The 72,089-nt window shown below is 42.9% G+C and overlaps 1 protein-coding gene across 1 annotated transcript; it reads right to left on the minus strand.

Moving 5' to 3' along the window:
• Positions 1-4,179: 4,179 nt before the first annotated feature.
• Positions 4,180-38,671, minus strand: mboat1 (membrane bound O-acyltransferase domain containing 1). Its single transcript, XM_079836423.1, has 13 exons — positions 38,593-38,671; positions 32,914-33,059; positions 28,946-29,023; positions 26,254-26,349; positions 23,779-23,834; positions 23,620-23,674; positions 20,960-21,152; positions 20,258-20,450; positions 18,854-18,957; positions 18,669-18,733; positions 10,755-10,887; positions 7,579-7,730; positions 4,180-4,970 (listed from the first exon to the last, which is right to left on the minus strand). Exons 1-13 carry the CDS (start codon positions 38,659-38,661, stop codon positions 4,847-4,849), a joined length of 1,464 nt encoding a protein of 487 aa, XP_079692549.1. The 5' UTR covers positions 38,662-38,671; the 3' UTR covers positions 4,180-4,846.
• Between the last annotated feature and the right edge of the window lie 33,418 nt (positions 38,672-72,089).

The raw sequence follows: 72,089 nt of genomic DNA on the forward strand, positions 1-72,089 counted from the left end.
AACAAGTGAAAAATGCACTTTTCATCAGAGAAAATATGGAGCCATGTGACCTGTGCACATGTGCTGAAACAGGACACAAAATGGACCCCTGTGGGTCATGTGACCAATTATTTGCACTTTCATTGATTTGTATTTGAGTTCTTCTTCCCTGAGATTGGTTTGACCAATAAATTGGTGTTTCATTTTATTAAAAATAAACTAAAATAGACTGGAGGCAACACCGTACCATAGAGGGTTAACAACAAAAACAAAATGTTCATAAAGAGAACAGCTATTTAAACAGCAGATGGCGATCGACACCAAAGCCTTTTCTGAGATGGGTTTCATCAGCAGATTCTCTGACAGGAATGTAAATATGAGAAGAGTGTAGTCTTCCTCCCGCTGGAATGAGGGAAAACCGGCCCTGGATCAGGTCGGAGCGGCTCTGTCTGCTGATGGACACGCTGTGACGTGATCAAATCAAATGTAGACATAGTTTCTGAGTAAAGGCTGTCTTGGATACGGTACACAAGCGGAGTATTAATGTTCATGTTCATGGCCAGACCTGTGGGTGGTTTCAAGCACATGCTGTTATTAATTCACACGAAGCCTTGCTGAACTGGCAGAGCGAGTTTCAGGTTCTCACAACAGCCTTTCATTGAGGTTTGGGGTGGAAGGACATTCATTGAAGACTTGTGTTAGCAACCAAAGGGTTGGAGTCGAGGAGAAACTGTTTGTGTAGCGCTTTTCAACACTTTACAGAAAGACACTGTTATGCCTCAATGCCTTACGCTTTTTGAAGTGAATAACACTGATGATCTCTGTGAGTGGGTGGGAAATATTAGGCAGCAAGTGAACATTTTGTTGCGTATGGGGCGGCATAGAGTCAAAAGTAATGATTTTAGTTAGCAGTCATTTAAGAGACAATGTTGAGAAATATTTCCCGTTTCACAGACGAGGCTTCAGTCTCAGACTAAAATACATGAGCTGTTTTAACTAAAGTATATCTTATAATATATCAGAGGCATTATTGTGATGCACACCAGTCATGTTGTTTATAAGGATCATCTATAAAAACTCTGACTGAACTAAGGCCTAACCCCGGCTTAATCTAAGCCCTGTGTGTGAAACCGGGAAATGCTGACGTCTCTGATTAGCTGTATTGTGATGTTATTCATTATATTCATTCATATGTGGTTGAATATTACTTATATCATGGAGAAGTTTTTGGTTGTATCGTCCACCTCTAAGAAGTGTTCAAACTAAAGTCAACACATAATGACATCAGTGGCAAGGAATGAGAGAAAACCGCTTTCCTCTGGATAAACCGTTCAAACAAGATCAACTTAAACATTAACAACACGTGCCTTTGAGGTGAACGGGCATTATTTTGTAACTTTGGGTACTTTCAACAGGCCCGAACATGACCTTAGTGACTGTGATGGATTATCCGAATTGAAGGGTAGACGATAATATTGGGTTGATATGATCATATATGTCTTAGTTCTAATAGACAGTCCAGTTGGAGATCATCTATAGAGCCACACCACAGGAAGACATGACGCTTGAGCTCCAGATATGATCACGACTGCTCCAAAGGCTAGGACCTTTCCACTCCACAAAAGGAAAGTAGATTATTAAAAAGTTCTTCACACTAAGACAAAATGGTTCTTTTATGAACTGATCACTGAAAGGTTCTTTGGGGAACCGAAATATGGTTCTTCTCTAGCATCGCTGTGAAAAAACCTTCTTTTATTTTTAAGAGTGTAAGTGTACAATTAATTCACTTAGGGCAAACGCATGAGCTGAAACACTAACTTCTAAGTGTGTTAAGTCATGTGGTTGATGAGGAGGGTGTGCTGTCAGTAAATCATCAGGCACTGGAGCGGAAGCACAGCTGGGCCATTCATGAAGACAAACACGAGCACATTTCCCTCAGAATGGCTGAAAAACAAGAAAATGACCGTTGTGGAGTGACCTATTATAAGTCCAGACTGTCCCGTCTCTCTGTTGGCCTGTTTGTATGGGTTGCCTTGGTTACTCATCACATGTTCTTTTCTGCGCTGGTGTTGGAGCTGAGGAAGGCTGTGCTTTCCCTGAAACCAGAATACTAGAAACATAATCCAATTATTTGTCCTAGATTTGTATGTAATCCCTCTAAACACACTCATGTGTTAGAACACGCAGTTTTCTGAGGGAATGTACAGACACTGATCCACCCAGAGTAAAGATCCCCTGAGCAGAGCTGTCCTGGAGCTCATGAGCAGATGGGTGTGTACGGGTGGGGAACCGCTCAGTGTTATGCCTGGTACTGTAGGATATGGGCTGTCCAGACGAAAGAGGACCAATCGAGGTGATTTCAGTGGATGTGGCTCCTAAACGGTGGTCCTACGTGGTACAGCGAGAGAGGGTCAAAGAAGCTTGTGACAGTGTCAGGAATTTAGCATGATCATCTCAGTGTGCTACGTCTACCGACCAGCCAATAAAACTACCTCATGGCGTATCGATCAATGTAAGATGGTGCTAAAACTTGACATGGCCTCTTCGCCCTAGCCATGACTGTCAATATTCTCCTCCTTCGCTTCCTCTTCTTTATCAGCGCACAAAAGTGCCAAAGAGCGATTCATCTTGCTCTGTTTACCACTAGCACATGCTGATGGCGTTTTATTCTTCTATACTAACTTGTGTTGTAGCCTACGGTTCCTCAGCGTACCGTCTACATGCCATACCCACGTTTATTAGATCCATGTGGTACAGTTATTACTGAAGTCAGTCATGGCCGAAGTTCATCTTTCTTCATTTCCTCTGGAAGAATTGGACAATTTTCAGCACCACACCGGTGAAAGAAACCAGAAACTTGCAAAACACACCATCAACATTATATATATATATTTTTTTTTTAAGAATATGGGTGACCAAGCAGTTGATGAGTCCCGTGTATTTCCATAGTATGGAAAAAAAACAACAAGGCTGAGAGTCAGCGGAAGCCAATGGGGCGTCACTCCTGGAGGGAATGTAGACGCATAACTGTGTGTTCACACCACCGCCAGCGAGAGCGTCAAAGTGGCCGGAAGTCATTCATTTTCAATGGGAGGCGCTGCGCGTCTTGGACGATTTGGGCGTCGAGGAGAGCTGAAATCAGCTCAACTTTATGGTAATGAGCTATGACGCGGTACGGCGGCAACCAATGGGAATGTAGAAGTGCTCCGCTTGAGAGGATCCCAGAGGACACAGTCCTGTAAACTTTGGTTCCGACCACAATAGTTCCCAAGCAAAATAGAGGAGAGGTTGATCATTGCTGTGACGCATTTGATAAGAAGGCACGCAACACTATTTTTAGACAACATTTTCGCTCTGGAACGCTTGTTTTTCAGCGGGAATGCAATTAATTTGCTCAAAACAACATCGACTTGACCAATAATGCTGCACTTCAACCAGGACAGTTCTTGTAATGTAAGATGCACACAAGTTAATGTTAATGTTAATTAAAGACCAAGGCTAGCAAACGTCTCCTATAAACTGCATGTTGAATTTAGACTAGCACTTAACCATGAACAAAAACGCCACACCACACAAATGGCTTTTAAATGGTTTATTTTGTTAGCAAACATGTAACTATAATTGTTGTTCTTTCCATCGATCTGCTTTTTTTAACTTTCACATCTAAATAATTTCATGAGGTTAACTTATACGGTTATACCCTACCTGTGGTCAGTCAGCACAAACACCGATCAACATGATTGTTTGCTTTGGCCGCTTTAAATAAAGTTTAAAAAAAGACCAAGCATTCGATCTACGTCAGAGCGGCAGCGCGTCCACGAATCTCTCTACAGCGTCATTGACAGAGCGGCCAGAGCGAAGTTTGACGCTCAGTAAGAGCGGGTGGAGGTCGGAGGCCGACTACTCTTCTGTGGGCAAGCATCAATGTCTTGAGCTTGAAGCCAGAGCAGAGATAAACCGCGGTGTGATGTCTCACTGAAGGCCAGTCGAGCGGCGGCGTTCAGGTTCAGTTGTAGAGGATTGCACATGATGGAAGAGCAGAGCAACAGCCCAGCCTGGAAATGACGAGGGTCTGGACGAGAAGCTCGGTCGGGAAGGACCTGATCAAACCTGCACAACATGACCTGCTTACAGTCAGAAGATATTCTGGTCCCCTTCTAGTTAGTAAAGTGCACACAACACATTCAATGCTCATTAACTCATTCAAAAACATGTTTATTTAGGCATCACCTTCCACAACACATATATTCTTCACTTCATATTTGCAGCAGGATTGTCATTCATTAATCAGCCATTATGCATTTACTACACTGTGATTTCACTGAAAATGGACATTGACACAAAACTAAGACATTATTATCTACACACTAGTATGAAAAATGCAAAAAGAAAATAAGGAAATCGAGCGATTCTCTCTTGGCATCAGTTTAAAGTGATCATGCAGTTATATCCAAAATAAATTAGGAAATTTTGTTAAATTATTTTAAAAGACCATTAAAATGGGCAGCATTTTTGAACTTAGTAAAGATGTCACATATTTGCCCCATAGTGGGCTGTACACTATTCAAACTGTGTGTTCCCGTATTTGTTCTCCGGCTGGTTTTGTGTAAGTGTGTGTTCAGCTTGAATAGAGTGCATCTCTGGTGTGTGTTTGTGTACAGCTCAGCGCTGGCCTGAGAGCAAGGGAAGACCCAGACCAGCCTTTTTATTTTGTTCACACAAAGTTCCCTTTGTCTGTCAGTGCCTCTGCTCTCTCTGTCCACACACACACACACACACACACACACACACACACACACACACACACACACACACACACACACACACACACACACACACACACACACACACACACACCAGAAAGGGTTCAGTCCTCCTTCACATTATTGTTGGAATGCCGGTCAAGTCTTTCAGGCTTGAAGGCCCTGGGTTTGCTGGGCAGGAGGAGCACAGCCAGAATGCTGATGAGATGCACATGAAAGTACATCGATCTGAAGGACAGAGAAACCAAGAGATGAACAATACCAGAAAAACCACATCCTGAAAGTGATAGCATCCAGAAACATCGTATAAGATCCGTCATTCGTCACTCATTCAATACTTGAAAAGTGAAAATAAAGATGCATGTTTAATAAAAACATTTTCACGAAACTAAATGAAAATGTTTAGTGAAATGTTTAAGAGATTGTTAATTTAGTTGTATAGATGTGTGCATACATTTTGATCTCATGTCACAAGTAATAATCTCAAGATTTTACACGATTCTTTTGTAGTGTGGTTTTTGGTGAAGTGAACTAAATTAAATATCGTCACCTGTGCATCGCTTCTTCTCGCCGCTGTTTCCTGATGGTTTATAGAACGATTACTCAGAGTCGTCTCAAAGAACAACACAACAGCGAGCGCATTGCGTCACATACTTCACATACGCTTTGGATAAAAAGCGTCTGCCAAATGCATAAATGTAAGCTCTGGTGAGAATAGGGTCGGTGTAGGGAAGGGCTTTAGGCAGAGGACAAGTAATGTTCCAACAAGGGAGCATCCATTTATGATTTTAATAAATATAATCATATACACTTAATATGTTATCATGGCTTGTTATGACCGACGGCTATGATTGTTGTCTCACATGTCCACGAGCAGGCTGAGACGCCGTCTGTGGACGGTTCATGTCCTCATTACGAGAATATGACCATGGCGACATTGTGATCGCGACTCTCCTCGTGAAGGATGGAGTCTCCGCCGCTGTTCCCAGCCCGGTTCATCTGCACCGCTATACCCGCCAAACGGCCATCGAAGCGGCCCTGCACTACTCCTTCCCCCGGAGGAGGGCCGGGCAGAGAGTCTTTTGTGTCAAATCTCTTCCACTACATTTTCAAAAAAACATCAGTGTCCTCAGTAGGGATGGGTACGCGAAACCCGGCATTAAATGACAAAACTATGAAAGGCCGCAATACCGATAAGAATCTCTGTATCATTCGTTCAGTCGATTTTTGATGTAATATTGAAAGTTGAAACATGAGAAACAGCTCGTTTTTTTTTTAGAAAAACAAAAAACAAAATTTCGACTTGATTTTTCATTCAGAGGTAGAAAAATGAATTAACAGTTTGAATATTCGATTTCTCCACGTGGGCAGGAATTATGTGCCCCTTTCTGCTGATTGGTCAGCCGAAGATCAAACTATTCCATCATCGGTTCTTCCTCAGTTCCGCACAGCAGAATAAAAGTCCTGCGCTGCTACAGCTGTACAGATTCTTAACGCGTTTATTGAAACTACATTTCATAATTTTCTCATCAAACAACCAGACTAACGAATGGCTCGACACAACCCGTCCTGGGGCAGAGTCTAGACAGGGCTTTCGTCTGTGCAATTCACCTCTTTGCATCAGCTGGCAGGATATATGACGGCTGTCATAGCCTACCTTGGTTAAGTAAATATTACATATATATATTAAACACTAATGCAAAAAGGAAAGAATAATGCGTTGCAACCAGAAAAAATGGAGAACAACAGATATTAAAATACATACTCTTCTTTTTTTATGATTTTTTCCCCCAAAAAAATTTCAACTTTCAATATTAAATCAAAAATCGACTGAACGAATGATACACGGATTGATAAGCTCCAACGATATCGGTTCTGCTGACGGTACTGGAGAAATGAAGAAAATACACTTACTATTTATTATTACTTTATAGACATTATCTTGCAGCACAGCTTCCTTCCCTTCACAGTGTAATAAATACATATAAATAAAGCATTTTAATTTATTTATCTTTTTTTAAATATGAATTATTCCTGTGGTAGAAAATAGAAAATGTGGCACCAAGAGCCCTTGGGTTTGCTTTAACCTGTATTGTAATTAATACTCATTTATATTTTCCTTTGAGCTAATAGCTTCAGAGGAGATATCTGATGTTTATAACCATGTGATGTGATGTTTAATGTTCTGCTGTTATGTGGCCGGCGGGACATGCCAAAAACAGAAACCAAGCAACCAGACTTATTACTTCTGCATCAGTGGACATATACAAAGTCTGCAAACAGTTCCTCGTGTCATCTGCAGAATCATCTATGGGGTCTACGGTACAATTATTCAAAATTCTTCATTGCATGCCATACTTTTACTCTGGTACGATTTCAGATTTACCCACTCCTAAAAGATCAAGCATAGGGTTAGTTCTGGCAGCTCGCATCAGCTGATCCACGTCTGCCTATAGGAACATCAAGCCTATCACATCATCCCAGTATAAAGTCCATTCAGGATTATCTGCAGCTTTAATGAGCGGCAACGAGTTCCTCCTCTCGTCCAGTCAGGATTGGCCTTCGGATATTCCTCTTCGAAACAAGACTATTTTAAACATGAAATATATCTGCAGTTCATTTATGTTCATTTATGTTAGTTCTGTTCTGTGTACCCTAAGGCCGCTACTGTCCCTGCTCTTATCCATGCTAGGCGGCCCAGAACAGAACCAAACTGTATGCTAATTGTCAATCATCTTTGACGATAGTGGTCCACATGGGCAGTTCTTGACCAGAACAAGTTGCAACGTGGACCAGACTGTATGCCAAATGTCTACACAAAAGGCTGATCCTTTACCTGTAATACTGCATGGTGGGCTGGACGGCCAGCAGCAGGAAAGGCATGACCGTATAGCAGATCGTCATCTGAGTGGCAGCCCAGGTCACAACATCATAGCAGATCTTCAGCTGGCGAGAACACAAGAAATACTGCCGGAAGTTTCTGCGCACCTGAGGACATCAAACCAAACAAAAGGCAACAGTGAGTGAGTGAGTGGCAGAGGAGGATAAGCAATAAAGTGATTCATAGAAATGTGTTTTGTGAGGAGAATGGAAAACGGATTTTTTTACTTTTGAACAAAAGTCTAAGTGGTAAGAAGACAACCAGGCAAATCCAATTGTTCTGTAAAATCGTATATATTTTGATGATTTATCTGGTCAGATATAAGAAAGGCAGCACCTTGTATAAACATGCGTCTCAAAAGCATCTCCTCTCCTCCATCACACCCTACACCAGGGGCGATTCTAGGACGGTCATTATAGGGCGGCTCAGCCTCAGTGAGGGTATGAAAAAAAATGGCTGTTTTATTATTACTTATAAAGCAAATATTAATGCCTTATTCTGCATGACCATATTGTACATCCCTTAATCATTCAATGTAGGCAGGTTTATAATCACTGAGATCCCAAATGTGAGGTAGTTAGGGGGTTAACATTTAGATTTCTATGATCTGCACATGTGCATTTTAAGATATTCTGAACGCCAAAAATTACATAACATTAACTTGAAAACCATGTCAGTGAGCATATATGACTGATAAAGTTCGTCAGTGAAGACTAAACATATGTTTAACGGCTATTTATGTTTTTTAATCATTTTCATAATACATGTTAATTTACTGAAGGCTACCAGGAAAGGTAACTAAATTTATTAAATTCATTCACAATATGCACACATTCATTACTAATATTATGCCCAATACAGGCTGAAAAAAGCTGAACTTTTTTATTTACTGAAAGCTACAAATGGAATTATATTAATTTACAATATGCACACATTCATTACTACCAATACTATGCCTAATCTGAAGAAAACGGCTTTGTTAATATTTCTTGTTTGTTAATTAACGGTCCTGCAGATTTGCATTATACAACATTAGGAAGATTAGAGCCTTCCTATCTGAGCAGACCACACAACTACTGGTCCAAGCTCTTGTTCTCTCCAGACTGGACTACTGTAATGCTCTTCTAGCAGGCCTTCCGGCATGCACTATCAAACCCTTGCAACTGATCCAGAATGCAGCGGCGAGGGTGATCTTTAACGAGCCGAAGAGAGCGCACATCACGCCTCTCTTCATCAGACTCCACTGGCTACCAATAGCCGCTCGCATTAAATTCAAGGCACTGGTGCTCGCCTTCAAAGCAACCACTGGCTCTGCACCAACTTACCTTAACTCGCTTGTTCAGACATACACACCCTCCAGGAGTTTGCGTTCTACCAGTGAACGACGCCTTGTGGTGCCATACCAGAGAGGCATCAAATCACTGTCACGGAGCTTTTCCTGGACTGCCCCCACCTGGTGGAATGACCTGCCTATCTCAATTCCAGCAGCCGAGTCTGTAGCCATTTTCAAAAAACATCTAAAGACGCATCTCTTCCAGCAGCACCTGACCAATCGAGAATAGCACTTAACATTCTATTCATTTTTCTGTCTGTCTAATTTATATAAAAAAAATAAAAAAAATCCTGTGTGTTCTGTGTTAGATTAACTGAGACTTGTTACAGCACTTGCATACTGTAGCCTCTGACTGTTGTAGTTGCTTCTATTGCTCTCATTTGTAAGTCGCTTTGGATAAAAGCGTCTGCTAAATGACTAAATGTAAATGTAAATGTAAATTATATTATAAATTACATTACACAGGCCTATTTCAATTAAAAATGGCGAAATTAGACTGAAGTCTAGCCTGAATATTTTTGTCATGTGTTTAACATTTTTGACCTAAAGAAGCAGCTCAAATATGAAGCGTTTAGTTTAGCTTTACTAACCCTAATCTCTCACTTGACGTCGAGTCGCGCTGTTAAGATTCGTGCTCAGCCTCAGCAGCTTCTGTGAACATAAAGCCCGCCTACTCTGATTTGATTGGTTTTCTCAAATATGTTGACATTGACGAGCGGTGACAGACCAATGAGAGCTCAGATCAACACACACACTTCTCTGCTTCTGACGTGCGCTCTGCTCGCCTCCCACCAGTTTCATATGTTATAAAGGTTAATCACACATTTTTTAGGGGGGCTGGGCAGAAGTTTAGTGAAGCTCCCCTAAAATGGGCCAAGTGACACCCATGCCCTACATCCCTTTCATGGGAGTGGCTTCTCATAATGAGTATGTGTTAGGGGAGTGGGCATTGAGTAACTGCCTTTACTTCCTGGCCCTTGAAAGTGTTCATCACACTGCTGTCTATGGAGGGGTCAGAGAGCTCTGGGGTCATCAGAAATATCTTCATCTGTGTCTGAAGATGAATGAAGGTCTGACGGGTTTGAGACGACATGAGGAATTAATGACAGGATTTACACTTTTGGGTGAACTAACCCTTTAACATGTAATGGTATAGCACATTGAAACACTATGAGCGTTTTCCCCATTGTATCACACACAGTTTCACAGCTTTAGGTCAACGTTCTCCTTGGTCTCTTTGCCTCTGCCATGATGTCCGGACGGATAGCTCCTCTTCACTAAAGCTATGTTGACTAAACCTCCATACTCCAAAACAGACGTTTGGAGAGAGTGTGGTACAGAAAGAGAAGCCATTTGCCTTATTAGAAGCCAGTGTACCATCACAATGGCAGAAGCTTTAGGTTTTAGACACAGCCAGAGAGAGAGAGAGAGAGAGAGAGAGAGAGAGAGAGAGAGAGAGAGAGAGAGAGAGAGAGAGATTTGTTTGCAGTGTTTTTGCAGCATGTGACAGAGAATGCAGTGCAAACACAATAACACAAGTTAGATGTGAACGGCATAACAGTGATGCAGGTAAACCAGTCACCTGCAGTGCCTTTAAAGGAGAAATGGAGAGAATCTGTGTGTGTGTGTGTGTGTGTGTGTGTGTGTGTGTGTGTGTGTGTGTGTGTGTGTGTGTGTGTGTGTGTGTGTGTGTGTGTGTGTGTGTGTGTGTGTGTGTGTGTGTGTGTGTGTGTGTGTGTGTGTGTGTGTGTGTGTGTGTGTGGGTGTGTGTGTGTGTGTGTGTGAGAGAGCGACTCACGGTGCGAGCTGCTAAGGTGATGGGTATAGCGGTGATGAAGGTAAAGTAGTATCCTGGGTAAACTCCATGCCACATGGCCGACAGCACAAATGTGAGTGGCATGCGGTGACACGGCGCTCGATCATAGCATACACTGGAGCAGAACAGAGGACAGCATGAGAGAAATGCCACTGAACAGATTCATGCTAATACACATACACGAAATACATTTATGGGCCAATGACGAATAAGGGTTTTAAGATAAAAAAATAAAACAAAACAGTTTTAAAATGCATTTTTATGTCCAAAAAATATATAATATTGGTTTTACAGATTTTAAGACAGCATTAATTCATTATTAATTATTATTGAACAAGATTTCAGATTTTACCACCCAGAAAATGTCAGGTAGGGCGACCATATATTCATTTAAAATAATATACATGATATACAATATACATATGAATGTCTAAAATGCGTATCACATGGTAAATTCCCTTTCCTTTTCTTTATGTATTGCCCTTTTAGTCCAATTCATATAAATGGACACTTTTCTATGTGTTCAAACACCCAATTTTCCATAAGGAGTTTTTATGTTTTGTTTTTAACTGTAAAAATTATTTGTATACATTATAAAACGGTTTACAGTTATATTTATTACTTCATTTTGCAATTGCAGTGGGAATTGACACGTTTAAATGTAAATTTGCTGGTCGCACCACCCAACATTTCAAAACTCAATTCACATCTAACAGGCATTTACTTGGACACCTATACAAATGTTTGACCATATGCTCAAGGTTATACATAGGCTACATGTTTTAAATCAAATACACATTTGTATAATAACAACCCATTTTCTAAGTTTTCCAGGGGTCATACCCCCTGACATGATAAGTTGAATCAACCTCATCATTACTCAAAAATGACATTTGGAGAAGTAAATTTGGCCCCACTTTATATTAGGTGGCCTTAACTACTATGTACTTACATCAAAAAATAAGTACAATGTACTTACTGTGTTCTAATTGTATTGCAAAAAACCTTTGCTGATATTGAGGTGGGATAAGGGTAGAGTTAGGGACAGGTGTGGTGGTGTGGGTAAGTTTAAGGGTAGAGTTAGGGACAGGTGTGGTGGTGTGGGTAAGTTTAAGGGTAGAGTTAGGGACAGGTGTGGTGTGATGGGTGAGTTTAAGGGTAGAGTTAGGGACAGGTGTGGTGGTGTGGGTGAGTTTAAGGGTAGAGTTAGGGACAGGTGTGGTGGTGTGGGTGAGTTTAAGGGTAGAGTTAGGGACAGGTGTGATGGTGTGGGTGAGTTTAAGGGTAGGGTTAGGGACAGGTGTGGTGTGATGGGTGAGTTTAAGGGTAGAGTTAGGGACAGGTGTGGTGGTGTGGGTGAGTTTAAGGGTAGGGTTAGGGACAGGTGTGGTGGTGTGGGTGAGTTTAAGGGTAGGGTTAGGGACAGGTGTGGTGTGATGGGTGAGTTTAAGGGTAGAGTTAGGGACAGGTGTGGTGGTGTGGGTGAGTTTAAGGGTAGGGTTAGGGACAGGTGTGGTGGTGTGGGTGAGTTTAAGGGTAGAGTTAGGGACAGGTGTGGTGGTGTGGGTGAGTTTAAGGGTAGAGTTAGGGACAGGTGTGGTGTGATGGGTGAGTTTAAGGGTAGAGTTAGGGACAGGTGTGGTGGTGTGGGTGAGTTTAAGGGTAGGGTTAGGGACAGGTGTGGTGGTGTGGGTGAGTTTAAGGGTAGAGTTAGGGACAGGTGTGGTGGTGTGGGTGAGTTTAAGGGTAGAGTTAGGGACAGGTGTGGTGGTGTGGGTGAGTTTAAGGGTAGGGTTAGGGACAGGTGTGGTGTGATGGGTGAGTTTAAGGGTAGAGTTAGGGACAGATGTGGTGGTGTGGGTGAGTTTAAGGGTAGAGTTAGGGACAGGCGTGGTGGTGTGGGTGAGTTTAAGGGTAGAGTTAGGGACAGGTGTGGTGTGATGGGTGAGTTTAAGGGTAGAGTTAGGGACAGGTGTGGTGGTGTGGGTGAGTTTAAGGGTAGAGTTAGGGACAGGCGTGGTGGTGTGGGTGAGTTTAAGGGTAGAGTTAGGGACAGGTGTGGTGGTGTGGGTGAGTTTAAGGGTAGAGTTAGGGACAGGTGTGGTGGTGTGGGTGAGTTTAAGGGTAGAGTTAGGGACAGGTGTGGTGGTGTGGGTGAGTTTAAGGGTAGAGTTAGGGACAGGTGTGGTGTGATGGGTGAGTTTAAGGGTAGAGTTAGGGACAGGTGTGGTGGTGTGGGTGAGTTTAAGGGTAGGGTTAGGGACAGGTGTGGTGGTGTGGGTGAGTTTAAGGGTAGAGTTAGGGACAGGTGTGGTGGTGTGGGTGAGTTTAAGGGTAGAGTTAGGGACAGGTGTGGTGGTGTGGGTGAGTTTAAGGGTAGAGTTAGGGACAGGTGTGGTGGTGTGGGTGAGTTTAAGGGTAGGGTTAGGGACAGGTGCGGTGTGATGGGTGAGTTTAAGGGTAGAGTTAGGGACAGATGTGGTGGTGTGGGTGAGTTTAAGGGTAGAGTTAGGGACAGGTGTGGTGTGATGGGTGAGTTTAAGGGTAGAGTTAGGGACAGGTGTGGTGGTGTGGGTGAGTTTAAGGGTAGAGTTAGGGACAGGCGTGGTGGTGTGGGTGAGTTTAAGGGTAGAGTTAGGGACAGGTGTGGTGGTGTGGGTGAGTTTAAGGGTAGAGTTAGGGACAGGTGTGGTGTGATGGGTGAGTTTAAGGGTAGAGTTAGGGACAGGTGTGGTGGTGTGGGTGAGTTTAAGGGTAGAGTTAGGGACAGGTGTGGTGGTGTGGGTGAGTTTAAGGGTAGAGTTAGGGACAGGTATGGTTGGATGGGTGAGTTTAAGGGTAGAGTTAGGGACAGGTGTGGTGGTGTGGGTGAGTTTAAGGGTAGAGTTAGGGACAGGTATGGTTGGATGGGTGAGTTTAAGGGTAGAGTTAGGGACAGGTGTGGTGGTGTGGGTGAGTTTAAGGGTAGAGTTAGGGACAGGTGTGGTGGTATGGGTGAGTTTAAGGGTAGAGTTAGGGACAGGTGTGGTGTGATGGGTGAGTTTAAGGGTAGAGTTAGGGACAGGTGTGGTGGGATGGGTGAGTTTAAGGGTAGAGTTAGGGACAGGTGTGGTGGTGTGGGTGAGTTTAAGGGTAGAGTTAGGGACAGGTATGGTGGGATGGGTGAGTTTAAGGGTAGAGTTAGGGACAGGTGTGGTGGGATGGGTGAGTTTAAGGGTAGAGTTAGGGACAGGTGTGGTGGTGTGGGTGAGTTTAAGGGTAGAGTTAGGGACAGGTGTGGTGGTGTGGGTGAGTTTAAGGGTAGAGTTAGGGACAGGTGTGGTGGTGTGGGTGAGTTTAAGGGTAGAGTTAGGGACAGGTGTGGTGGTGTGGGTGAGTTTAAGGGTAGAGTTAGGGACAGGTGTGGTGTGATGGGTGAGTTTAAGGGTAGAGTTAGGGACAGGTGTGGTGGTGTGGGTGAGTTTAAGGGTAGGGTTAGGGACAGGTGTGGTGGTGTGGGTGAGTTTAAGGGTAGAGTTAGGGACAGGTGTGGTGGTGTGGGTGAGTTTAAGGGTAGAGTTAGGGACAGGTGTGGTGTGATGGGTGAGTTTAAGGGTAGAGTTAGGGACAGGTGTGGTGGTGTGGGTGAGTTTAAGGGTAGGGTTAGGGACAGGTGTGGTGGTGTGGATGAGTTTAAGGGTAGAGTTAGGGACAGGTGTGGTGGTGTGGGTGAGTTTAAGGGTAGAGTTAGGGACAGGTGTGGTGGTGTGGGTGAGTTTAAGGGTAGAGTTAGGGACAGGTGTGGTGGTGTGGGTGAGTTTAAGGGTAGGGTTAGGGACAGGTGTGGTGGTGTGGGTGAGTTTAAGGGTAGAGTTAGGGACAGGTGTGGTGGTGTGGGTGAGTTTAAGGGTAGAGTTAGGGACAGGTGTGGTGTGATGGGTGAGTTTAAGGGTAGAGTTAGGGACAGGTGTGGTGGTGTGGGTGAGTTTAAGGGTAGAGTTAGGGACAGGTGTGGTGGTGTGGGTGAGTTTAAGGGTAGAGTTAGGGACAGGTGTGGTGGTGTGGGTGAGTTTAAGGGTAGAGTTAGGGACAGGTGTGGTGTGATGGGTGAGTTTAAGGGTAGAGTTAGGGACAGGTGTGGTGGTGTGGGTGAGTTTAAGGGTAGGGTTAGGGACAGGTGTGGTGGTGTGGGTGAGTTTAAGGGTAGAGTTAGGGACAGGTGTGGTGGTGTGGGTGAGTTTAAGGGTAGAGTTAGGGACAGGTGTGGTGGTGTGGGTGAGTTTAAGGGTAGAGTTAGGGACAGGTGTGGTGGTGTGAGTAAGTTTAAGGGTAGAGTTAGGGACAGGTGTGGTGGTGTGGGTGAGTTTAAGGGTAGGGTTAGGGACAGGTGTGGTGGTGTGGGTAAGTTTAAGGGTAGAGTTAGGGACAGGTGTGGTGGTGTGGGTGAGTTTAAGGGTAGGGTTAGGGACAGGTGTGGTGTGATGGGTGAGTTTAAGGGTAGAGTTAGGGACAGATGTGGTGGTGTGGGTGAGTTTAAGGGTAGAGTTAGGGACAGGCGTGGTGGTGTGGGTGAGTTTAAGGGTAGAGTTAGGGACAGGTGTGGTGTGATGGGTGAGTTTAAGGGTAGAGTTAGGGACAGGTGTGGTGGTGTGGGTGAGTTTAAGGGTAGAGTTAGGGACAGGCGTGGTGGTGTGGGTGAGTTTAAGGGTAGAGTTAGGGACAGGTGTGGTGGTGTGGGTGAGTTTAAGGGTAGAGTTAGGGACAGGTGTGGTGTGATGGGTGAGTTTAAGGGTAGAGTTAGGGACAGGTGTGGTGGTGTGGGTGAGTTTAAGGGTAGAGTTAGGGACAGGTGTGGTGGTGTGGGTGAGTTTAAGGGTAGAGTTAGGGACAGGTATGGTTGGATGGGTGAGTTTAAGGGTAGAGTTAGGGACAGGTGTGGTGGTGTGGGTGAGTTTAAGGGTAGAGTTAGGGACAGGTATGGTTGGATGGGTGAGTTTAAGGGTAGAGTTAGGGACAGGTGTGGTGGTGTGGGTGAGTTTAAGGGTAGAGTTAGGGACAGGTGTGGTGTGATGGGTGAGTTTAAGGGTAGAGTTAGGGACAGGTGTGGTGGGATGGGTGAGTTTAAGGGTAGAGTTAGGGACAGGTATGGTGGGATGGGTGAGTTTAAGGGTAGAGTTAGGGACAGGTGTGGTGGGATGGGTGAGTTTAAGGGTAGAGTTAGGGACAGGTGTGGTGGGATGGGTGAGTTTAAGGGTAGAGTTAGGGACAGGTGTGGTGGTGTGGGTGAGTTTAAGGGTAGAGTTAGGGACAGGCGTGGTGGTGTGGGTGAGTTTAAGGGTAGGGTTAGGGACAGGTGTGGTGGTGTGGGTGAGTTTTAGGGTAGAGTTAGGGACAGGTGTGGTGGGATGGGTGAGTTTAAGGGTAGAGTTAGGGACAGGTGTGGTGGTGTGGGTGAGTTTAAGGGTAGAGTTAGGGACAGGTGTGGTGGTGTGGGTGAGTTTAAGGGTAGAGTTAGGGACAGGTGTGGTGGTGTGGGTGAGTTTAAGGGTAGAGTTAGGGACAGGTGTGGTGTGGGTGAGTTTAAGGGTAGAGTTAGTGACAGGTGTGGTGGGATGGGTGAGTTTAAGGGTAGGGTTTGGTGTAAGGGAAGTGTCAACTGTGTAATTACTAATGTAACTACAGAAATTAATTACAGACGTAATTACATGCAGGTATTTTTTAAATGTAAGTACAATGTAAAAACATCTATGTACACAATAAGTGGAAAGTATCAAATGATTAATTAAAATGTTAGTACATAGTAGTTAAGGCCACCTAATATAAAGTGGGTCCGTAAATTTTTTGGACAAAAGTTTTAAGTAATAGAATAGTTTTGAAATGGGACTGATACACCATTTTCCCTCATTTATAAGGAATTTAACGTAAAATCATGCCAAACTATTTGATTAAGAATTTTACTGAGAAAATTAACCTTTTATTGCTTGTACGTTCGGACGGTCGTACCACCTGACATTTTTGGTCTTTGAAACACCATAACTCAAAAAGTCAATTGATTTTTCAAAAAATGAAATGGGTTTCTTATCAAGGAAATATTCTAGATCAATTTGATTTATGACATGTATTTATTAAAATTCTTTTTAGGAAAATAATTAATTCGGACACAAAAAATACATGTCATGTCATGGACCCATATACAGTATTGTAATATTATATCATAACTGTATTCTTTTTGGAGCAGGGTCACTATGAACTGGCAATGTATGGAAAGAAGCTGTGTAAAAATAACAAACTTCAACAACTCATTAGATAGGAGAGAGTAGACGAGACAGGAGAAAGAGGAACAGGAACTGTGCTGGATGTCGGAGCGCTTCCCACACGGATATGGCCACACAACTATTGTGTTTTAAAGCAGGAGTTATCAAACTGTTACTGGAGCTTTATGGAGTTCAAGTGTCAGTAGTTAATGCTATGGGTGATTCTGCCCTGGAGTATTACTCTCTGAAACCAGTACAAGATCACACCATTGATTCTTGGAGGGGGGATTATGGGTGGGTTGTTTTTCAGGGGTTAGTTCCAGTGAAAGGAACTCTTAATGCTTCACCAAGACATTTTGGACAATTTCATGCTCCCATCTTTGTGGGACCAGTTTGGGGACGGCCCCTTCCTGTCCCAGCATGACTGCTCCAGTGCTCAAAGCGTCTCCATAAAGACATGGATGAGGAGTTTGGTGGAGGAACTGGAGTCCTGACCTCAACCCGATAGAACAGCTTTGGGATGAATTAGAGCGGAGACTGAGAGCCAGGCCTTCTCGTCCAACATCACAAATTAAGAATCCCCATAAACACACTCCTAAACCTTGAGGAAAGAAGAGCTGGAGCTGTTAGAGCTGCAAAATCCATATTAAACCCCACGGATTGAGAATGGGATGGTGTTAAAGCTCATGTGCAGGTGAAGGGGCGGCACAACACTTTTGGCGATATAGTGTATTTCCACCTCCATGCCTGTATTTATTCAGTTCTCAGTGTTCCCAAGGGTGTGGGAAAGAGCAGAAGTTCTCCAGGAATAGGGATTGATGGTTTGATGGCTTCTCCAGAAACTGTTTCCTGGTCACCGATATCAATGGAGGGTTCCAGCCCATTTTGGATCGAAGAGGTTTGAACTGGACACTGAGAAAGTCTCACTCAGAGCATTTTGTTCTTATGTTCATCCATTGGGTTGGTTCATGTCAGTGACTGTCACAGAGGAGATTCTTGAGATTCTCTGTCAGGTGTGAAGGTGTGGCACACTGAGAAGAATCTGCACATTCCTGATCTGGGGCCAGTTGCATAAACTTAGCCATTATGTTTAGACTGTGTCTTAAGAACTAGTTTGACACACTAGCAATTAGTCAAGAGGTAATCAGTCTTACTTTTCTGCCCTTGAGCAAAGCCCCCAAAACCCCAAATTCTTTCCCAGCACCGCAGAGAACATGTGTCCACTGCTCCGGGTGTGTGTGCACTTGGATGGGTTAAATTCAGAGGACAAGTTCTGACTATGGGTTGCCATACTTGGCCTTCACGTCATGCCACTTTTTCGACTAGGAATCGGAGAGAACATGAGTTTGTTCTTAAATCGGTAAGTGTGACGGACAACAACAATTGCTTAGTGTGACACCTGCATCCAGACTGAGTGGGCTAGGTGGGCTTTATCTGTATAGACCATCACTCCTGAACACAGACCCACAGCATCAGCTACAGACAGACTGAGCTACAGATCGCCTTCTAATTCAGTGGTTATGTTTATAACGGAGAAACTCGTCCTTGTCTTGACTGGATTGGGGGAAATATTCTGCACTGGTTCAAAACTTTTCAATGATATTTTCTTGTCAACAGCAACAGATCAGTTGACTAATATAGAACTATAACATTTAAAACGTACCTTTTCAGCCAAAGAGCAGTCTGTATATTCCAGTTGTCGAGAAATGATTTAAAACTTGTCGCTGTCTGCAGACAGAGAAAATATATGTTTTATAATTCAAGGTATGCAAGCTCCACTGTGGCATCAGAGAATGCAGAAGTGAACACACGGTTTGCATGGCCTGTTTAGTAAAGTAGTGAACAAACCTCAATCTCCCAGATGTGAACGTTGGAGACGAGGTCCCAGGACACTTCTCCTCTCTCGTTCACACCGCTGACTCCAAACCCCGCCGCATTGTGGACGGCATCCGCTGCAAAGGGAGACGATGTGCATTTACTATACAGCGCTAGACCTTCTAGATCATGTGTAAGGACACCCACACTAATACATTTACAACACTTTCCAATCGTTCATTCTCTCGGCAAACACAAAGCCACATCGCTTGAGCCTAACCAAGCAACTGAGCTTCGCTCAAACGTATGAAATGACTAAAGCATGAAAGCGGAGGAGTGTTGGAGTGTTTTGATGCAAATCTGTCACACCTGATAATGTGTGAGAACACCTTTCCATGACTTTCCAATCGTTCAGTGGTGGATTTGTAAGCAAGAGACCAATTTATCAAAATAACAGATTTAAATGATTATCCTTATAACATACCAATACATGTCTCCAACATTTAACATCAGTTGTGCACTACACAAAGAATATCTATCTGAAATAGACCCTTGCAAAACTAGAAAAACTTCAAGTTGTTTTGTGTGGATGGTAGAAGCACTCTCTCCTATCCCAGCTTAATGTGGGTAAAGCACCCTAACCAGACAAACACAGCCAAAGGGGCTCAACCCATGCCGTGAATTTGGACTGGACAATGATTTGTTTGTCTGACCAATGACAGAAAACCAGGGAAAACCTCTTTTTAGTCATTAGTTTTGAACTTCCATTTTGTGATACTAGTGATGCAGAAATTACAGGCTTCATTTTTAATCAAAGCCTGAAAAGCACACATTTAAAATGGCCGGACATTGTTCTCTATGACTATAGGAACCCTGGTATCTGCCATTTGGCTGTATACACTGCAAAACATGCTCTTCTTACTTAGTATTTTTGCCTTGTTTCTAGTTTAAATATCTAAAAAGTAAAATGAAATAAGATATTTTTTCTTGTTTTCTGGGGAAAAAAATCTAAATGAAGTGAGTTTTTGCTTAAAACAAGCTAAATTATCTGCCAGTGGCGTGAGAAAAATAATCTCATTTATGTTTGGGAGAGTAACACGAAACAAGATTTCAATCAGAAATAAGATTATTTTTCTCACCCCATTGGCAGATAATTTTGCTTGTTTTAAGCAAACCCAGGAAACAAGAAAAAATATCTTGTGTCATTTTACTTATATAGTAAATACATCTTGATTTAAGAATTTTTTGATATTTAAACTAGAAACAAGAAAAAAATACTAAGAAAGAAGAGCATTTTTTGCAGTGCAGTTAGTTTTAATATTTTGGAACAGACCTATGTTTTTCTGCCTACAATACATTACAAGAAATAACGGATAACATGTTCTCCTTTCAGCCAATCACACTCAGGTCTCAGGTTTCTGTCCCCCGTCTGCTTACCGAGGGTCCATGCAAAGTAGAACTTGGGTCTGGCTGCCTGGATGGAAATTAACGCATAGGCCAATCTGGAAACGAAAGAGGCCTCGCTGACGAATCGCGGATCCACATTGTACGTTATGGGGAACGCTTTGGTGATGATGAAGAACCAGAGCAGACAGCAGACGCACACAAGAAGCTTATTAATCACAGTCCTCTGTAGAAGAACAGCAGGAATTCATCTCAGTAGACAAAATGAACACAAGAAGTTTCCAGGGAAATGTGCACGACAACCTAGCGATGTTGTAGTATAATCACCCTAACACTTTCTAAGCATTGATTATTTGATCCTTACAACATATAAACATGCCACAAATTAAACAAGTGAATGAGTATTTCACCAAGCAATTAATATCCTGTCATCTTGTACTCGCGCTCATATCTAAACCTATAAGACTTCATTGGAGTTTAGCAGAATGTAAAGTTTCCATACAATGAGGCTTTAAAAATTACAAAAAAGTCAAATAAAAAGGTTTTGTTTCACAAAAGAAGTTTTAATGGCATGATGGTGTTACTTTTAATGATGGCAGAGTTTCATTGTTGGTGAAGTATTCCTTTACATGTTCACATTCACTCTCACAATTACTCTTATACTGTGTGTGAGTTAATGTGTTGGGTGTCCAGTCCTGCGTGAACAGCTTTATTTGTAAAGTGTGTGTGTCTCACCACAGGCGACGGCTCGGGCACTTTATCCCAGCCGTTCTGCTGCGAGCGGCTGTCTCGGACTCTCTTCAGCCTGTGCTCCACATGCCGGCCCTTAATAAACTCAATGTAGTCTTTATAGATACAGCAGGGGCCCACCAGGATACTCAGGAAATTTATATTGTAGCTCAGGTACTCCAACAGCGATGGCCTAGAGCTGTACATGGAGGAAACAGACGGGAAATACATGACTTATCTAAACAATAGGAATGTTCCGGCCCCACTTTATATTAGGTGGCCTTAAGTAAAAATACATCAAAAAATAAATACAATGTACTTACTGTGTTCAAATTGTATTACAAAACACCTTTGCTGATATTGAGGTGGGATATGGGTAGAGTTAGGGACAGGTGTGATGGTGTGGGTAAGTTTAAGGGTAGAGTTAGGGACAGGTGTGATGGTGTGGGTGAGTTTAAGGGTAGAGTTAGGGACAGGTGTGGTGGTGTGGGTCAGTTTAAGGGTAGAGTTAGGGACAGGTGTGGTGGTGTGGGTCAGTTTAAGGGTAGGGTTAGGGACAGGTGTGGTGGTGTGGGTGAGTTTAAGGGTAGAGTTAGGGACAGGTGTGGTGGGATGGGTGAGTTTAAGGGTAGAGTTAGGGACAGGTGTGGTGGTGTGGGTAAGTTTAAGGGTAGAGTTAGGGACAGGTGTGGTGGTGTGGGTGAGTTTAAGGGTAGAGTTAGGGACAGGTGTGGTGGTGTGGGTAAGTTTAAGGGTAGAGTTAGGGACAGGTGTGGTGGTGTGGGTGAGTTTAAGGGTAGGGTTAGGGACAGGTGTGGTGGTGTGGGTGAGTTTAAGGGTAGAGTTAGGGACAGGTGTGGTGGTGTGGGTGAGTTTAAGGGTAGAGTTAGGGACAGGTGTGGTGGGATGGGTGAGTTTAAGGGTAGGGTAAGGGACAGGTGTGGTGGTGTGGGTGAGTTTAAGGGTAGGGTTAGGGACAGGTGTGGTGGTGTGGGTGAGTTTAAGGGTAGAGTTAGGGACAGGTGTGGTGTGTGGGTGAGTTTAAGGGTAGGGTTAGGGACAGGTGTGGTGGTGTGGGTGAGTTTAAGGGTAGAGTTAGGGACAGGTGTGGTGGTGTGGGTGAGTTTAAGGGTAGAGTTAGGGACAGGTGTGGTGGTGTGGGTGAGTTTAAGGGTAAAGTTAGGGACAGGTGTGGTGGTGTGGGTGAGTTTAAGGGTAGGGTTAGGGACAGGTGTGGTGGTGTGGGTGAGTTTAAGGGTAAAGTTAGGGACAGGTGTGGTGGTGTGGGTGAGTTTAAGGGTAGGGTTAGGGACAGGTGTGGTGGTGTGGGTAAGTTTAAGGGTAGAGTTAGGGACAGGTGTGGTGGTGTGAGTAAGTTTAAGGGTAGAGTTAGGGACAGGTGTGGTGGTGTGGGTGAGTTTAAGGGTAGAGTTAGGGACAGGTGTGGTGGTGTGGGTAAGTTTAAGGGTAGAGTTAGGGACAGGTGTGGTGGTGTGGGTAAGTTTAAGGGTAGGGTTAGGGACAGGTGTGGTGGTGTGGGTGAGTTTAAGGGTAGAGTAAGGGACAGGTGTGGTGGTGTGGGTGAGTTTAAGGGTAGAGTTAGGGACAGGTGTGGTGGTGTGGGTAAGTTTAAGGGTAGAGTTAGGGACAGGTGTGGTGGTGTGGGTAAGTTTAAGGGTAGGGTTAGGGACAGGTGTGGTGGTGTGGGTGAGTTTAAGGGTAGAGTAAGGGACAGGTGTGGTGGTGTGGGTGAGTTTAAGGGTAGAGTTAGGGACAGGTGTGATGGTGTGGGTGAGTTTAAGGGTAGAGTTAGGGACAGGTGTGGTGGTGTGGGTGAGTTTAAGGGTAGAGTTAGGGACAGGTGTGGTGGTGTGCGTGAGTTTAAGGGTAGGGTTAGGGACAGGTGTGGTGGTGTGGGTAAGTTTAAGGGTAGAGTTAGGGACAGGTGTGGTGGTGTGGGTAAGTTTAAGGGTAGAGTTAGGGACAGGTGTGGTGGTGTGGGTGAGTTTAAGGGTAGAGTTAGGGACAGGTGTGGTGGGATGGGTGAGTTTAAGGGTAGAGTTAGGGACAGGTGTGGTGGGATGGGTGAGTTTAAGGGTAGGGTTTGGTGTAAGGGAAGTGTCAACTGTGTAATTACTAATGTAACTAAAGAAATTCATTACAGATGTAATTACATGCAGGTATTTTTTAAAATGTAAGTACAATGTAAAAACATGTATGTACACAATAAGTGCATTGTATCAAATGATTAATTAAAATGTTAGTACATAGTAGTTAAGGCCACCTAATATAAAGTGGGTCCAATGTTCCCAGTAAAAGCTTCTGTGTTTACACGGATTAATATATGTTTCTGTCATAAACATGGTCTGAATCTGTGCTGTTATTCCCAAAACAAATGGTTGCACTAGATCTGCTGTCATGTCCAAATAAGCTGTAATCACTGCCCGTGTGCTTCAGCTAAGAGCTGCGCTTTCTTTCCTTTTAATACATTTGTAAACTTTTCACAAATTGTTTTTCACTGTCATTATGGGCTATGGAGTGTAGACTGATGACTTTCGTACGGGACGTTCCACTATCTGCCATGAGTAGACACCAGTACTTGACCATTAGAGCAGATTTTTCCCAGTGAGATGCTGTTGTTACTGCTGAGGATTGAAAAGTCATACTGTAATGCCAGACGCCTCTGGTCGTCTTTAAGGTCCTCTTGCTTTCGACTCATGCCTGAAACACGCAGAAAGACAAGTCATGTTTTCTGAAATCAGCAACTGAATTCTTTTCCAAGATGTCAGAACAAATTCATGAAAACAGCATCAATGCTTTCTCACCGTCATGTACCTGGAAGGCAAGAGTAGTGACCTTCTGTGTTATCATCATCAACGGGCTGAAGACAACACGAGACAAAGTCAGTGAAACGAGTGAAGAAAGACCCCGCATTCATCATGAAGAGAAACAGTGTTAGAATGACTACATCAGCGCAGTAGTTCCTTCAGTTAGTGGACAGACTCGTGTACAGAGGTCACAGCCACACTAATTAATTCCTCATGTCGTCTCAAACCCGTCGACCTTCGTTCATCTTCAGACACAGATGAAGATATTTCTGATGACCCCAGAGCTCTCTGACCCCTCATAGACAGCAGTGTGATGAATCTCTAATCACTTTGTTGGGCTCTTCACGGAGTACAGCACTTCCGAGTTCTACAGCAGAACGCCGGCTCACTATTGGCCGAGCAGGATCACATGATCACATGCATGAGTTGTGGTGCTTACGTGAATCGCGTAGGAGAGTGACACGAAAGAGAAGAGATTGTTGAATAAAGTGGTTATTTGTGTGTGTTTTTAGGCACTAAAGTATTCTCATCTCTTCATCACATTAAGGCTGAACCGCTGGAGTCACATGACTATTCTAACCATGTCTTTACTTCCTTTCTGGACCTTGAAAGTGTTAAAGGAACACGTCGACTTTTTGGGACTTTATCTTATTGACTGTATCCCCCAGAATTACCATTCTCATCTCCGTCTGACACACCCACCGCTAGCCTAGCTTAGGACAAAGACTGGAGGTAAACGGCTCCAGCTAGCCTAGCTTAGCACAAAGACTGGAGGTAAATGGCTCCAGCTAGCCTAGCTTAGCACAAAGACTGGAGGTAAATGGCTCCAGCTAGCCTACTGCTCAATAAGTGACAAAATAACGCCAACATTTTCCAATTTACATGTTGTGATGTGTGTAGTTCCATCGTGTACTAAGACCAACGGAAAATGAGAAGTTGTGGTTTTCTAGGCCGATATGGCAGGAACTATACTCTCATTCCTGCGTAATAATCAAGAGCTGTGAGCCGTTCCATGAGTGCAGCGGCGCAATAATATTACACAGCGCCTGAAAGGCTAACTTCCGTCAACATAACCAACGTGACTTATTGAGCAGTAGGCTAGCTGGAGCCATTAACCTCCAGTCTTTGTGCTAAGCTAGGCTAGCTGGAGCCGTTTACCTCCAGTCTTTGTGCTAAGTTAGGCTAGCTGGAGCCGTTAACCTCCAGTCTTTGTGCTAAGCTAGGCTAGCGGTGGGTGCATCAGACAGAGTTATGGCACGGAGATGAGAATGGTGTGTATGGACTTATCTAACTCTGGGGGAAACGGGGAATAAGATAAAGTCCCAAAAAGTTGGCGTGTTCCTTTAACTACATTGCTGTCTATGGAGGGGTCAGAGAGCTCTGGGGTCATCAGAAATATCTTCATCTGTGTCTGAAGATGAATGAAGGTCTGACGGGTTTGAGACGACATGAGGAATTAATAACAGGATTTACACTTTTGGGTGAACTAACCCTTTAAGGTGAAAGCAGTGAATCAGATGCTGACTCAGTAAGAGCTCTGACCGATTCAGTTCTTCAGTGAAGGAACCCTAACCTAACCCTAACCCTAACCCTAACGCTAACCCTAACCCTAACGTGAGTGAAAACAAACCATTAAAAGAACCGAGTGATTCGTTCATGGATCAACGCACAGGACGAGCACAGCCTGTTTTCTGTCCTCAACATCAAAATCAAACCTGCACCCTTGAATTAGGGCATTACAAACCCCTTCCCTGTGTGCTCTCAGTCTGCGGAGAAGGACATCTCTAGAGGAAACTAAGATAATCCAGCGTCTTAGACATTTAAAAAAATGATATTGCTAAGTATCTGCATTGATTTATGTTGTTAGATTCTTCAAGCTGTAAATGTGATGCAGGTCTTTGTGTTTGTCAGCCTCAGCAGAGGAACGGCTAATGCAGAGATACAAGTAGTCTGGGACTTTTTTACCGATACTTGTCAAGTACACAAAATAGCAATTCAAACATTTTAATAGAAGCCTCTGATGATTGATGTAAGCGTTCATCAGTCAGTGTGAAGCGGAGAGGAGAGAGAGAGACTTTATGCTGCTCATACAGGGCAGTTCTGTTTTCGGTTTACATTTCATTCTGTCATTAAAATGACGTTGAACGTTCCTGCCTCCTCCTTATCAACACGAGGGATTTGTTACAATTACATTTAAAGGGAAGAAAGAGACGTGAGCGGGACATTGACAGCCGTGTTATCTCTCCTCCTGTTTATCTAAGGGTGTGTACAGAAACCTCAGCGAAGGAAGACTGACTAAACTGGTAGATAAGAGAGTCAAGCCTCGGGGAGTGGCCACATCACACAAACCACAGCATTTGAGTGTATAACGCTGCTTCATATTCTCTGAGTTAACAGGTGAGAGCAGTCAGACTGCAGAAGAGTTAAAGGACTTCATGATCAAAATGACACAACAAATATAATAAAACTCACCCTGAGAAATCTGTGGACAGGACGCCATAGTCGAACATGAAGGCCCTGCTCACTTGGCAAAGCGTGAGGTATCCGAGCGAGGCGATCAGAGTATATCTGTAATGAGAACACACATAAACTCTTCTGAAGCCAATCACGTTGACAGGAAGAAAACAAACATATAATGTAGCGACGGCAGGTTTAGGGAAAATAGCGCAGTAAAAGTACCGATACAGCACTTACAATATACTCAAGTAAAAGTAGAAATACACTGCTTTTAAACCACTTAATAAAGTACAATTCCTGAGAAAAACTACTCAATTACAGTAACGAGAGTATTTATAATTCGTGACCTTACACCTCTGGAGAAAGCTGAGCGTATAGACTTACACCAATAGCACAGTTGTGACCATTTTAATATCTTAATTAGAGATGTGGAGCCAATCTCAGGGCCCATTAGGCATTTTTTCAGTAAATCCAGAGAAACTACCAATTTTGCAGCTATATACACCGATCAGGCATAACATTATGATCTAATATTGTGACCCGTCAAGGCATGGACTCCTCTAGACCCCTGAAGGTGTGCTGTGGTATCTGGCACCAAGATGTTAGCAGCAGATCTTTTAAGTCCTGTAAGTTGCGAGGTGGGACCTCCATGGATGGACTTGTTTGTTCAGCACATCCCACAGATGCTCGATTGGATTGAGATCTGGGGAATTTGTTCTCCACTGGTCCTTCATGACCCTGTGGCCGGTTCTCCACTGGTCCTTCATGACCCTGTGGCCGGTTCTCCACTGGTCCTCCATGACCCTGTGGCCGGTTCTCCACTGGTCCTCCATGACCCTGTGGCCGGTTCTCAACTGGTCCTCCATGACCCTGTGGCCAGTTCTCCACTGGTCCTTCATGACCCTGTGGCCGGTTCTCCACTGGTCCTTCATGACCCTGTGGCCGGTTCTCCACTGGTCCTTCATGACCCTGTGGCCGGTTCTCCACTGGTCCTTCATGACCCTGTGGCCGGTTCTCCACTGGTCCTCATGACCCTGTGGCCGGTTCTCCACTGGTCCTCCATGACCCTGTGGCCGGTTCTCCACTGGTCCTCCATGACCCTGTGGCCGGTTCTCCACTGGTCCTCCATGACCCTGTGGCCGGTTCTCCACTGGTCCTCCATGACCCTGTGGCCGGTTCTCCACTGGTCCTTCATGACCCTGTGGCTGGTTCTCAACTGGTCCTCCATGACCCTGTGGCCGGTTCTCCACTGGTCCTTCATGAGCCTGTGGCCGGTTCTCCACTGGTCCTCCATGACCCTGTGGCCAGTTCTCCACTGGTCCTTCATGACCCTGTGGCCGGTTCTCCACTGGTCCTTCATGACCCTGTGGCCGGTTCTCCACTGGTCCTTCATGACCCTGTGGCCGGTTCTCCACTGGTCCTTCATGACCCTGTGGCCGGTTCTCCACTGGTCCTCATGACCCTGTGGCCGGTTCTCCACTGGTCCTCCATGACCCTGTGGCCGGTTCTCCACTGGTCCTCCATGACCCTGTGGCCGGTTCTCCACTGGTCCTCCATGACCCTGTGGCCGGTTCTCCACTGGTCCTCCATGACCCTGTGGCCGGTTCTCCACTGGTCCTTCATGACCCTGTGGCTGGTTCTCAACTGGTCCTCCATGACCCTGTGGCCGGTTCTCCACTGGTCCTTCATGAGCCTGTGGCCGGTTCTCCACTGGTCCTCCATGACCCTGTGGCCGGTTCTCCACTGGTCCTCATGACCCTGTGGCCGGTTCTCCACTGGTCCTCATGACCCTGTGGCCGGTTCTCCACTGGTCCTTCATGACCCTGTGGCCGGTTCTCCACTGGTCCTTCCTCTGAGCACTTCTGATAGAGACTGGCCACTGCAGACCGGGAACAGCCCACAAGAGCTGCAGTTTTGGAGATGCTCTGACCCAGTCCTCTAGCCGTCACAATCTGGCCCTTGTCAAACGCGCTCAAATCCTTACACTTGCCCATTTTTCCTGCTTAACACATCAACTCTGAGAACAAAATTTTCACTTGCTGCCTAATATATCCCACCCACTAACAGGAGCTTATCAGTGTTACTCACTTCACCTGGTCATAATGTAACGTCTCTGAATACACTGGATTGATTTTATTAACTTTGATGTACTTGACATTGCAACAAGCACTAGAGGAAAAACAAGTATCTGATCGGGACTCGGTATCGGCAGATTCTCAATATTCAGTGACTCGGGTCAGACCAGGACACGAATAATGGGATTATGGTCGTAACCCTGAACGTGGCGGTCAGCACAGGTCACTCACGGATGAGATTTCCACTGCGTATTGTACAAACAAATATAAAAACATAAGATAAATACAAATACAATGTTTAAATCTAATCTTATTATTTAACAGTGGGTTGAAAGAAGACCAAGTGAAAGTTTAAGCAAGGCACTTGTACATGCATCTTTTTTTAAGCACATGAGTGAAAATGTCCAAGAGTTCTGCAATATTTGAAAAATACTAAATCATATTTGAGAGCTAAAATGCTATGGTAGTAATGCCATCTTGTGTAATCACTTATAAAATACAATATAAAAATATATTTAAAATTATTAATTTATTCTAAAGAAAATCTATTTAAATAATCATATGTGGTTTCAGTTTTTGTGGTTTTTCCCTTAATAATTGAGACCTGAGGCAGAAACAGAGACGCTGCTCACCTGTGGAGATTGTGGACACTGGCTGTGATCAAGATCCCATAACAAGCCAAGACCAGCACGAACACATGCAGAGCGAACCTGCCACAGAGACAACACACCTCTGATCAGAGACACACCATTCACTTCAGAAACACACAAGTGCAGACAGACAGATTTTTTTTTTAACTCATTCAGTAAATGCATAAGATAAGGTGCAATCAGTCGGACGTATAGTGGCACAGCTCATTCAGTAAATGCACAGCTAAACAGATGTGTTTTTAGTCTGGATTTGAAAGTGGCTACTGTTGGAGCACATCTGATCTCTTCAGGAAGCTGGTTCCAGCTACGGTTGGCATAATAACTAAAAGCAGACTCTCCTTGCTTTGAGTGAACCCTTGGTATTTCTAACTGACTTACATTTACATTTACATTTACATTCAGTCATTTAGCAGACGCTTTTATCCAAAGCGACTTACAAATGAGAGCAATAGAAGCAACTAGAACAGTCAAGGGCAACAGTATGCAATTTTCTTTTTCTTTTTTTTTAAATAAATAAATTAGACAGACAGAAAATGAATAGAATGATAAGTGCTATTCTTGACTGGTCAGGGGCTGCTGGAAGAGATGTGTCTTTAGATGTTTTTTGAAAAGGGCTACCGACTCGGCCGCATGAATTGAGATAGGCAGGTCATTCCACCAGGTGGGAACGGTCCAGGAAAAGGTCTGTGAGAGCGATTTGATGCCTCTCTGGTATGGCACCACAAGGCGTCGTTCACTGGCAGAACGTAAGTTCCTGGAGGGTGTGTAAGTCTGAACAAGCGAGTTTAGGTATATTGGTGCAGAGCCAGTGGATGTTTTGAAGGCGAGCACCAGTGCCTTGAATTTGATGCGAGCAGCTATTGGCAGCCAGTGCAGACTGATGAAGAGAGGGATGAAGAGACTGATGAAGAGACTGATGAAGAGACTGATGAAGAGACTGATGAAGAGACTGATGAAGAGAGGCGTGACGTGCGCTCTCTTCGGCTCACTAAAGACCACCCTCGCCGCTGCATTCTGGATCAGTTGCAAGGGTTTGATAGTGCATGCCGGAAGGCCTGCTAGAAGAGCATTACAGTAGTCCAGTCTGGAGAGAACAAGAGCTTGGACCAGTAGTTGTGTGGCATGCTCTGATAGGAAGGCTCTAATCTTCCTAATGTTGTATAACGCAAATCTGCAGGACCGGGTTGTTGCAGTGATGTGGTCAGTGAATTTTAGCTTATCATCAATCACAACCCCAAGGTTCCTGGCTGTCCTGGACGGAGTTATGGTTGATGATCCTAGCTGAATGGAGAGATTGTGATGAAGTGCTGGGTTGGCTGAGACCACAAGCAGTTCTGTCTTTGCAAGGTTGAGTTGCAGGTGATGTTCCTTCATCCAGGCAGAAATGTCTGTTAGGCAGGCAGCGATACGAACACCAACCGATGGACCATCAGGTTGAAATGAGAAATAGAGTTGAGTGTCGTCGGCATAGCAGTGATAGGAAAAGCCATGTTTCTGAATGACAGATCCCAAGGATGACATGTAGATGGAGAAGAGAAGAGAAGAGAAGAGAAGAGAAGAGAAGAGAAGAGAAGAGACTTGATCCTGATGATCTGAGTGATCTGTTGGGTTTGTATTTAATCAGCATATCTGCAATGTATTGAGGTCCTAGGCCAGTGAGTGATTTATATACAAGTAATAGTACTTTAAAATCGATCCTAAATGTAACTGGAAGCCAGTGTAAAGATCTGAGGACTGGTGTGATATGGTCATATTTTCTGGTTCTGCTCAGCGTTCTGTATGAGCTGTAGCTGTCTAATGGTCTTTTTGGGAAGGCCAGTGAGAAGACCATTACAATACCCTACTGGTGATAAAAGCATGAACAAGTTTCTCTAAGTCTTGCCTGGAAACAAAGCATCTAATTCTGGATATATGTTTGAGATGATAGTAAGCGGATTTAGTTATTGCTTTGACATGACGACTGAAACTCAGGTCTGACTCTAAAATAATAAAAGATTCCTGACTTGATTTTTTGATTTCAGGCCTTTAGCCTCAAGATATGCGTTCACCTTCAGAATTTCATCTTTGTTTCCAAAAATTGTGATTTCAGTTTTTTCTTTGTTTAACTAAAGAAAGTTTTGGCACATCCAACTGTTAACTTCATCAATGTATTTACATAGAGAGTCAATGGGGCTGTAGTCATTAGGTGATAGGGCTAAGTAGATCTGGGTGTCGTCAGCATAGCTGTGCTAAGCCATTTTGTTATTTTTCATTATTTGGCTCAGTGGCAGCATATACAGGTTGAATAGGAGTGGTGCAAGAATTGACCCTTGTGGGACTCCGCATGTCATGGATGTCCACTCAGACTTATGGTCACCTATACTCACATAATAGCCTCTCCCTTCTAAGTATGACCTGAACCATTTGAGGACCATTCCAGAAAGCCCAACCCAATTTTCTAGCCTGTCAAGAAGTATTTTGTGGTCAACAGTGTCGAATGCAGCACTGAGGTCGAGTAGCACCAGAATTGATGTTTTGCCTGTATCTGTATTGAGGCGAATATCATTTATTATCTTTATGAGCGCCGTCTCTGTGACGCGGGCGGAAACCAGATTGAAAATTGTCAAAGTATCCTTTTGAGTTCAAGAATTTGTTCAGCTGACTGAAAACAACTTTTTCAATGATCTTGCCTATGAAGGGGAGATTTGAGATTGGTCTGTAGTTGCTAAATATGCAGTTATCCAGATTTCTCTTTTTCAGGAGAGGCTTTACTACTGAGGTTTTAAGGGAGTTTGGAAAAGTCCCAGAAAGAAGTGAGGAGTTTACCACTTCTAGGAGATCTGCTTCTAAACAGTTAAACACACTTTTGAAGAAAGAAGTGGGGAGTGTGTCAAGAGCGCAGGTTGGTGTTTTTAACATTTTAACTAAAATTTTACCATCAATTGCTTCAAAATCAGTCATAGTAACTTTCTGAGGTTGTGGTCTGATCTGACTCACCCCAGAGAAACTCAAGGATGTGCTGATCGCATTTCTGATATTATTGATTTTCTCAGAGAAGAAGAAAGCAAACTCACTACATTTGCTGTCTGAGGGCATTTCACTGGGAATGTGACAGACAGACAGACAGATGGAGAGACAGACAGACAGACGGACAGACAGACAGACAGACAGACAGACATGGAGAGACAGACAGACAGACGGACAGACAGACAGACAGACAGATGGAGAGACAGACAGACAGACAGACGGACAGACAGACAGACAGACAGACAGACAGACATGGAGAGACACACAGACAGACGGACAGACAGACAGATGGAGAGACAGACAGACAGACAGATGGAGAGACAGACAGACAGATGGACAGACAGACAGACAGACAGACAGATAGAGAGACAGACAGACAGACAGACAGACAGATAGATAGATAGATAGATAGATAGATAGATAGATAGATAGATAGATAGATAGATAGATAGATAGATAGATAGATAGATAGATAGATAGATAGATAGATAGATAGATAAATAGATAGACAGACAGACAGACAGACAGACAGACAGACAGACAGACAGACAGACAGACAGACGGACAGACAGACAGACAGACAGACAGACAGAGAGACAGACAGACAGATAGGGCTGGTCTGAATATCTGAAACGAGTTTGGTGGCTGTAGCTTTATATATTTGGCTTTTTCTAGATGATTGATCTAGTGTAAATGGGAAAACCAATACAGAAGGCTGGCTATACAAACATGTAAAAGTTCATACAGCAACTGATCCTTCAGTACCATGATATGAAAGTACTATGGTATTACCATCTCATGCCATTACTATATCATACACACAATACGGTTAGTACTTTTTGTAAGGGTTTAACATTTAAAAATGAAATGAGCATGCAAACAAGGTAAACTGCAAAGCATGTCATAAAACGATAAAGTTTCCAACAGAAGAGGTGTCTCCTTACCAGCCAAAGCAAAAGATGACGATTGAAGATCCAAAGAGGGCAGCGACAGCATGTCGAACCTCAGCAGTGACGCGCTGCGGGCTGAGGAAGAGACGGAACCAGCAAGCAACAGCTAGCGCAAACACCTGGCAGGCAATGAAATTCACCTGAAGAAGTGAGAAACACAGCTCTAAATGTTTCATATGCAATAAAACACAGTACGTTTGTTTTCTTTGTATATGCTGCCCTTATGTTGTATTCATAATAAGCACAGTCCAATAACCAATACTAACCAACAGTGCTGAACCAGCATAACCAATACTAACCAACAGTGCTGAACCAGCATAACCAATACTAACCAACAGTGCTGAACCAGCATAACCAATACTAACCAATAGTGCTGAACCAGCATAACCAATACTAACCAACAGTGCTGAACCAGCATAACCAATACTAACCAACAGTTCTGAACCAGTCTAACCAATACAAACCAACAGTGCTGAACCAGCATAACCGCATAACCAATAATAAACAACAGTGCTGAACCAGCATAACCAATACTAACCAACAGTGCTGAACCAGCATAACCAATACTAACCAATAGTGCTGAACCAGCATAACCAATACTAACCAATACTAACCAACAGTGCTGAACCAGCATAACCGCATAACCAATACTAAAACAACAGTGTTGAACCAGCATAACCAATACTAACCAACAGATCTGAACCAGTCTAACCAATACAAACCAACAGTGCTGAACCAGCATAACCGCATAACCAATACTAAACAACAGTGCTGAACCAGCATAACCAATACTAACCAATAGTGCTGAACCAGTCTAACCAATGCTAACCAACAGTGCTGAACCAGCATAACCAATACTAACTAACAGTGCTGAACCAGCATAACCAAGACTAACCAATAGTGCTGAACCAGCATAACAAATACTAACCAACAGTGCTGAACCAGCATAACCAATACTAACCAGTAGTGCTGAACCAGCATAACCAATACTAACCAACAGTGCTGAACCAGCATAACCAATACTAACCAACAGTGCCGAACCAGCCTAACCAATACTAACCAATAGTGCTGAACCAGCATAACCAATACTAACCAACAGTGCTGAACCAGTCTAACCAATACTAACCAATAGTGCTGAACCAGCATAACCTATACTAACCAACAGTGCTGAACCAGCATTACCAATTCTAACCAACAGTGCTGAACCAGCATAACCAATACTAACAAATAGTGCTGAACCAGCATAACCAATACTAACCAATAGTGTTGAACCAGCATAGCCAATTCTAACCAATAGTGCTGAACTAGTCTAACCAATACTAAACAATAGTGCTGAACCAGCATACGGTAACCTATACTAACCAATAGTGCTGAACCGGCATAACCAATACTAACCAACAGTGCTGAACCAGTATAACCAATACGAACCAACAGTGCTGAACCAGCATAACCAATACTAACCAATAGTGCTGAACCAGCATAACCAATACTAACCAACAGTGCTGAACCAGCATAACCAATACTAACCAACAGTTCTGAACCAGTCTAACCAATACAAACCAACAGTGCTGAACCAGCATAACCGCATAACCAATACTAAACAACAGTGCTGAACCAGCATAACCAATACTAACCAACAGTGCTGAACCAGCATAACCAATACTAACCAATAGTGCTGAACCAGCATAACCAATACTAACCAATACTAACCAACAGTGCTGAACCAGCATAACCGCATAACCAATACTAAAACAACAGTGTTGAACCAGCATAACCAATACTAACCAACAGTTCTGAACCAGTCTAACCAATACAAACCAACAGTGCTGAACCAGCATAACCGCATAACCAATACTAAACAACAGTGCTGAACCAGTCTAACAATACTAACCAACAGTGCTGAACCAGCATAACCAATACTAACCAATAGTGCTGAACCAGTCTAACCAATGCTAACCAACAGTGCTGAACCAGCATAACCAATACTAACTAGCAGTGCTGAACCAGCATAACCAAGACTAACCAATAGTGCTGAACCAGCATAACAAATACTAACCAACAGTGCTGAACCAGCATAACCAATACTAACCAGTAGTGCTGAACCAGCATAACCAATACTAACCAACAGTGCTGAACCAGCATAACCAATACTAACCAACAGTGCCGAACCAGCATAACCAATACTAACCAACAGTGCTGAACCAGCATAACCAATACTAACCAACAGTGCCGAACCAGCCTAACCAATACTAACCAATAGTGCTGAACCAGCATAACCAATACTAACCAACAGTGCTGAACCAGTCTAACCAATACTAACCAATAGTGCTGAACCAGCATAACCTATACTAACCAACAATGCTGAACCAGCATTACCAATACTAACCAACAGTGCCGAACCAGCATAACCAATACTAACCAATAGTGCTGAACCAGCATAACCAATACTAACCAATAGTGTTGAACCAGCATAGCCAATTCTAACCAATAGTGCTGAACTAGTCTAACCAATACTAAACAATAGTGCTGAACCAGCATACGGTAACCTATACTAACCAATAGTGCTGAACCGGCATAACCAATACTAACCAATAGTGCTGAACCAGCATAACCAATACTAACCAATAGTGTTGAACCAGCATAGCCAATTCTAACCAATAGTGCTGAACTAGTCTAACAAATACTAACCAACAGTGCTGAACCAGCATAACCAATACTAACCAACAGTGCTGAACCAGCATAACAAATACTAACCAATAGTGCTGAACCAGCATAACCAATACTAACCAACAGTGCTGAACCAGTCTAACCAATACTAACCAACAGTGCTGAACCAGCCTAACCAATACTGACCAATAGTGCTGGACCAGCCTAACCAATACTAACCAACAGTGCTGAACCAGCATAACCAATACTAACCAATACTAACCAATAGTGCTGAACCAGCATAACCAATACTTACCAATAGTGCTGAACCAGCATTACCAATACTAACCAACAGTGCTGAACCAGCATTACCAATACTAACCAACAGTGCTGAACCAGCATTACCAATACTAACCAATAGTGCTGAACCAGCATTACCAATACTAACCAACAGTGCTGAACCAGCATTACCAATACAAACCAATAGTGCTGAACCAGCATTACCAATACTAACCAATAGTGCTGAACCAGCATTACCAATACTTACCAACATTGCTGAACCAGCATAGCCAATTCTAACCAATAGTGCTGAACTAGTCTAACCAATACTAAACAATAGTGCTGAACCAGCATACGGTAACCTATACTAACCAATAGTGCTGAACCAGCATAACCAATACTAACCAATAGTGCTGAACCAGCATAACCAATACTAACCAATAGTGTTGAACCAGCATAGCCAATTCTAACCAATAGTGCTGAACTAGTCTAACCAATACTAACCAACAGTGCTGAACCAGCATAACCAATACTAACCAACAGTGCTGAACCAGCATAGTACAGTCAGTGCTTGGACCCCTAATAATCAAACAAGGACGTACAGCGATTCATTAAAGCTCCAGTTAGGGTTAGTTAGGCTGGGTTAGTACCGTAACCAGCATACGGTAACCTATACTAACCAATAGTGCTGAACCAGCATAACCAATACTAACCAATAGTGCTGAACCAGCATAACCAATACTAACCAATAGTGCTGAACCAGCATAACAAATACTAACCAACAAGTTCAAGTTCAATTTTATTTGTATAGCACATTTCCAGCAGCCCCCAGGCTGACCAAAGTGCTTTACAGAAGAGCAAGAATATCACACATACAGAAAAATAAAAATAAATAAACCACATAAAAATATAAAAACCACCTATAAAAAAGTTTAACATATCACCATAATCAGTACACTAAGGAAAATAAAAAAGTTTTTAGCAGGGACTTGAAAATAGACAAGGAAGGGGCCAGCCTAATCTCTAAAGGCAGGGTATTCCAAAGTCGTGGCCCTGCCACCGCAAATGCACGCTCACCTCTACGCTTTAGTCTAGCGCGAGGAACGACCAACAAAGCCTGATCACAAGAACGGAGGCTTCTGCGTGGAGTAGAGGAGTGAAGGAGTTCAGATAAATAGACAGGAGCTTTGTTATGTAGGGATTTATACACGAAGAGTAGAATTTTGAAGTCTATTCTCTGACAAATCGGCAACCAGTGAAGGGATCTAAGAATCGGAGTGATGTGATCATGTTTACGACACTTTGAAAGCAGTCTGGCAGCAGCATTTTGGACAAGCTGAAGTCGCGCAATTTGAGATTTAGATATAGCGCAATATAGGGAATTGCAATAATCTAAACGCGACGTAACAAACACATGAACAGCCATTTCGAGTGTTTTTGGGGAGAGAAAGTTTTTAATTTTTGACAGTAGACGAAGCTGATAAAAACTGGACTACTAACCAATAGTGCTGAACCAGCATAACCAATACTAACCAACAGTGCTGAACCAGCCTAACCAATACTAACCAACAGTGCTGAACCAGTCTAACCAATTCTAACCAATAGTGCTGAACTAGTCTAACCAATACTAACCAACAGTGCTGAACCAGCATAACCAATACTAACCAACAGTGCTGAACCAGTCTAACCAATACTAACCAATAGTGCTGAACCAGCCTAACTAACCCTAACCGGAGCTTTAATGAATCGCTGTATGTCCTTGTTTGATTATTAGGGGTCCAAGCACTGACTGTACCAGCACTGTTTGTTTTAGGTTGTGATTTTCTTCTTCTCTCCTGAGCACCGATGGTGTGAGGACTTTATTGGAATTGCTCGTCTATTCTTCTTCTGAGGGCCTAAACATGCTTTAAAACTCATGAAACTTTTCAACACGTCAGAAGTGGCGAACATTTACGTCTGCTATGAGTTAACATTTACACACATACAATAAGTCTCAATAAAATGTGTTTTTCTCATTTTATACCATTTTCTTTGATTGGATATTTGTGATTTTGGCATGTCCCAGAGCGTGCTCAGCTAACTTCAGTGAGTGTAAAAAATGCTTAAATTACATAAAATTAAAATACTTAATTAAGTTGAGAGATATGATAGTGTATTTCTGTCCAATTAAATAGTATTTATCTCTTTTAATATAGTACACAGGATGATATTTCCATTTAAAGAGACTAATAAACAGTCATGTAACATTTGATATCTGAATTGTCTGTTTTCGATCTGTTATTGTACGGCACATTGGTCAACAGTCTGAGGTTTTAATAGCGCTGGATAAATGAATGAAATCTGTCAAGTCTGGTGTTTAAAACATTATAAGTTGTATGCTGTACATTGTTTTCAAAGCAGATTTACAGAAAAATATTGCAGTATAATGTGAAATTCAATAGGTCATCATTGAGCAGTTCTATTGAAAGTTTCATATTTAAATTATGCTTCAACATGTTCGTAATTTTCTCCTCAGCAAGCCGGACAAAGGCGAGCGTTGCTAACGAAAGACTCCAGAATGTGTTAGTACTGGAGAGAGAAAGAAAACTCGAGAAACCAGTTCTCCTATACAGTCTTGTGCTGAGTTAACCAGAGCAATATTCCTGAAGTTTCAGAGGGTCAGACCCACAGCACTCTTAAAGATCACCACAGCCCAAACCTGATCTTAAAGATCACCACAGCCCAAACCTGAGGTGTTCTGAGGCTTACCTGATCCAGAGGCACGCCGACCCGCTCGCTGACCGGACTCAACCAGGTGCACCCAGTGGTTTTATCCATTCTGCATGGTGTGTGTGTGTGTGTGTGTGTGTGTGTGTGTGTGTGTGTGTGTGTGTGTCCCGGTATCACCTCACGAACATCATCCTCACGGGTGAGAGTGTCAGAAGTCCAGCATGATGAACACACGAGCGGGAGAACCGAGGACTGAAGTGAAGGCGCGGGGCTGTGGAGCTGTCAGTCAGCTGGGCGTGTGTGTGTGTGTGTGTGTGTGTGTGTGTGTGTGTGTGTGTGTGTGTGTGTGTGAATCTCGCATTACACAACAGGCTCGTTTGAGATGCACTGAAGCAGGCGAGACTGAATGTAGTGAATGCGCGAGTCCAGGCGAGATCGTGTGATTCACACTCCGGCGCGTTACTGAAACACACAATCTAAATGATGATGCTTTTATTAAAACATAATAATAATGATGATGATTAAGACACACAGTTTAGCTACCGCGGATATTTCACACGGGTCAGCTGTAACACACACGCTTTAACACTTAACACACACGCCAGCATGACCACACTTATTTACTCGTTGCCATATCAACATCATTCAGAGGAAAACATGCGCCAACATTAAAACATCTTTGGAAGATATCAACATTTATTTATTTAACCGTAGCAAAATAACATTTCTTACTTGTGTTTATTTAAACTAGACACATGTGATATGATTGTAATTCTGTAAGAGTTGAGATGAGCTGATCTGAGAGCAGAAGACTGGAGTACTCCCAGTGGAGCAGGGGCATGTTGTCACACTGAGCCCCGATTACAACTATCATATTATATTCTATACTTTATGAATTATATTGAGAAACCATGAGATAAAGACTGAGAGGCAATGTTCAGGAGTTATTCATTATCATGATGTTTTGAACTATGATTTATATCTGTGTTTTGAGTGTTTGTTGTCAAACAAAAAAAAAGTTTATTTTTAATGATTAAATAATGCCATTATTTTATATAAAAAGTTAATAATTGTATTTTATTGACAAGATGTTTTAGTTTGTCTTGTATATTTGTTTGATTATATCAGGTAACACTTTAATCTGTCATGTGGTCGTGTTACTCCACCTATGGGGCATATTGTCACATCTCACTTCCATTCTTTCGGGGTAAATCAAGAAATAATAATATATTAATACTATATTAAAGAGACACAACCACATAATTGTACTAGACGTGTGGGAAATTAATGTGGGAAAAAATAAATACTCCCCGAGTGGATTTACACAAACTGAGACAGTCAGAGAGCGTTAGGTTCACTGTAAAGATTTCAGGTCTCCAATTTAAAATTTTCTAGAAATTGAATTCAATAAATTTAATTTCTGTGAATTGATACAATTTGATTCACAGATATTCAATTTGGCCAACTAAAACATTTAGATATAGAACATGTAATATTGGAGACCTGAAATTGTTTACAGTGTTGTGCCTGCTCTCCCTATACTTATAATGTTATAAAGTATATTTGTAAGTATACGTTATTTAGTAGGTATACTAATATCAATGTGTACTAGTAGTAAACTTGTAAGTGTATTGTTTCAATACTGCTTGGGACTAAATTGTCCCACTTTTAGTGTATAAATCTACACATTTAAGTGTAAATTTTTAGTGCACAACTACATTTCTCTTTCGTCCTGCATCTGTACTACAAGTGAACTTATACGTATATTAGAACTTTACTATTTTAATATAAGTAGTACATATTTTAGTTTATGAAAGTACACTTTGAAGTGCACTCTCAGTAGTGTATACTGGAAGTATACTTGTAAGTTTTCTTTAAGTGAACATAACATCATACTTCTGGTTTACTATATATATATTATTTTTGCACTTTAAGTATTCTACTATGTTCTTATATAGGTATAATTATATGAAATACCTTTAACTATTTCCATTGTAAAAACATTTTATTGTAGCTTCATCCTTTTATCAACACTTGAATGTGGGTAAGTTTCATTAAAAAAAGCACCATTTTAAACAAAATAGCATTTTAGTCAAAGACTTCATCAGATTGAGAGCGATGATCAAACGCAGATGAGTCCATCAACACCTCACACTCGTTTCCTCTTCATGGGTTCATCCTCTCATTCAGCCACATCAGGCCGTTGCGATCTACGTGCTGTTTAATGTTTGATGATGGCATTATTCTACATGTGGTGATCTTCTATCACTTGTTTCTGCTTCTTCTTCTCCTGTGTTTTGTTCTGGAGATTCTGTGCTAGAGGATGTGTCATAGCGTCCCCTACCGTATAACAGTGAACACACGCATAGCTGGACAATTCAGTCATTAGTGTGGAAAGAGTGAAGTAGATTTGTAGTAAATTCCCATGTACACTACCAGTGGAGTAGCCTACACACACATTCAGATGATCATCGTTAGGAACATGTATGTTTGCATTATAAATCTATCTTCAAATCTATTTCCAAATATTGTAAGTTTATAACCTCCTGGGACCCAGGAATAGACTTTTGTCCCCTGTAGTGGTCATTATATTTGAGTGAATGTCTCTGACATCACACATGTCCCATGTCTCAGTCTGGATGTCCTGTAAAGAGCACATTCGGGGCTTTGCAGAGATACCACATGTTTGGAGGTTTCACCAGGACTACAACTTCTTCTTGCTCTTTAAAAACGGCTGACATTAATGTTTAGCACTCTTAAGGAAATATGATCATATTTTGTAATTATAATTTAAATCGGATAAATTTTCAGAAGGTTTGTTATAAATCAACATCTCAGGAAAATGTTATGGGGTTTCTAATCAAAATATGACTTTCTGTTCCAGAACAGGGCATTGATTTCATAAACGTCCAGTGTAGAGACGCCAGGACTAAATCATGATTATCCGGCATTCTGGAGACATAACAAGTGAATAGGGGAAGAAATTACATATCAATATTCCTATGAAATATTAGATATTATTATGAAAATGTTGCCAATTATTCCTCCCATTATTACACTTATATTTTCATTACATGTTGCACCAAGAACACATTAATATGCAAATTAGATGCAGTGTATGGATACATTGAATTGAATGGGAAAATCCAAGTATGGCCATTTTACACACACATTGCATAAAGTAAAATGGTATATCAATTCATTCCGTTATATCTTTCATAACATAGTTCAGAATCATCTTTAAACAATGTTTGTTTAAAAAAAAATCCTGAAACTTAAAAATTTATTGGTGAATTAAAAACAAATCCCATTGTTTTTGCCTATACATGCAATTTCATGTCATTTTATTTTTTAAACAACTCAGTCCTGGGGCACGTTCAAGCTCAAACCGGTGCGCAACGTTTTTCTACGGTTTCCGGTTGGACGTCATGTTTCCTGGAAACGGTGTGCAACAGGTCTGAGATGCGTTTTATCTCGTTTGGTGGGTGTGTCAAAAATGTCAGCCCAATTAGCAGCAACATATATATAAAACACGCGGTATTAAAGAGACACACAAGTAAAGTTGTTTACAAATGTGTCCGCTGCAGCTCAGTATACGCAACAATTGAAGATATTAGAAGACATGATTGTCGTAAAAAAAAATGATACAGTATATATATATCAACATGATGATGTATTTATTTATATTTTTAGCTTCATTGCAAGGCAAATTTCATATATGGTAATTAAGTGCTTTACATAAAAATGAGAAAGAAAATACAAGCTATTAGAAAAGTAAGAATTAAAAATAAAATAAAATTAGAATTGATTACCAGGAGATAAAAAAAGGTTCATTAAATGGGATTGGGATGTTGTCTTTTATTCTGGACAGCAAGGGCAGTGATTGCATGTATTTTGCAGTATTAAACACGTATTTATATCGATTTCATCAGGTTCCAAAAATTCCTCAAAAAGAACACAAAGAATGGCCTTCTCAGCTGCTGTAGCTGCAACTCTTGGGTTATCAGAACAGGGTGTTCAACGCTGCACTGTTTACGTTTAAAAAACGTTTTGCAACGTTTTGTTGGGGCTGAACGCAGCCCTGGTGTCACTACAGAGGACAAATCATAACATATGAATAAAATATCATTTTTCAAAAATGTTTATTTATTTTTTTTCATTTGTTTCTTGCTCTAAACAATGTAATGACATGAAAAAATACTTAATTCAAAAAACGTTTTTTTTTTCTGGGTCCCAGGAGGATAAGACAGTGTGCAACACTACGTGAAAAAATATTGAATATAGGCTACACAATCAAAAGAGTAAACACAACTACAAGCCAAGAGTAGTTTGTTATAGAGACGGAGGCTTTTTTATGCTGGAGAACAGCTTGTTTTATTAGCTCGACTCATCCTGACTCACTTGTGTCACATGTGCATAAACTTGCCTGGCCACAAGGGGGCACTCCAACACAGGAAAACACCATATATGATCAGAGTAGATGGAACATCATCAGTGATCTACACCATCAGTGATCTACATCATCAGTGATCTACACCATCAGTGATCTACACCATCAGTGATCTACACCATCAGTGATCTACACCATCAGTGATCTACACCATCACCATCAGTGATCTACACCATCAGTGATCTACACCATCAGTGATCTACACCATCAGTGATCTACACCATCAGTGATGATCTACACCATCAGTGATGATCTACACCATCAGTGATCTACACCATCAGTGATCTACACCATCAGTGATCTACACCATCAGTGATCTACACCATCAGTGATCTACACCATCAGTGATGATCTACACCATCAGTGATGATCTACACCATCAGTGATCTACACCATCAGTGATCTACACCATCAGTGATCTACACCATCAGTGATCTACACCATCAGTGATCTACACCATCAGTGATGATCTACACCATCAGTGATCTACACCATCAGTGATCTACACCATCAGTGATCTACACCATCAGTGATCTACACCATCAGTGATCTACACCATCAGTGATCTACACCATCAGTGATCTACACCATCAGTGATCTACATCATCAGTGATCTACACCATCAGTGATCTACACCATCAGTGATCTACACCATCAGTGATCTACATCATCAGTGATCTACACCATCAGTGATCTACACCATCAGTGATCTACATCATCAGTGATCTACACCATCAGTGATCTACACCATCAGTGATCTACATCATCAGTGATCTACATCATCAGTGATCTACACCATCAGTGATCTACATCATCAGTGATCTACATCATCAGTGATCTACACCATCAGTGATCTACACCATCAGTGATCTACATCATCAGTGATCTACACCATCAGTGATCTACATCATCAGTGATCTACACCATCAGTGATCTACATCATCAGTGATCTACACCATCAGTGATCTACACCATCAGTGATCTACACCATCAGTGATCTACATCATCAGTGATCTACATCATCAGTGATCTACACCATCAGTGATCTACACCATCAGTGATCTACATCATCAGTGATCTACACCATCAGTGATCTACACCATCAGTGATCTACATCATCAGTGATCTACACCATCAGTGATCTACACCATCAGTGATCTACACCAGGGGTTCTCCACCTGTTTTCAGTGATGTTCCCCCTGTGAAATATTTTTTCAGCCAAGAGCCCCCTAACCTCCGCAAAGCATTGGTTGAAAAAAACAAAGACTTAAAACAGAGCTCTGTGCCTTCAGTGTCTGAATTACTAAACTTTGGATCAGATAAACACATACAAAATTCAAACATTTGAAAAAAAGAAACTATTTCGAACATTTTAAATTATAATAATCCATGACTAAATTTATTGCAAATATTTTTCATCACTAAAATGTAGTGATTCAAACTAATGTAGTGAAAACAGTGACCATACATTTTTGAATGTTTTTGTTGTTGTTGTGGAGTCCCTGTATTATTATTAACATTAATAAATATTATGATTTAGTTTGATTATTAGGATTTTTGGTCTGGATTTAATACAATAATAAAAAAAAACACAATGAGAACAGGTAATGGGAAGCTAACCATTGTAAATAAGCAGCTCAAAACAATACTGTAACATGACTTAACAAAAACACATTACAAAAATAAAACATAAATATGATAAATAAAACTATTCAACAAATATTGTAACATTTTATATTTGTATTTAAGTTCATACTATATAAATAATTGTTTTACTTCAAAAGTTTTGTTAGGTTTATGCTTGAAAATAATTCTTACTATCCTTAATTGGTCTTGTTATTTAGCATTTTAGGCTCATTTTAAGCAGAAAGTGTATGTATTCTGCACATGTATTGGTTACAAGTGTAATTGTTTGGGTTTTTTCAAATTTAAGGTATACTTCAGATGTGTGGTAAAGATGCGTTGTGACTGCAAAACTTCTGGGGACAAAACAATCCCACACTTGTTGAGGCTCAGTTATAAAGCACATATACAAACAATATTACTTTAAATTAAAAACTAAGGCTGTGTTCACACTGCAGGGCTTAATACTCAATTCCGATTTTTTGAAAAAATGCGATTTTTTTGCAAGGCCGTTCACATTTCCAATTAAATGCGACCTTTTGTGTTCTCCTGTGTGAACGTGAAATGACCCAGAAGTGACCCGCATGCGCAGAAGAGAACTCAACGGTCAACGACGTCACTTGTTGTTTACGGAAGTAGCCAAATATGGGTGTCAGCATTGGAGTTCGTTTAGCTTTATTAAAGTTATTTTCGCAACGGAGCCAGCACCATTACAACCTTCTCATGTTAAGAAGAAAATTAAAAAAGAGGAGGAGAGCAAGGTTTTTGGCCATGGCGTTTTGTGGAGCAGTGGTAGCAACGTCGGTACAGAGAAACGTGTGTGCGGAGCCGCAGCCAGGAGTGGTGGGAGACTGATGTGAGTGGCTTTACTGATACCCAATTCGTCAGTAACTTCAGAATGACCAGATCCACCTTCAATTATGTTTGCGAGCGCCTTCAACTAACTTTGTCACGGGAAGAGACACGTCTGCGGCGGCCCATAACAGTGCAGAAACGCGTTGGAGTTGGAGTGTATTGGCTAGCAACAGGTGCGTACTTCTTTTATTGGCGGTTAGCAACTATTTGTTGTGCATTACCGCCACCACTGGACTGGAGTAAGGAACGGGAGTTACAATGATGACGTTTGTCACGTATCAACGACGTGCGGGTCGGATACATGTGACCTGGCAGTTCAGACTGAAGACGCATTTCAAAAGATCGGATATGTATCGGATTTGGACCACATACCCAAGTGGCCTGGGTCGCATTTGAAAAGATCAGATCTGTGTCGTTCAGACTGTCATGAAAAGATCAGATACAGGTCGCATAAGGGCAAAAAAATCGGAATTGGGTCGTTTCAGCCTGCAGTGTGAACGCAGCCTAATAGTTAGTATGTTACTACCTTGAAAGCGATAACGAGGTTTCTTTTGATAGTTTGACGATAATGGCGCTCTGCTCTTGGTTCCGTTCTTCATGTAGTAGCGGCGCGTGACCGAGTAGAGTCAGTGTATCTCACAGCGCCATCTGCTGGTGACAATAATCACTGCACGATTGCTCCTATAACCAGCAGCTGCTGTGTGATGATGGTTGGGCGCTTTTCCCCAATATATCTGCGGGTTGTTTGGAACGAGCTGTAAAACGGGGACATTTCCAGGGACAACTCCAGTCGGGGACAGAACATTAAGAACCACAACTGTCCCCGGGGAACGGTTTGGTCACCCGCTCGTTGATCCAAGTGATTGACAGATGATGGCAGGCGGCACATGACCTGGTGTGGGGGAGACTCTGGGTTTCTAGGGTAATGAAATTGAATAGCCTACTGAATATAAAATTCATTTTATGAATTTTCCTCAAATTTGATTTATTTATTTATTTTGGGCAAGTGAACATTTTAACACAAAGAAACATAATTTACATCTTTTTTTGACAGTTTGTGCGGTTAATCCACAAATAAAAAAACAAAAAACACAAAAAAAAAAACCCACAAAAGACTTATATGTAATGTGCAAAGTTATTTTCCCGTTTGCCCAAAAAGGAGTGGGAAGAAGAAAACTTTTTTAATCCCACCCCCATTTCTCATAAATCATATAACATAACATAATAAGCTTCCTTTTTGTTTTCATTGGACCATTACTTCATATCATTACACTTGAGGCCGAAAAGTAAATGTTTTATCTTTGCTAACTTAATAATTAGATTGCAATAATAACTATAAGATACCAACAATGGTAAGGAAATTTTACAGATACCAACACTGGTAATGGACAGCACATACCAACAATGGTAAAAAAAATTAAAAAAAAATTAAATAAATAAATATTTTTAATTAATAATTTAATTAATAAGGATTTTTGCATGGATTCTACTTTTTAAATATATGTAGGCTATATTTGAGAACCACTGAGTGACCACGCTCTCGTCCAGCGAATCAAACACATCGAGGGGGTGTGTAAGCTGTGAAATTAACTATAGCTGTACATGTTTTCGATTATATTCATCAAGAACACAAACTACATCCAGTAAAAGTGAGGGCAAAGGTGTGTTTTAAATAAGTGCACACGACCTGGAGACGAAGCTTTGATCACAGAAAGTTGTGCATAAAACACAATATCCAAGCAAGTAAAACCTGTTGGTGAAATTCAGAGAGAGAGAGAGAGAGAGAGAGAGAGAGAGAGAGAGAGAGAGAGAGAGAGAGAGAGGCTTAACACGACTTTATTACATTAACTTTTTTCACAATCCAGATTTCCTATCTAATCATATAATACAAAATATCACCTATAATAAATATACAATAAAAATACACACATATAACATTTATACTTCAAACAACTTTAAAATTTTAAATACAACATGTCATCCAAAACCTCACACAAAACTCCTTCCACGGACCATATTTCGGCGAACCTTTGAATATCATTAATCAATTTAAAAAATGTATATTCAATTTTAATTCTAGCAGACACCATGCCTTTAAAAGCATTTTCTGCGTCTACTGTACCTATACCCAATAACTTATTCTTTCGAGTCTTCCAAATTGCCATTTTGGCCATACCCAACAAAAAATTTAATAAGCATATTCTTCTTCTCTCATGAGATGTATATTTAGGACCACTTATAAAAAACTGATTAGAAAAATCTTTACCAAACCTTTCAAACAAACCTTTTAAAAGAATAAAAAGACTGCTTAACCTCACACAATTAATAAATAAGTGTTCAACTGTCTCTTCAATTCCACAAAAAGGACATTCCCTCCCCACTGCTGGATTCAGGTGCGCCACGTGTCTGTTTGTAGCTATAGCACCATGAATAAGTCTCCACTGTAGGTCTGCTGTACGCTTCTCAATGGGAGGTTTGTACAGAGACCTCCAGGATCCTTTAAAGTCTGGTCCAAACACTTCTGTCCACCTCCCTGCTCGTACTCTTTTTAAAACAGTCTGATGGGCAACTTTAACGCAAATAAAGTAAATTGCTTTTTTAGTTGTTTCACGAAACGGTCCCATCTCCGGGGTCTTAAAAGTTAATATTGTGTCAGCATCTTCATAATTTTCTTTAGCAGCAGCAGAAACACTGATAGATGGAAACTGATAGTTTCTCCTCCACTCTTGAGCTGGTTGAGTTTCCAGTGCCTCCCTGCAGGTTCCAGGCAATGCGGATCCAGGAATCCAGTGTTGCCCCGACCAAAAAAACCCCACAAATTTCTTCTGTATAACTTTTATCAGTTCATCTGGAGGATCCAGCACATTGAGTCTATGCCATAGCATGGAGGCGGCCAGGTTATTTGTAACCAAGACTCTACCCCTGTAGGATAGTTCAGGTAATAGCCAATTCCATTTAGACAACTTGGCAGACACCTTCTCCAGCATACCCTCCCAGTTTTTTTTCCTATAATTTTCTTTACCCAGAAATACTCCAAGAATTTTAATTCCCTCCGTATTCCACTGTAACCCTCCTGGAAGCTTAGGTGGCCCACCATTTTTCCATGGACCCACAACAAAACCCTCACTCTTTGCCCAATTTACTCTTGATGAGGAGGCTCTCTCGTATAAAGCTAAACTTTTAGACAATATCTCAATGTCCCCTTGTCCAGTAATAAAAACAGTGACATCATCAGCTTAAGCTGAAACAGAAACACTTGAACCATTAAAATCCCCTGGTATGTGAAAGCCTTTCAAATTATTTCTCAGTTTAATAAGCAAGGGCTCAATAACTAAACTGTAGAGTTGTCCAGAAATTGGGCACCCCTGCCTAATTCCCCTCTTCACAGGTATTGGACAACTCAGTCCCCCTCCAACCTTAAGCATCACTGAAGCCTCTCTATTGTAACATACGGTCCACTGGAGGCAAGTGTTTTGAACCCAAGTGCAGCATTTATTAACAATAAACAAAACTTAAAACAAAGACTTGGCTTAACTTGGTCAAAACATAAAACAAAGTCATGGCATGGCTAAACAAAACTCACCACCAGCAGGTTACAACGTTAATAACAGACAAAGACACATGGCAAACATGAGGGCCTAAATACACACATAGACTAATGACAAGACAAGTGACACCTGTGAACAGTGATGAGACAATGAACCAATGACAGGACAAGACACAAGATCACATGAGGGCATGGGATTCACATGACACTGAAACATGACAAAACCAGGAAGTGCATGACAAGACTGTGAACAAGACACTAAAACAAAGCAAGAACATGATAAACTAAAACATGAACCAAGAACAATGAACATGAACCAACACCAAGACACCATGTGACAGATCCCCCCCTCTATGGGCGGCCCCTGACGCCCAAACAACACCAACACATCAATAACCTAACAAAGAGTCTTAACAAAAAGTCTTGGGGGGCGGTCTTGGGGGAGGGATGGGGGGCCAGGCCCGTGCAGGGGCACCGGACCCAGACATGACACGGCCGGGCCTGGGAGCGTGGGCGGACCTGGACCCTGTGGCGTGGGCGGACCTGGACCCTGTGGCGTGGGCGGACCTGGACCCTGTGGCGTGGGCGGACCTGGACCCTGTGGCGTGGGTGGACCTGGACCCTGTGGCGTGGGCGGACCTGGACCCTGTGGCGTGGGCGGACCTGGACCCTGTGGCGTGGGCGGACCTGGACCCTGTGGCGTGGGCGGACCTGGACCCTGTGGCGTGGCCGGACCTGGACCCTGTGGCGTGGGCGGACCTGGACCCTGTGGCGTGGGCGGACCTGGACCCTGTGGCGTGGGCAGACCTGGACCCTGTGGCGTGGGCAGACCTGGACCCTGTGGCGTGGGCGGACCTGGACCCTCAGGCGTGGGAGGCCATGGCGGCAACGGCAGTTCATCAGGCCATGACGGTAACTGCAGTTCATCAGGCCATGGCGGTAATGGCGGTTCAGGGGCCCACAGAGGCGTGGCCTTCATGGCCTCCATGTACCCCCTGCCCCCCCCCCAAAATTTTCTTGGGCGGGACAGCGGGGCCGTGGGCTGGAGCCTGGACGGGGCCGTGGGCTGGAGCCTGGACGGGGCCGTGGGCTGGAGCCTGGACGGGGCCGTGGGCTGGAGCCTGGACGGGGCCGTGGGCTGGAGCCTGGACGGGGCCGTGGGCTGGAGCCTGGACGGGGCCGTGGGCTGGAGCCTGGACGGGGCCGTGGGCTGGAGCCTGGACGGGGACGTGGGCTGGAGCCTGGACGGGGACGTGGGCTGGAGCCTGGACGGGGACGTGGGCTGGAGCCTGGACGGGGACGTGGGCTGGAGCCTGGACGTGGGCTGGAGCCTGGACGTGGGCTGGAGCCTGGACGTGGGCTGGAGCCTGGACGTGGGCTGGAGCCTGGACGTGGGCTGGAGCCTGGACGTGGGCTGGAGCCTGGACGTGGGCTGGAGCCTGGACGTGGGCTGGAGCCTGGACGTGGGCTGGAGCCTGGACGTGGGCTGGAGCCTGGACGTGGGCTGGAGCCTGGACGTGGGCTGGAGCCTGGACGTGGGCTGGAGCCTGGACGTGGGCTGGAGCCTGGACGTGGGCTGGAGCCTGGACGTGGGCTGGAGCATGGACGTGGGCTGGAGCATGGACGTGGGCTGGAGCATGGACGTGGGCTGGAGCATGGACGTGGGCTGGAGCATGGACGTGGGCTGGAGCATGGACGTGGGCTGGGCTCACTGGGGTGGAGAGTACTGTGGGAACGTGGAGCTCTTCATCCACCGTTCCCACAGTAAAAGATGAGCCACTCAACTGAAGTGCATAGTCAATATATCCAGCTAGAGTTCCTGGAGAATTGCTCTCTGGCATCAAATACCTTAAAAGGTCATTAAGTCCATTTAAGAAAATACCCTTGAGGGCAACATCATTAAAGTTCACCTGGTAGCACAGTCCACAAAACTCCTCCACATAGTTCTCTATGGCTTGGTTTCCCTGGCGTAGACGAAGCAAGGATACAACTGCTGGGTCCATTTTGTAGGTCTGTTATTCTGTAACATACGGTCCACTGGAGGCAAGTGTTTTGAACCCAAGTGCAGCATTTATTAACAATAAATGAAACTTAAAACAAAGACTTGGCTTAACTTGGTCAAAACATAAAACAAAGTCATGGCATGGCTAAACAAAACTCACCACCAGCAGGTTACAACGTTAATAACAGACAAAGACACATGGCAAACATGAGGGCCTAAATACACACATAGACTAATGACAAGACAAGTGACACCTGTGAACAGTGATGAGACAATGAACCAATGACAGGACAAGACACAAGATCACATGAGGGCATGGGATTCACATGACACTGAAACATGACAAAACCAGGAAGTGCATGACAAGACTGTGAACAAGACACTAAAACAAAGCAAGAACATGATAAATAACTAAAACATGAACCAAGAACAATGAACATGAACCAACACCAAGACACCATGTGACATCTATACAGTAATTTGATCCAAGAAATGAAAGTCTCCCCAAACCCAAATGCTTTCAAAACACTTAAAAGGTATTCATGACCCACACGATCAAACGCTTTTTCTTGGTCAATCGATAAGAAACCAATATTAAAATCATCATTCATAGAAAGGTCCATAACATCTCTTATTAGAAATAAATTATCCATTATTGTACGTCCTGGAATACAGTATGTTTGCTCATTCCTCACAATAGTGCTCAAAAACTTCTTTAATCTATTTGCTAAACATTTAGACAATATTTTGTAGTCTTGGCACATTAAAGAAACAGGACGCCAGTTTTTCAACACCCCTAAATCACCAGTCTTAGGTAGAAGTGATAGTACTGCTCTTTTGCAACTGCTGGGTAAAGTACCTTTTTGAAAACATTCACAGATTACATTATAAAAGTCCTCTCCTAAAATGTCCCAAAATGATTTGTAAAATTCAGCAGGCAGGCCATCTACTCCCGGGGAACGCCCTATGGACAGTTGCTTTACGGCCTCTGAAAGTTCTTCATATGAAATTAATTTGTCCAGGGTTTTTCTGTCCTCAGATTTTAAAGTAGGCAGTCCTTTTAATAACTGATCCGTACTCTCAGGATCACAATCTTTTGACCCAAAAAGTTCAGCATAAAAGTCCATTGCAATTTTCCTCATTTCGATAGGATTTGAAGTTAATGTGCCATTGTCCTTCCGAAGATAAAGCATATTCTTTTGCTTTACTACTTTACGTTCCAAGTTAAAAAGAACTTTGTTGGAGCGTCCATTTCCTTGATGGAAGATATCCTTGCTCTGATTAAGGCACCTTTTGCTCTTTCCTCTAACAGTGTTTTCAACTCCAATCTCTTTTTCTTTAAATCCTTAGTCATACCCGAAACATTCAAATCAATTACATTTTCCATTTCATTAATATCTTTCTCCAAACTTTCAATATTTCTTTTTACAATCACAGTATTATTATAAGAAAACTGCTGACAAAAAATCTTGATTTGGACTTTTCCTACCTCCCACCATTGAATTACATTTTCGAAATTGTCTTTTTCTACTTTGCAACTCTCCCAGAAACATTTAAATTTTTCACAAAATAACGTATCCTGCACCAGTTTGACATTAAAATGCCAATAAGATTTTGAATGTGACATGCTTTTAGTATTAAAATCAACAGTCACTATATGATGATCAGAAAACCCACAAGGAGATATACCAACATTCATGACTCTATTATTGTCTGATTTATTTACATATATTCTATCCAGACGTGCTCCCTTTACAATAGAATCCAAAATTTTAATCCATGTGTATTGTTTTGTTAACTGATTCTTATTTCTCCACACATCATCCAGTTCTAGTTCTTGAGTTATCCTAAGGAGCATATTACTAGACTGTAAATGAGGTTCTTGCCCATTCCTATCCAATACAAAATCAGTAGTACAATTCCAATCTCCTCCCATTATTACACACATTTTTCCATCATCATATTTTCTTATTGCAATGCTTAATTTTTCAAATAGTTCTAATCTTTGTGGACCTAAATTTGGAGCATAAACATTAATAAAAAGAAACTTTAACTCTTTAATTTCAACTATTGCTATTAAAACTCTACCCTTTTCTAATTCAATAGTGGATAGAATCTTTAGATCCAAATTTTTGGAAAAGATAATCGCTACTCCTGCGCTTAAATTGGTTCCATGACTCAGAATACATTCACCTTCCCACCATCTATACAATTCAATTTCGTTTTGACTATCTGAATGTGTTTCCTGTAAAAACATAACATTGATGTCTTTCAGATGAACATATTCTGATATCACTGCTCTCTTATTCCTATCTCTCCCTCCATTAATGTTTAAAGATCCTATTCTCAAAATATCCATAAAGAGATATAAAGAGAGGAAAAAAAGAGACAGGAAAAACAGATAGCACTGCAAAGTCACCCTTGATGTGGATCTCATTTCGCAAAATCAATTTGATTTACCTTTAACTGGGGTTTTCCCTTTTCTAATTTTAGTGAGAAACTTTTTCAAGCGAAACCTCTTTCGCGAGTTCAGTTTTTCTTCTCCTACCCTCTTCTGCCAATATAAAACTGAAAATTCAAATTTCTTTACATCTGGAAAGAAATCCTTCACATCAGCAACCCTTCCAAAAGTCTCATCCAAAAACGCATTTATCTCATCCAGCGAGTAAATCTGATCACAACCTATCTGAGAAATATCTGACAGATCCGAAGTATCAGATAGGACACCATCCTCCTCATCATCAGCCTCATTTATTTCTTCTTCACCTAACTTTTTTATTTTTTCTTTAGGCTCACATGAATTTACCTCTCTGACACTTTTTTGATCCTCATTTCTTCCTGACCTGGTCCTCACACAATCTCTGCTCATCCGACCCTCAATCCTCGAATCAACATTTGTTTCAGACATCTGTCCTTCAACATCACCGTCATCCATTTGTTCATTCTCAACAGACGACTCTTCGTCCTTCCTCACACTCTCAGTAGAGACCTCCTCGTCATTTATTACTCTCTCAGTAGGAACTTCCTCATTATTCCTCACATTCTCAGCATTCACCTCAACAACCTGATCTTCATGTGGATCTATTTGCACGGCAGTTTTATTAGGACATGATAACCTTACGTGCCCGAAACCACCGCACTCAAAACATCGCATCTCACCTGCGCTCGCATATAACATGTACGACTTGCCTTCATACATGCACCGAAACGACACATTAAGATTCTGCGAGTTCAAAAACATGAATACGTGCCGCCTAAACGACATCACATGTTTCAAAGCTGCATTTTTGCAGCCAAGTGGAACCATTTTAATTCCACTAGCAAGTTTACCAAAACGCGAAAGCTCGCGCTCAATATCAGCATTAGGAATGAACGGCGGAACATTAGAAATGGTTACTTTACTCGTTGGTGTTGCTAACGGTTGAACAGGAATAAAAGCACCACTTACCGAAATCCCGCTTTCGATCAAAACAGTCACTAGTCGTTCATCCTTGAGAAACACCACCACCGCTTTGTTCATCCGAGACGCAGAAACAATGTTGTCGTGCCCGACGCGTTCAGCTACATCCAACAACACGTCCTCCACAGACTCGCCGGCGTTCGTGACACACCTGATACCGTGCCGGAGTGACAGAGACGACGCCTGCACACTCCCGTGCGACGCCATCCCCGTCCCCGACACGATCAATACTCGACTATTACACGTAGAAAAATCCGAGAAGGTTACAGACTAAAACCAAACCAATTCTGCGAAATTACACACATAGAAATCCTCCCAATAGTCTCCCAAAACCAATAGTTAAGAAACCGTGTTCAAATTTCCCTCTCACCGTGTTCACCCTCCCACACACTTCCACTTCCCAGCATGCACTGAGAGAGAGAGAGAGAGAGAGAGAGAGAGAGAGAGAGAGAGATTGGGCATTCAGAAGAAACTCTAACACCTCTAATCTACTAAATACGACATTGTGGATATAGTACCAAACTGAGCCACTATTACAAAGACATTTTAACTAATTCAAAAGAGCTGACTCCCAAAAGAGCTGACTTTCTGATCCTCTGAATAAAATTTAAAAACATTTAGTCAATATCGTCACATATTTTGTCAAGCATAGACCGGAGGGATAAACACGACGAGACCGCTCGGACTTTGAGCCTGAGTTTAGACGTGACATCATCAGCAGTGACCGGCCAATCACAGGCTGTGGATCGATCACGTCTCTCTTCTGCAGAGTATTACAAGATTGACAAATATGAAGAATTTAAACAGATTTAAACAGCAGGAAGAAAACAGCTGTCTATGAAAGAGGACAACTGAAGGAAATCTGGCTATTGGTTGTCGAGTTAGTTTGTATAGTGAACATGTTCATGTGTAGTCCTTTTATAGCTATCTATGGATTCTAAAGCTTATTTATATTACCCATTAGTCTTTTAGTCCTTTGATTGGAGCAGAACCAGAGGGCGTGGCTTCAGCATCAGAAGTGTGTTCCTGCTCACAGCCGATTGGTCAGATCTCTGAAACATCAGCGGCCCGGAGCCGGTTAGCCATGGAGCGCAAGCTACTGGGGATGAACGCCGCTTTCAGGAAGCAAACTAACCCTAACCTAAACCAGGCCACTGTCCTGCAGAGGTCAAACACACTTGGACCAGCGAATCAATGGCCGTGTCTCAAATAGTCCCCTGGAGAACCCACAGGGTTGAAATAAATTCATTTGTATAATATATTTTACTATGTTACCTCAGGAGTACAGGGCCACAGACTAATAAAGTAGTATATCTTTTCAGGGAGTATGGCCGCTCCCTTCTCCGGACAGGGAAAGTATTGGAGCAACTTGAAGCTGATGATAGTGACTTTAGCCCTGAATTGGACAGTGATAGCGATTCTGATGAATTGTTTCAACCGCATGAAAGTGATGGTGGTGAATCAAGACAGTGAATCGTCCAGTGATGAAGATGTGCCGTTTGCTGAGACTGCTAGCCCACAGATGGAGCCAAATCGTGCAAAAAAACATTGTTAAATGTAGCTGTGTGGTTGACTGATTATTTTCCTAAATTTAAAATAGTTTGCATTGACAGTGTTTGTTATTGGTTATTGGTTTTTGCACGAGACGTCACTGCTGAGGCGCAAAATGCAGACGGAGGGCAGGAAGCGGTTTTCCACATAGGAATCACTAACACAAACTCAAAATGCCTATGCTTAGCGTTGTTTATTTTCGCTCAAATCGATCAAACAGAGAAACCACAAAGAGCTTTTATCATTTATGTAACTTTTATCACTTTTTAACTTCAAAAGTTGTCGCCTTTATTGGGCGTTCTGCATCTGCTGATACTGAACCTAATACGGAGACCGGCTTACCTTTGTTTCTGACTTGGTTAAATATTCACATTTTTCTTTTTCTTTCTTTGAAGGGGAAGAGCATCCATCTATCCATCCATCTAATCCATCTACCCACCCAACCACCCACACATCCATTCATCATCCATCCATCCACCCACCCATCCATCCACCCATCCACCCACCCACCCATCCATCCATCCATCCATCCATCCATCCATCCATCCATCCATCCATCATCCATCCATCCATCTATCCATCCATCTAATCCATCTACCCACCCATCCATCCATTCATCATCCATCCATCCATCCATCCATCCATCCCCTCACCCATCCATCCATCCACCCATCCATCCACCCACCCACCCATCCACCCATCCATCCATCCATCCATCCATCCATCCATCCATCCATCCATCCATCCATCCATCCATCCATCCATCCATCCATCCATCCATCCACCTATCCATCCATCCATCCATCCATCCACCCATCCACCTATCCATCCATCATCCATCCATCCATCCATCCACCCATCCATCCACCCACCCATCCATCCATCCATCCATCCATCCACCCATCCATCCATCCATCCACCTATCCACCCATCCATCCATCCACCCAACCATCCATCATCGATCCACCCATCCAAATGATGTCACAATAATTTCATAATTTCACAAATGTCTTCAAGAACCTGTAATAATGCTGAGAAAGTCAATAAACAACAATTTCCAAAGCTATACAGTGTTGGGCACGTAACTTTAAAAAAGTAATTAATAATAATAATAATTAGTTACATTTATATAGCGCTTTTCTAGGCACTAAAAAAGTGCTTTACATACACACCAGCTGACTGGTGGAGAGGAGACAGAGTGATGATACAAATCGTATATATTTGGGGATGATTAGGAGGCCATGATGGACAGGGGCCAATGGGCAAATTTGGCCAGGGTTATCGATGGGCATCCTGGGATTTTTGATGACCACAGAGAGTCAGGACCTCGGTTTAACGTCTCATCCGAAGGATGGTGCTTGTTACAGTATAGTGTCCCCATCACTATATACAGGGGCGTTAGGACCCACACAAACCATAGAGTGAGCGCCCCCTGCTGGCCTCACTAACACCTCTACCAGCAGCTACCTAGTTTTCCCAGTTGGTCTCCCATCCAGGTACTAACCAGGCTTAGCCCTGCTTAGCTTCAGTGGGAAACCAGTCTTGGGCTACAGGGTGATATGGCTGCTGGATGGATTAGTTATAGTTACTAGTTACTTCTTACAGTAACTGAGTTAGTAATTGAGTTACATCATTATAAAAGTAACTAATTACCAGGGAAAGTAACTACTGAGTTACTTTTAGTTTTTTTTTTTTTTCAAAACTTGGATGCCCCAATATTAAATGTTAAATGAATGAATTGGACATTAAATAGGATAAATTATTATAAAACATTGTACATTAATGTACACTATTGTAATGTTGCTGTGGGACAATATGAGAGACACCTATCAAATTCAATACATTATTGTAAATATTATCAGTAGGCCTACTATAGTGTAAATATTGTGTAAATATTATCAGTACTATACTTTCCTTTGGTAGTGGAGCTCACGTTATCACCTGGGTTTTTAGCCACTCATTTTGTGGCGGCATGTGATGATGTGAGACGCTTCATTAGATTAGAATTACTTGCCACCGCCATGGAGAGATTCTTTCTTCCTGGGCATAAGTTGCACGTTACAAAAACATTCTTACCTTTCACCTCAACGAGGGAAAAGTAGCGCTTATACTTCCAGTTAGCGAAAGCAAGTCGTTGGACTTGGTGTGTGTGACTGTGCATATGCGTGTGTGTCCAACGCTATCTCACGACCAATTGTACATATTTTACGAGGTGGCTAATTCGTACGAATTTGTACGACCTCACTCGTACGAATTTGTACGTTTTGTCTAAACCCCAGTGACGGGTAGGTTTAGGGGCAGGGTTTGAGGTAGGTCATTTGTAAGAATTCATACGAATTTGTCAACTCTTGGCAACTCGTCAAATACGTATGAATTAGCAAAAATCGTACACATTCGTACGAATTAGCCACCACGTAAAATATGTACGAATTGCCGTGAGATCGGGTTGGTGTGTCATAGGTGTGTGTGTGTGTGTGTGTGTGTGTGTGAACTCAACCTATCAACCTCAACCTTGTCTCCCACCCACCAATCATCATCAGTTATGTGTACCACCCCACCCACCCCCCAACACGAATGGCATGCACACCCACGCACACACACACACACACACACACACACACACACACACACACACACACACACACACACACACACACACACACACACACACACACACACACACACACACACACACACACACACAGACAGAAAAAAAAAACGTTGCAGGTCCGACTGACAGAGAGCATGTTCGGATGAAAACCGCTTCAGTGAGCTCAATTATAGTAACGCCGCGTTTTTTTTCTCAGTAACGATGACGGCGTTGTAACGGGAGAGACAGTAATTTGTTTGATTACTCGTTACTAAAAAAAATTATTTCGTTAGTAACGCCGTTTATCTATAACTCTGTTATTCCCATCACTAAAGCTATATAAGTCAAAGCAACGCTGAAAGACTCCAGAGAATCTGCGAGCAGTGTGTTTTACTGAAGATCAATGTAAGCATGTTTGACTGTATCATTGGCAGATGCAGGCTTACTGTACAGCACAAACTCCTCACAGAAATATCTGATGACTGGGGCATTCCCAGCATGGCCCAAGCTCTTATCACTGACACCAGAGCTAACATGGTCTCAGCTGGGAGGAAATCCCACCAGAAACACATTCTGTGTTTTTCACACACCTTTAGCTTAGTTGAGGAAAACTCCATTAGAAAGCAAGCATGTCTGCCGGGCCGAGGCGGTTTGAGAGCATTGAGCACACCTAAAGCACTGTATGTTTCAGCTGTAGCTCTGCTCTGTTGTATTTAGCTATTTCTTGTAATTTGTTTATTTGTCCTTATTTTATGTGCTATGGTGTAGAGCATTCTTATCTAAGGTCAGTAGCCACATTAAAATCTGCTGTCATGTAAGGATGTGGAGATCCATGCCTTCATCTCATCCACACTTGATTTCTGCATTGCACTGTACATTAATTATTCATCTCTGTATTGCTTGCAATTGGTTCAAACGCAGCTGCATGGTTGCTGATTGGCAGGAATAGAGAAAGCGTTTCACCAGTCCATCACTTTATTGTTTACCTGCGCAGATCCATTTTAAGATCTGATGGTTTAGTTTTAAAGCTTTAAATGGTGTAGCTCGTATCTGCTTGAACTTCAGAGCTACTCCCAGCTGTCTTCTCAGATCCTCTTCTCCGGCGTACACCGCTCTCTGTTTGAGGGGGTCGTGTTTTTCCATACCTTTGACATTAGGTCTGCTCCTTCCCTTCTTGTTTTTAAATCACGCCTGAAAACGGTTCTGTATTCTTTGGCTTGTCTGAATGCATTTGTGTATTTTATTTGTGCTGGTTATTGCTTTCTTGTCTCTCTTATCGTCTCTCTTATTTGCATAGTTACAGCACTCTGCTATACTCTATTTCTTATTAAATGTGCTCTATACATAAATTGAACTTGACCTTTTGATGATTTCTTTTATATGGTAGTCCACTACAAACCTGTCACGGTCATAGGAAGATTAGAAGCTTGGATCTATTTGCAGCCGTATTTACCAAGATAACAAAAAGGAAATCCATACAGGAGAGAAACAAGGCAAACACCAAGACAACGGCCGACTGACTGACCACAGGGCTATTCATACACAGACACAAGAGCAAGACAATCAAGGGCATCAGTGAAACTATACACTGCAAAAAGGAAATCTGTAATTTTTACAAAAAATTAATTTGGCATCTGGAAAAACGGTGGTTCACCATTTATGTGAAAACTGGGGGGTATGGGGGCGGGGTGGTGAGATGGGACATGACCTCGTTTTTTTGAGTGTTAACCTGTAGGCCAAAAGTTTGCTACAGACTGGATATTGTGTTAAGGGCTGCATAGAGTCGGGCTGTGGGCTATGATGGCACAGTCATCAGCATACTGAAGCTCACAGGCGGGTCTTTGTCTTTGTGCGGGCCTGGAGTCGATGGATGTTGAAGAGGCATTGAAGTTGAAGTGTCATTCCCCATGACACGATGGAAGAGGCAGGTGATGGCAGAAAGGAGGATGTTAAAGAGCACTGGAGCCAGGACACAGCCTTGTTTCACCCAAACGTTTACCTCTAAGATTCTGACTGGCGTTCTCCCATGAGTAGGCCTACTCTGGTTTGTATTCCGTCATGCAGCTGCTGTAGGAGGCTGGGAAACTTGGGTGGTACCCCAAGCTCAGAGAGATGTTTCCAGAGCAGCTCACGGTTGGTGGAGTCAAAGCTTTGCTGAGGTTGATGAAGGCTATGTAAAGGTCTTTGTGCTGTTCTTGGGTCTTCTCCTGCAGCTGCCTCAAGACAAAAATCATGTCTGTCATGGATCTGGACTTCCGGAAGCCACACTGCGTTTCTGGAAGCACCGCTTCCGAGATGTACTCAGCCAATCTGCTGAGCATGATCTTGGCCAGGACTTCCCCAGCGATGGAGAGGAGAGATATCCCGCGGCTGTCACCCCAGACTGCTCTGTCTCCTTTCTGCTTGTAGATGACCACGATGTTAGCATCCTGCCAGTCCTGTGGGAGGGTCCCATGTTCCCAGATGTTTTGGATCAGGAGGTGCAGCCGGCGTGTGAGGGTGTATCCTCCTTGTTTGAAAACCTCTGCAGGGATTCAGGTCCAGCGCATTTGTTGTTCTTCAGCCCTACAATGGCTTGCCGGAGTTCTGAGTAGAGTGGTGGGGTATCCAGATCCATGGTTGGTGGCAGGTCTGGCAGATTATTCAGGATATGTGGGTCAGCAGGGTTGGTGTGGTTGTATAGACTCCCAAAATGATTTGCCCAATGGGGAAGAATCTTGTGGTGGTCCTGAAAAGCGTGGACCCGTCAACTGATTGGACTGGGGCAATCGCCCGTTTGCTGGGGCCGTACAATGCTTTTAAAGCATCGTAAAAGCCTTGAGTGTTATTATAGTCTGACAGGTTCTGGATTTCTTGCGCCTTTTGCCCCCACCAGGTGTTCTCCATAGTCTGAAGGGTTCGCTGGGTTTCTGCTCTTGCAGCAGTGAAGGAGGTTATAAGGGTGGGAGATCCAGGGCAGGACAGGAGAGCTTTGTGGGCTTCGTGCTTTGTGTTTAGGAGTGGCTTTATCTCAGCTGAGTTACAGTCGAACCAGTCCTGCTGATGTTTCCTTGATTGTCCGAGCGCCTCTGAGACTGCTTTATAAATAGCCTGGAGCAGAGCTGATTCTTCCAGGATCTTGTTGAGGTTTTCAGCAAGGAACCATCGGAGGTTGTCTTTGGTGGTGTGGATGTTCAGCGCTGTACAGTTGAGTTTCTTGTGTGAGGCTGTCTTCGGGATGTGAGGTTGAATGCTCATGAGTAGATTGGATCTGACCATGAGGTGGTGAGTCCAGCACTCAGCTCCTCTCATAACACGGGTGATGAGGACATCTTGTTTGCCTTTTTGATGGACAATCACATAATCAAGAGATGCAAATGTTTTGAGCGTGGGTGCTGCAAGGTGGTCTTGAACCTGTTCTTTATCTGGAAGATGGTATTAGTAATGACCAGCTGGTGCTCTTCACAGAGGGAGAGGAGTCTGAGCCTGTTTGTGGTTCATTTTCCCCACACTTTCCACGCTGACTTTACTCCACACCAGGTGCTCCGTACCCACTCTAGCATTGAAATCTCCCGTGAGTATGAGCCTGTCCGTAGCTGGGGTTTTCTGTAGGATGGCATCAAGAGTTCTATAGAAATCCTCTTTGATGTTATGCTCAGCATCAAGAGTTGGAGCGGATGCACTGATGAGAGTGGCGAAGCGTTTCTTTGCCAGGGGAATGCGCATGTCATCAGTCTTTCATTGATGCCGATAGGGGATTCCGGAATGCTTCAGCAGTTTAGACTTTTAGTTTAGACAAAGCAAAGCCAACTCCATGATTACAAGCTCCACCAGGGCTGTCCTGCGGTGGGGTCAGGAGTTTCGGCCAGGGCCACCAGTGTTGTCCTGCGGTGGGGTCAGGAGTTTCGGCCAGGGCCACCAGTGCTGTCCTGCTGTGGGGTCAGGAGTTTCGGCCAGGGCCACCAGTGCTGTCCTACGGTGGGGTCAGGAGTTTCGGCCAGGGCCACCAGTGCTGTCCTACGGTGGGGTCAGGAGTTTCGGCCAGCTCCATCAGTGCTGTCCTACGGTGGGGTCAGGAGTTTCGGCCAGCTCCACTAGTGCTGTCCTACGGTGGGGTCAGGAGTTTCGGCCAGCTCCACCAGTGCTGCCCTACGGTGGGGTCAGGAGTTTCGGCCAGGGCCACCAGTGCTGTCCTGCGGTGGGGTCAGGAGTTTCAGCCAGCTCCACCAGTGCTGTCCTACGGTGGGGTCAGGAGTTTCGGCCAGGGCCACCAGTGCTGTCCTGCGGTGGAGTCAGGAGTTTCGGCCAGGGCCACCAGTGCTGTCCTACGGTGGGGTCAGGAGTTTCGGCCAGCTCCACCAGTGCTGTCCTACGGTGGGGTCAGGAGTTTCGGCCAGGGCCACCAGTGCTGTCCTGCGGTGGGGTCAGGAGTTTCAGCCAGCTCCACCAGTGCTGTCCTACGGTGGGGTCAGGAGTTTCGGCCAGGGCCACCAGTGCTGTCCTGCGGTGGAGTCAGGAGTTTCGGCCAGGGCCACCAGTGCTGTCCTACGGTGGGGTCAGGAGTTTCGGCCAGCTCCACCAGTGCTGTCCTACGGTGGGGTCAGGAGTTTCGGCCAGGGCCACCAGTGCTGTCCTGCGGTGGGGTCAGGAGTTTCGGCCAGCTCCACCAGTGCTGTCCTACGGTGGGGTCAGGAGTTTCGGCCAGGGCCACCAGTGCTGTCCTACGGTGGGGTCAGGAGTTTCGGCCAGGGCCACCAGTGCTGTCCTGCGGTGGGGTCAGGAGTTTCGGCCAGCTCCACCAGTGCTGTCCTGCGGTGGGGTCAGGAGTTTCGGCCAGGTCCACCAGTGCTGTCCTGCGGTGGGGTCAGGAGTTTCGGCCAGGGTCACCAGTGCTGTCCTGCGGTGGGGTCAGGAGTTTCGGCCAGGTCCACCAGTGCTGTCCTACGGTGGGGTCAGGAGTTTCGGCCAGGGCCACCAGTGCCGTCCTGCGGTGGGGTCAGGAGTTTCGGACAGCTCCACCAGTGCTGTCCTACGGTGGGGTCAGGAGTTTCGGCCAGCTCCACCAGTGCTGTCCTGCGGTGGGGTCAGGAGTTTCGGCCAGGTCCACCAGTGCTGTCCTGCGGTGGGGTCAGGAGTTTCGGCCAGGGCCACCAGTGCTGTCCTGCGGTGGGGTCAGGAGTTTCGGCCAGGTCCACCAGTGCTGTCCTACGGTGGGGTCAGGAGTTTCGGCCAGGGCCACCAGTGCCGTCCTGCGGTGGGGTCAGGAGTTTCGGACAGCTCCACCAGTGCTGTCCTACGGTGGGGTCAGGAGTTTCGGCCAGCTCCACCAGTGCTGTCCTACAGTGGGGTCAGGAGTTTCGGCCAGGCCCACCAGTGCTGTCCTGCGGTGGGGTCAGGAGTTTCGGCCAGCTCCACCAGTGCTGTCCTACGGTGGGGTCAGGAGTTTCGGCCAGGGCCACCAGTGCCGTCCTGCGGTGGGGTCAGGAGTTTCGGACAGCTCCACCAGTGCTGTCCTGCGGTGGGGTCAGGAGTTTCGGCCAGCTCCACCAGTGCTGTCCTGCGGTGGGGTCAGGAGTTTCGGCCAGCTCCACCAGTGCTGTCCTACGGTGGGGTCAGGAGTTTCGGCCAGGTCCACCAGTGCTGTCCTGCGGTGGGGTCAGGAGTTTCGGCCAGGTCCACCAGTGCTGTCCTGCGGTGGGGTCAGGAGTTTCGGCCAGGTCCACCAGTGCTGTCCTGCGGTGGGGTCAGGAGTTTCGGCCAGGGCCACCAGTGCTGTCCTACAGTGGGGTCAGGAGTTTCGGCCAGGGCCACCAGTGCCGTCCTGCGGTGGGGTCAGGAGTTTCGGCCAGCTCCACCAGTGCTGTCCTACGGTGGGGTCAGGAGTTTCGGCCAGGGCCACCAGTGCCGTCCTGCGGTGGGGTCAGGAGTTTCGGCCAGGGCCAGCAGCCTGCAAACGTTCCACAAAGCAATGCTCACCTTATTTTTAACTTTGGTTTTTTGACCATGAGGGGGGATGCTCCGACGGTTGCGGCTTACCGTCTGGAGTGTGGGGAGCAGACAGTTTTTTGGACCACCTTTTCCAGGTCCTTCCCCATCCCAGGGTGAGCAGTGTGGGGCTGCTCAGTCGCAGTGGAAGCTGCCGAAGATGCACTGCTCCATCCCGCAGTCCTAACGACCATCACTCCATTGCCACCTGTGTGCATGGTTTGGCTAGACACTCCCAGCCACATCCTTGGCCTGTGCCCACCACCATTCCACATCGCAGGACTTTTTATTTTGGAGGGGAGGGGAGCAAGAAGATTGCGCAATGGGTGAGGATTAAGGTGGAGGTGGAGGTGGAGGTGCGCAGACCTCACTCCCACCATCTTCACTCCTACCAGATGGATCTCCAGTGGCATGAGGGATTCCATGAGGACCTTCGTCTGCAGGAAGTTGCAGTTGGTCTGATTAGATGGACTCCGCCTGTGCCTGCCCCCAAGTGCAGGTTTGTCTTCGGGGTTTGCTCTCCTAGCCACTGTACCCTCCCGAGTTAACCCAAGTGGCTGTGTGGTGCCTTCTTCCGCCTTCCCAGCCGTTGTGATGGTTCTCACACCATCATCTTCGCCTGAGCCGCCGTTGGGCTCTTCACTATTTACCCATCGCTGGGACAGTGGCTGACGGGCATCAGGGCATTTCCACTCACCGATGGACCTGCATGCCATGTCTCTGGGGCCACTGCTGCTCCGAGATCCCGTACAGCTTAGCCTGGAACCATGTGTGCCACGAGGAGGCGTGTACGAGATCTTGGCAGTGGAGAGGCTATGTACCGGCTGAGGAGGCTTACACACTCGGCTCCTCTTTTCGCCCCTAAAGAACAGAGGGATATCCGGAGGCAGTAGCTGAAAGCAGAAAGTGGCTAGCAGAAGCATGCATGCTGCTAACTACAAGCACTACTACTCCATCACTGCTGCACTGACGCTTCACACGCTCTGTCTAATTAACCAACAGTTCGTCAGCATCATTATTACAACGGCAAAATATTCGGCCTCAGTCAAAACATATACTTGTCTTGTAATGGTTTTCAAACTGTTCACTTACCAGGTGCAACAGATCCCGGTTTTACATGTCATGCACAACTCCACTCGCTCTGGCAGAATCTGTGTGTGCGCTCACTCGTGAAGTTCGTCAAAATGGCTGATCCCGTGTAAATCCGAAATTTGCTGCTCATGACATTCAAATGCAGATGTTCATTTACATGTGAATTTTACATCGACAAAATATAAATATTACTAAACTATATTATATTTAAATAAAAAAAAAACTAAATCATTTTATTTTATAATTTACAATTGATTAACAATGAATTAATTGTTCAAAATAACAGATGGACAGTTATTGTATAATGTCCCTTAACTGTCCATTAGGAAGACCACCAGCTATAGCTCATGTTAAGTTTTTAAACCCTTCATATTAACAGTTTTGCTGTACTTGAACATATATTTATCTGGAAAATATAACATGAATTTATAAAATCTACGTATTCTTTCTGTAGGCTATATAGGCTATTGAAAATCTGCATGTCCAAAAAATCTTTTAACACTGTCATGTTGTAATTTTAACTGAACTGCCTTGTTTTTTTGTGTGCAGCTTTTACTATGTAAATTCTACAAATGAATATGATTATTTTAACATATTCTTACTGTAAAATCAACAGTTTTGTTTGGTTCAGTATTTTACCAGAGCATTTTTAGTATTTTCAAAGAATTACTGTAAATTTAACAATTTCATTTGTTTTTCTATTTAATCATTTTGATGTCATGAATTTTTAAATTTCACAATTAATTTCACAGACATTTTTTTACAGTGTAGGACTACAAAACTCACAGGAAACATGAAACACAATAAAAGTCAAAATTTTCACTGCCTTTACTACTTTCTGTAAATAGCACAAATAAACTCTTGATTTTTGCACCGCATGATTGTTTTCTTTTTTGTATCACTTTTGCCTCGCATTTAAAGCATAAGTATATTTGTAATAGTTCATGTTATAACTGGGCTGACACATGGGGTCACATATATGTCATTTCTGTTAGATTGTGGTTTGTGTGAGTAGCTCATTAGTCGCTTTTCCACCATCAGGCTGAACCGAGTTTAAAGGGAGAGTTCAACCAAAAATGAAAATTACCCCATGATGTACTCAACCTAAAGCCATCCTAGGTGTTTACGACATTCTTCTTTCAGACAAACACAATCAGAGTTATATTAATAAATGTCCTGGCTCTTCCAAGCTTTATATCAAAACTGACGGGATCCATTGAGTTTGAAGCTCAGAAAAGTGCATCCATCCATTATAAAGGTGCTCCACACAGCTCCGGGGGTTAATAAAGGCCTTCTGAAGTGAAGCACTGAGATTTTGCACGAAAAATATCCATATTTAACAAGTTATAAAGTAAAATATCTAGCTTCCGGCGGACCGCCTTCTGTATTCAACTTACACCCAGAGCTGTGGGTAATTCAACTCAATGGACCCGTCCCTGCCATTATAAAGTTTGGAAGAGCCAGGACATGTATTAATATAACTCTGATTGTGTTCTTCTGAAAGAAGAATATCATACACACCTAGGATGAGTTGAGGGAGAGTAAATCATGGGGTAATTTTCATTTTTGGGTGAACTATCCCTTTAACCGTTCCATTCCGTGCCAATCAGAGCCAGCCGGTGTGGATATGGTTTGATTCTCCTCTGTGGGTCTGATAACGGCCCGGTAAACACAACAGTTTACTGATGACATGAGCTGTAAATAGCGACCACGTTATGAAGGATGATCAGATATTTATTTTATTATTATTATTAATTTGTGTTTACATCACTCAATTAGCGTGCTTAGCCAACAAGTGACCAATCCTGAGCGACGACGTCCCTACACGTGTTAGTTTGTAATCGTGCCAGACTCAAGTGGAAACACAACTGGAACCATTCTTTACCATTCTGAGAACTGCTCGGCCCGACGGTGGAAAAGCGGCTTTTGATAAACTTGTAATAGTTGAACAACAAAATAATAAATGTAAAATCTTTTTGTCAGGGATGTAGCCTTCTTTTAGGCAAGTCCCTTTAAAAAGAAATTGCTCATTTATTTCCAGGCCTAAAAGTGTGCTTAATAACTGTGAAATAACTAGATAATGTCCATGTAAGGTCATAAAGTTCCCCAGTGTTTGTTGCCCCGAGGTTTTGAGAGTGTGTGTTATTTACCTTGTGCCGGCTTTACTCTGAGGACGACGGTCACGCTTGGCTGCCGCCATTATCCCGTTCCTGCTGATGACATCATCTGAGCTGTCTGTCTGCGCTCGCCCCGTGGCGGGAAAGACCTGTCCGGGAACAGCAACAGATTACGCCAACAACCTCGGTTCATTTCACTTTTAAATGTCTTTCTACAACTAATTACTTTGTTGAAATATTAACATTTTGAATGCATTGTTGTTTGATGGCGAGTCAAAATAAATCAAATGGAGACTGTTGAGCCTTTTTTTCTACTTGCATATACATACAAAATATATAAAATATTAAATACAGATTATATGTCAATGAACTCTTTCCATGTCAGCATTTTATCATATTCACAACACTTTCATGACCCTGAATATTTTATTGTATGAATATGTGAACAGTCAATATATCAAAAGAAAGAACAGAGCCTCTGCTTTTAAACAGAACAAAAATACATTTTATTCATTCACTCTTTTTATCAACACCTTGTATTTTTTTCTCATGTAACCTAATGCTGTAAGGATATAATGTTGTCAGTTTGTCAGGATATGATGTTATCAGGATATAATGTTGTCATACACTTTACATTTACATTTACGTTTATGCATTTGGCAGACGCTTTTATCCAAAGCGACTTAAATTGCATTCAAGGTACACATTTTACATTTTTGTCAGTTCTTTAGATGTTAGCACATGAACTGGGACATTGACGGCTGTGCACAGAACAGCCACAGGCCTGCGGTCAGTTAGTAAACCATCAGAGAAATGCACAAAATCATTAACATTTACTCTCATCTTCCCAACCGTACAGCTTAATCCCGTGCAATATTCAAGAAACAGCTGAAAAAATATTTTTCTGCCCTGGTTTTGAGGCTCTCTCCTGGAACGCTCTGTTTTTATGGGCATGTCGCATTGAAGTCTTGGAAGTAAACGCCCACTGCTATGATTGGATAACAGTTCTGCATATTATAATGAGCTTCGGCTCCCCCGTCAGTTCACGTGGGGAAAAATGGCAACCAGAATGATTCGCACATACATGTTCGAGTCTGATCCCGAAACGCAGGACAACAAACCAACAACACCTCAAATACAAAGGATACTCATCATTTATTATATATTCATTAAGTTTAGTTAGACACATAATCAGTAGATATCAAACGTTCTAATGCAATACTATCACATATAAACACATGTTTTACTCACATAAGTATGTTGCATTATTCCTGTCAGATTCAGAAGCCACAGCATCGTTTTTAATCTCATTCTGTCTGCAAATCCCGTCTCTTGTTTACAAACGAATCCGCGGTGAAATGAAGGAACAAACGCGCAATGTCTTCCCCACGTGAGCATACATAAGCACCTTTGCTGTCAGGGATATTATATTATATTAGTATGATATTACAACACCACATTCTTCTCACTAATGCTTTGCTCAGCTCAATGTCTTGAAGGAAAAGGAGATTTTAAACATTCAAAGAGTGTATAAATACTTTAGCAGGCAATTAGTTGACAACATTACTATAACCTCACATTCAAACCCAAATGTTCTACCTTTTGCTTATGAATGGTCTGTTTTTTATGCATATGTATTGCTTTATTGTGCAATATTTAACACAGACATCACTTTGACCGGCATGTCCAATTACAACTATTTACAATGATTGCCTCCCCATGAATCTCTGAAATGGGCTGAAAGTGATCAATAGTGCTGGGAAAAACAATTATAAAAATGCAGCTATGAACTTATATAAGACACATGATGTCTTCTGTCATTAAAGCAGCAGCTGATGCTCAGAGGCCGACAGGGACCATTATGAGAATCATAAATAAAATGAACTAATGAGATATGAATTGATTGATGAAGTGGAGAAAAGTCTGGCGCCTCCATTCAGCACTTGGAGAAATGAGCAATCATTCCCCAATCTGAGACGGTCTGTTCTCTCTCCCGTCACTTTCATGAGAGTTAAATACATCTGTCTGTTTTTCACCACTAAGTATATTATTATTTCATTTAGGACCTGTTTGTACATCATAGATCATGTGATTTGACTCAGTAATTAGAAGAATGGTATTATGTAATGTTCTCCGCTGGGACACTTGGAGAAGTGCTGACAGAGATGATAAATACACTATAGTCTTATTCACATAAAACACACTTGAAGATGTTGGAAAGGTTTTAAAAAAATGTATTAGGTTTTTAAAATGTGTGTTTTTAAAACTTTTGTTATGACTTGTAATTCTGTCTTTTTCTCAATTGGTAAGGTTACTGGAAAGGTTCTTTTGGTAACACTTTATAATAACGTTCAGTTGTAAGTCATTTATAAGTGGTTAGTTAATGATGAACTAATCATTTACAAAACATTCATAAATCATTATCAAGTGATATGCTAACATTTTATGTATGTTTTGTAAATTCCGTTATAAGTCATTTACAAGTGATTAGTAAATGATTAACTAATAATTTATGAAACATGACTATGCGTTCATAAATGATTAATAAGGGAAATGTTATTTATTTAACGTATGTTTTGTAGATTCAGTTATAAGTAATTTACAATTGATTAGTTAATGATGAACTAATAATTTACAAAACATGACTATGCATTTCATAAATGTTTAATGAATGATGTTAAATTTTTTTATGTTTTGTAGATTCAGTTATAAATTATTTACAAGTTATTAGATAATGATAAACAAATCATGATTATACGATCATAAATGATTATTAAGTAATATGCTAACAAAAATAGCATATAAAATAATCAAACAGATCCTTAGTAAATGGTTATTAAGTTACTAGTTCATATATTATTAATCCCTGAAATGTCAACATACAATTATCTCAATAAACAATTGTTAATCACGAACAAATGATGATCAAACATTAGTAAATGATGAGTATATAATGTATTGATGCATCGTTAAAGTTGTAAGCTGGTCTGTTCAAACCCACAAAAATGCAATTATGCTAAAGCTATTTTTAAGAATAAATTACTAGTTGTCAAATAAAATAAACATTTTAAAATGACTTGAAGTCGGGGGATTGCAGTGCGTTAAGTTAAATCCTTTCTCTCAACAGTGCAAACTTGTGTTCCGTGTGGGATCGTGATAATGTGAACTGGTTTTACCCTTCACTGAAGCTCACACCAGGTCAGGGCCGGCCCAAGCCCTTATGGGGCCCTAAGCAGAATTGTATTTGGGGGCCACTCGATGCCACCAATACGATTGACTATTGTCAATTCTTGATCATTCGCACACCCAGTATATCAATGTTAGTAGTTGTAGCTGTGTTGCTTACATCATGTCTGGCTGTCATGTTTTTACCCTTATACGGTTTTTAATAGTAACAGTAGCAAACCCACAGGAGTGATCGGGTGTTAATATTCAAAACCTTACAGTACTACAGTTCAGACTGGGATATGCACTTTTTTTTATCTTTTACGTAGTCTCTTATTAGATTAGATTAGATTAGATTCAACTTTATTGTCATTACACAAGTACAAGTACAAGGCAACGAAATGCAGTTTAGGTCTAACCAGAAGTGCAATAGCAGCAAGTGCAGGATATACAACGTTTGCATAAGTGCAGGACATGGATATGTACTGAGTATATATAAATATGTCTATAAATAGAGAGATGGTTATTACTATAAACAGAATTTACAGGTGAATATGTACAGTGAATAATATACAGATGGTTAATACTATAAACATAATTTACAGGTGGATATGTACTATGAATATAATATAATATACAGATGGCTATTACTATAAACAGAATTTTACAGATAGAGGTATACAATGATATGTTAGGCTAAAATGAGGAATATGGCAGTGGATTAAGGTAGTGCAATAAATTATGGACAGAAGCTATCCGAAAAAAAGTGTAAAAGTGCAGTGGAAGTGATTGCATATTACAGTTAGAAGTACGGTGCAAAATACAAATGTAAACAGTAGGTACTGTAAATAACAGTCGGCAGTGCAAATGAGCATAATCCAGTTACGGTGTGGTAGTGCAAAATGAATAAGTAAACAGTTGTTACTGTAATAAAGAGTCGGTAGTGCAAATAACAAAGTGAAGGCGGATGTGAGGTAGGAGAGTTATCAGTATATGAGGGGAGTGGATCAGCGGGGGTTTGAGTTCAGTAAAGAGACAGCTCTGGGGAAAAAACTGTTCTTAAGTCTGCTGGTCCTGGTCCGGTGGATCCTGAAACGCCTGCCGGAGGGCAGGAGAGAAA

This window comes from Gobio gobio (genome assembly GCF_949357685.1).
Source record: "Gobio gobio genome assembly, chromosome: 15".
Taxonomy (NCBI): domain Eukaryota; kingdom Metazoa; phylum Chordata; class Actinopteri; order Cypriniformes; family Gobionidae; genus Gobio; species Gobio gobio.

What these genes read in the sequence shown, in the direction of transcription:
- mboat1 (XM_079836423.1), bottom strand. Translation starts at nt 38,661, where the DNA reads ATGGATAAAACCACTGGGTGCACCTGGTTGAGTCCGGTCAGCGAGCGG. An exon ending in TCGGCGTGCCTCTGGATCAG is followed by an intron (nt 33,060 to 38,592) that starts GTAAGCCTCAGA and finishes TCACTTCTTCAG; the next exon opens with GTGAATTTCATTGCCTGCCA. An exon ending in CAGAGGCGTCTGGCATTACA is followed by an intron (nt 21,153 to 23,619) that starts GTATGACTTTTC and finishes CTCCATGTACAG; the next exon opens with CTCTAGGCCATCGCTGTTGG.